The 72,089-nt window shown below is 39.4% G+C and overlaps 2 protein-coding genes across 9 annotated transcripts in view; both read right to left on the bottom strand.

The window, feature by feature from the left end:
- The window catches only part of LOC122565050 (L-selectin-like), a 24,484-nt gene extending 17,502 nt beyond the window's left edge, over positions 1-6,982 (bottom strand). The window contains exons 1-3 of the mRNA XM_043720681.1: positions 6,851-6,982; positions 3,292-3,399; positions 309-513 (exon numbers count right to left, since the gene is read on the bottom strand). Of these exons, the coding sequence (XP_043576616.1) occupies positions 309-513; positions 3,292-3,399; positions 6,851-6,982 (445 nt within the window). The remainder of the gene's footprint in view (positions 1-308; positions 514-3,291; positions 3,400-6,850) is intronic.
- A 12,266-nt stretch (positions 6,983-19,248) lies between these two features.
- Positions 19,249-67,059, bottom strand: LOC122565347 (BTB/POZ domain-containing protein 2-like). Of its 8 annotated transcripts, XM_043721223.1 has the most exons (11): positions 66,413-66,528; positions 57,483-57,713; positions 51,873-52,080; positions 50,089-50,305; positions 47,499-47,672; positions 39,490-39,595; positions 36,398-36,595; positions 30,705-30,897; positions 29,068-29,155; positions 26,785-26,931; positions 19,249-24,460 (listed from the first exon to the last, which is right to left on the bottom strand). In XM_043721223.1, the coding sequence occupies exons 4-11, from the start codon at positions 50,260-50,262 to the stop codon at positions 24,299-24,301; spliced, it is 1,242 nt and encodes a 413-aa protein (XP_043577158.1). In that variant the 5' UTR covers positions 50,263-50,305; positions 51,873-52,080; positions 57,483-57,713; positions 66,413-66,528; the 3' UTR covers positions 19,249-24,298. The 8 variants fall into 8 exon arrangements, with proteins under 8 accessions (XP_043577158.1, XP_043577159.1, XP_043577153.1 ...); XM_043721224.1 differs by lacking the exon at positions 57,483-57,713 and having other exon boundaries at positions 66,413-66,472; XM_043721218.1 differs by lacking the exons at positions 51,873-52,080; positions 57,483-57,713 and having other exon boundaries at positions 66,413-67,059.
- Between the last annotated feature and the right edge of the window lie 5,030 nt (positions 67,060-72,089).

Below are 72,089 nucleotides of genomic sequence, written 5' to 3'. Positions count from 1 at the left end.
TGATCTCAGTTAAAGAAACAGTTGAAAACTGCAACTAATCTCAATGTTTCTGGGATAAAGAAGGGACAGATCATTGAAGGCTCGAAGCCACGCTGGAGAGTGTCTGACAATAGGTGCTAGGCAAATGTAGGTCATGTTTCAATCGTGAAATTCTTCACAGTGCAGTAATTTACTGATATCATTAAGGTTTTACATGAAGAATGTCCAATAGGATAAAGAGACAGAAGACCACACCACATCATACTTCAGTAATGAGGAGGTTATAATCTTGAATATTTTTTTCAAAAAAGATTTTCTCCAACACTTACCATTTTCACAATTCCTTCCATAGAAGCCATGCTGACAGAAGCACCTAAAACCATTAACCAATTCAACACAGGTACCTCGTCTGCTGCAGCTTGTTGCTTTGCATTTCTCTGTAAAGACATTGGCACCAGTATTAACACTGGGTCCCCATGGATGCCAAGTGGCATTTAACTTGGGCAAACATGTGTAATAATTGTAGATAGGGCTCTGCCCAAGCATGTTCACATTAAGTAAAGTTCACAACTGATGTTTATTAAAAGGAATGAGCTATAATGTGTTTTAAATAAACTTGTATCGTAACCATAAATTCTTAGCATCAATGGTGAAGGGATGTAGCAAAACAGCAAATATATAGCTCAGTTAATCCAATATAGGACAAAATATATAACATAGTGGCTGTGAACTAGAACTTGTTTAGGCTCATTAAGAAAACAGAGTTCAATTCTGGACCCTGAATATGGTGGATGGTAAAGGGTCTTTGGAAAGGTTTTATGTGGTCATAAAACTGAGGGTAGTTTAAAAACACTGGGCTAACAGAGTAGATTTGAAGATTTCAGAAATTCACCTTGGAAAAGGGTACACTATAGAGCAATTTTGATTAAGGTATTCCATGGAGTGAAAGTCTGGGCTGTGACCATGGGCATTGACTCTTTGGGCTGAGTGTTACCTTTTTTTTGGCTGAATGTGAGTTGAGTTTGGTGGAGTGATTCTTACTGCAAGGCTAAGGGTGTTTTCTCACTGCATTGTCACCAAATCCCCCACATGAATTGGCACTTCAGCCTTTATGGTGAGCATCATGCCCAATTTCTGCCTCATTTTACCATAGCCATTCCCAGTGCAACTCACCACTCACTGGAGATCCCGGAATTAATTGACATTCTGGCAATGTCGCCATATTGAAAAGGCCATTGTACACCTAGACAACCACTGTCAGTCTGCAGCTGCCCTGTACAGTTCCTGATGTTTGCCTCGGCCATGGCTGACAGCAAGTCCTGTTGGTTCAGGTGGTGCCAATGTGGGCATCCTCTTCCCTCAGGCCACAATACCAAACGGTGCCACGTTATTCATGACCAAGCAGGACACCAGCGATGGAAAAGACAACCGTCCTGACCAGACAGCGGCGTTACTGGCCTGGGATGGCTGCTGATACTAATGACTACTGCAGCAGAGAGGTGTGCTTTGGTCAAAATGAGGAAGCGACTATCCTAACATGGGATCCTCATCCCCAAGACATCTCTAGAGGTCTTTGAAATGGACTTTATGGCCTTTGACCCCAGTAATAATGGGACTCAGTATGCTTTGCACCAAGAATGTCTTTACCAAGTCCATGCAGGCTTTTTCCACCCGTAACCAAGAGAATCTCAACTGTAACCAGATACTAGCATGTGATTGGTTTTTCTACTTAGATTCACAATGATCAGGGATGCAACTTGGAGATCACACTCCTTCAGATGGTGCAAAGTCTAGTTCAATATCATTGCCAAGAGCTGCACCATCCTGTCAGCAACAGAGTCATGGACTATGTGAACTCTGCAGTACTGTTTGTGTCCCTTGCCTCCTTAGAGTAAACAAAATTGGCCTGAGTACCTTTAGGAGCTGATTTATGGTTATAATAGCGCTCTACACTTTATCCGTGGGCTGTTTTCCACACCAGCTCTTCTTTGGATGAGCCCCAGGTTTTCCTTGAACCATCTCCTTACGCTACCTACACCCTCCAATGGAACTGGCCAGATCATTGAGCAGCTAGCCGTATCGCATGAGGCTAAGCCAAACGTTTGAAATAGCGTCTGAGACAGAAGTGCGGAGATGAGAAGCATTGAATGATTGCAAGATGGACAGGACTGCCTTTCCAAACAGTATAAAGGTATTCCTCAAAAATCAGAATGTCAGAGATTGGAATATGATACATGATGTGTGGAACCTTGAACCCTCCAGAGTCATCAAAAAGCTGGATATGGGGGTTTGGGGAGGTGGGGGGAAGGAGGGGGGGGGCAATATCTATGTTATTACATCAATAACTGTGGAGTAGCCTCAGACAATGTTCACAAAAAGAGGAACTTTGCTTGAGGCCCTGGAGGCAAACAGCTCACTCTGTGGTGTTGCAGAGCCTGAAGAGTCAGTGCATGATGTCTCAAGTGAATCTGGATAACCGTGAGGAATCCTGGAGTGACCTGTGTCTTGTGAATCCAGTGCAGAGAGGCCTCCTCCTGCCCTGGAAAGCAGAGCAGCCTAACCTGCCGAGAAGCAGAAACTGAAGCAACAAATGCAGCTGATTGTCAGACTCCTGGGGCGCTGACTGACCTAGACCCCAATGTGGATTATCCACCACAGAGTCTGGATGCCTTGGAAAGTACCAGTACAATTGAGAAGCTGTCAAGCAAATACTGGATATCATTCCATCCTTCAAATCAGTGATGCAGGAAGGGAATGCTGACACTAATATTGACACACAAATACTAGACATCATGACGCAATTGAACCTGCTAAATGTGCAATTTCTGAACACATGGTCATGGTGCACTGTGTAGTTGCCAGGATGGCAAGTGGCAAATGGAGTCATGTGTAATGGGAATCTCCATCAGCAGGTGGCAATAGTGAGAGAGGGCTCTGAGCAGGGCAGCTGGGGGAGTCAGACAAAGAGGTGTCTTTTGGGGAAGGAGGCCTCATGGGGAAAGACAGAAAAAAGATTTTCTCAAATTGCTGTAAATCACAGGCTTGATTTTATGTGTATACTCTATCTTCCCTTGTTTAATCTTAACTTCCCTAAATGTTTGTAATGACCAGATGCCGATGGAACAAAGAATCTTTGCCTCTTGATCTTTGGACCGTCTGTGTATACATTTCATATTACATTGTTTAGAATGTCCACTTGGACAAAAAAACACAAATACAGAAACACATACAGAGTGCAACTCCAGCAAGTGTCAATAACTTGAAAAGATTACATTCTGAAATACCTTTTAAAAACTTTTCTTTGATTCTTACCATTTTCACAACTGTTTCCATAGAAGCCTTGGTCACAGATGCATCTAAAACCATGAGACAATTGAACACATGTACCCCTTCTGTTGCAGTTTGTGGCTTTGCATTTCTCTGTAGAGACAGTGGTACAAGCATGAACAGGGGGTCCATATCTGCTAGATGGCATTTAACATGTTGCAAGTGTAATGTATGTGTGTAGGGCATCTTGTCAACATTGTCACTTTGAACAGAGTTCTGAATGAAATTATTTAAAGAGGCAAATTGTCCCAGGACTTATAATGCATGAGGAGGTAGCACAGTGGTTAGCACAGCTACCTTACAGTGCTAAGGACCCAGGTTCAATTCCATCCTCAGGCAACATTTTCCCTGTGTCTGTATGGGTTTCCTCCAGTCTCAGGTTAGGTGGATTGGCCATGCTAAGCTGCCTGTTAAGTCCAGGAATGTGCAGATATGCAGGGATGGGGTAGGGGATGGAATGCTCTTTGGAGGGTCAGTGTGGGCTTGATGGGCCAAATGGCCTGCTTCCACACTGTAGGGATTCTATAGAGCAAGTGTTTAAATAAATCTTTATTATGACAATAAATATTTATAAACAACTGAAAGGCTGTAGCAAACACAAACATAGCATTAAGATATATTCTACAAAAGACAGTATGCACTTTAAGGCTGAACTTTGTAGAATATCCATGGCCAGAAAAACAAGCAATGGGCCATGGAGTTGGCCCAGACTCGATGGGACAAATGGCCTCTTTCCGTACTGCAGGGATTCTATGTAAACTGGGGAGCCCACACAGCTCCAGCCCAGTTCTATCTTCCATTTAATGGGATGCAGGAGAGTCCAAATGTGTGGCCCAGCAGGTGTGACCCTGTGGCCTAATTATCAGTGAAAGGGATTCTGCCAACTCTCGTTCTCTATTCCTCTCTTGTTTGTCCAACAAACCCACCTCTCCACTTTTATTGCAAGAATATGTCAAGATAAACTCATATACAGGCCAGTCAGTTTAAACTTCTAGAAATGTTTAAAGCTTCTAGAAATGATAATTCAGGACAAAATACAGATTATAATACAGTAAACATTGTATTAACCAGCACCTATGGGACCAGGAGTGTGCCGTTTGATCAAATATTCCGGATAATCAAGAGGTACATATAACTGCAGTAAACTCTAACCAAAGAAAGCTTCAAGACATCAAGGCCGCTCAAGAAGTCTATGTAAAAACATCAACACACCTCCTAAACTCACTGTAAAAACATACAGTAACAGAAACGTAATGCTGGTGGTATACATATCACTGTTTTACTTTATATATAACATAAATAGTGAGACATTGCAGTATTTGAGGCATATAATTTTTACCGGTTTATCAAGAGTGCTGGTTAAATAAAGTGGTGGTTAAAATAATGTTTGCTGTAAAACCAAGAACGAAGAAGTGATGTGGAAGGTGCTCATGCTGTTCATATTCACACTATTAGCAGCTCCTACCTTTTATTGTTGGGATGTAGTCCTCTCTGTTATAATGCATAATTAAATCAATCTTTATTATGCTTATCTTTTCTACTTTATTGTGCTGATCACAGGTAAGTGCAAAATGGCATTTGTCCTCCAAAACTTCACAGCCAGAGGCTCAAAACAAAATGTCGTTGAAAATTCTAGTTGCAAGGTTTTTTTTATTGAGTTCTCTTTCAACTCACAGGTTCAACCAATAACCCCGAAGCCACCTCAGCTGGAATGGTGATCAACCCCCAGCTGTTGGCAGGAATCTGATGTGCACTGACTGCATAGATAAAATGGCACTCAAATGCTCTAAGCTTCTGAAGCAACACACTTATGTTTTGGCCCATTTTAAAAATCTTTAATAGGATGTGGGCACTGTTGGCAAGGCCAGCAAGTGTTCCCTATCCCTAAATGCACTTCAGCTGGCTTCCTAGGCCATTCCAGAAGGCAGGTAAGAGTCAACCACATTTCTGCAGGTCTGGAGTCACATGTGGAACAGATTGGGTAAGGATGGCGGATTACCTTCCCTAAAGGACGTTAGTGAACCAGATGGGTTTTTACCACAATTATGTATCTTTCAAGCAGGAGATCTTGTGGTGGAGTGACAACACTCCTGTACTTGAACCAGAAACTCCAGGGTCAAGTCCCAGTCCAGGACCTAATGCCCAAGGAAGATGTGATCATAATGCAGTCAAACAGGTTGAGTATTAACTTATAACTCGTTCCAGCATACGCCAATGGCAGATAGTCACAGCGTAAGAAATTGGAGACTCTATCGTCGATTCAGCCTCAATTGGAGCAGGGTGATATCACTGGATTTGGCAACTGATGGAATTTAAAATGATACAATCAGCATGTGGAACTGAAAGCTAGGCTCCAAAATGGTAACTATGAAACTCTTGTTGAATGTTGTAAAAGCCCACCTGCTGGGGTGGGATTTGAACGAATGTCCCCAGAGGAATATGTTAGGCCTCTCCATTACAAAGCCAGTGATACCACCACTACACTGGGACTACATCACAAGATCTCATGTTTGAAAGATAAACCAAAGTTGAATATATGAAGATGACAGAAGTTAAGAACTACAGGTTATAAATTATGTTGGAGAGTGGGACAGGCTGAGTTGCTCTTGTAGAGGGCTAGCACAGATATAAAGAGCCAAGTAGGCTTCTTCTATGTTTTACACCACTGTATGATTCTATGAAATAAATTCTACATGTGAATATTGTGCATTACAGGTCATTTACTGTATTTTCTATGTTTAATGACAAGTCTTAGTTCACCAAAATCTATTCATCAACTTTCAGCAACAGGATAAAGGCAATACTGTAATCCTCTCTCTATGCCAAAGAATTCCATCATTCAATTCTTTATCTCTTCACCTTTCAAGGACAATTAGGGAAAGGCAATAATGCTGACCTAGCCAGCTGTGCCCTCATTCCGTGAATGAATAAAAAAAAATCTAATTTTAATTTTTTAAGACCTGTGTAAGGTAAAGACCATTAATTGGGAAGGCATGCAGTCAATTCAAATGCCACATGTAAATTAATTCCAATTCTGAGCAGTGAAATACCAGTTGGATGTATAGTATCGTGCAGCAATTACCAGATATTCCATTTTGGACTACCTAATTCATTTTTATATAAACAAAATACTGTGGATGCTGGAAATCTGAAATAAAAGCAGAAATTGCTTGAATTCAGAAGAGTGACATTGAAATGTTAACTCTGTTTCTCTGTTCGCAGATGCTGAGTTTCTTCAGCTTTTTCTGTTTTGTTTCTAATTCACTGATAAGTGGGGATGAAATATAATAGAATTCTATGCTACAGCAGCTTTCAGCAATTATGACATAAATTAAAAGTATTACCACAATCAAGTACCAAGTTATTGATATATCCATTAGAGTGATAGGATAAATTGTCAGTATCAATATTTAGTCATGGTGAATGACTACATGAACAAGGTACTGGGAAACTACTCACTCCAATGTCAGTGTCAGGAGTAGCAGTATTCTGAGATTTTGTTTTGGGTACATACTTACTGCTAGTTGTTTTCTCCAGTTCTTACCATTTTCACAATTGTTTCCATAGAACCTGTGGTCACAATGGCATCTAAAACCACCAGCCAATTCTTCACATGTACCTCTTCTGTTGCAAGTTGTTGCTTTGCAATGCACTGTAAAGGTATTAGCACCTGCATTATGCACTCTAACATGATATATTCAGTCGTGAATCACTTTCAGCTTAATTATTGACATTATAAAATCTGATTAGCTGTTGAGAGTGCATTGATTAAGTAATAAGGTATAGCTGCATAAATACCAATAAATAAAGAACTAAAGCAAAAAGATAGGCTAATCCTGCAAATTAAACAGGCTATCCTCAAGCTCTTTTCTCCTGGAATGTGTGGCATTATATTTTTCTTGTCCACAGTTCAAAGTATTATATGTAGCCAATACTTGTGTTTGAAACCCAGTAACACGGTGGGTGGCACGGTGGCACAGTGGTTAGCACTGCTGCCTCACAACGCTCGAGACCTGGGTTCAATTCTGGGCTCAGGCAACTGACTGTGTGGAGTTTGCACATTCTTCCTGTGTTTGCATGGGTTTCCTCTGGGTGCTCCGGTTTCCTCCCACAGTCCAAAGATGTGCAGGTCAGGTGAATTGGCCATGCTAAATTGTCCGTAGTGTTAGGTAAGGGGTAAATTAAGGGTATGGGTGGTTTGCACTTTGGCGGGTCGATGTGGACTTGTTGGGCTGAAGGGCCTGTTTCCACACTGTAAAGTAATCTAATCAACACCTGGGCTGGGAACACGGTTTTAGCTTTTTAAATAATGATTTCAGAGAATATTTGCCTCAGTGGGTTCTCTAGTTCATACTTAACAAAATGTAATGTATCTACAAAGGGAGGATTTCCAAGGATGTCTGATGTTAGGGACATAAAACTAGAGGTTTGAGCTGAGGGAATCAGGCAGGTAAACACCAACAAAGAACGATTAGGTTGAAAGATATACTAATAGATCACATGGCACAGTGGAAAATGTGAAAGAAGGGTGCAGGTAAGCATCAAGGCAAGGCACCTAACTGAGGGCTGTTGGTAGTCAATGGAAAAATAGTGTCTGGAGTTATGTTCACTGGGAATAGAGCACAGCAGGAGTCAGGGGAGTACTTTTTTTTCTTATTTGTTCATGGGATGTGCGCATCACTGACTAGGCTAGCATTTGGTGCCAGTCACTAATTTGTTTCCTTATTCATGGGATATCACATTCATTGGTTATCTCTTGTTGCTCTTGAGAAGGTGGTGGTGATCTGCCTTCTTGAACTGTCGTGTTCTATTTGTTGTAGGTAGATTCACAATGTTGTTAGTGAGGAAGTTCCAGATATTTGATCCAATTGCACTGAGCAAACAACAATATTTTTCCAAGTTAGGAGTGTGTGTGGCTCAGACAAATCCTGCAGAGGGTGATGTTTCCATGTATAAATTGCACTTGCCATCCTAGATGGCTATGGGTTTGGAGGGTGCTTTGGGAATTTCTGCAGTGCATATTGTAAATGGTACACATTGTTGCATTGAGTGTCAGTAATAGAGGGAGTGAGTGTCTGTGGATATGGAGCCTTATCATTAACAGAAAATAATTATTTATTATACACACTTAACTTTAACAATGGCAGTCATAAGAAAAGATTTCTAATCAGCTACTGTGCAATGTAAACTATAACCCTTTAAAACTCCAAATACAGATACATTCATTCACAAACAAAACAGACAAGAGACAGAGGGTTTAGCACAAATATTATGTGTGGAAAACATAGGCAGAAAAAACATTCTGAACATCAAAAGTCCAAATCCCAAGTGTGGGTTAAATTGTCTCTGCAGCTACTTTTAATTTTTGCAATGTTAAGGTGAAATTACCATGGTCCCAAACATAAGGGGTGACTTTTTCACTCAGAGGGTGGTGTGTGTATGGAATGAGCTGCCAGAGGAAGTGGTGGAGGCTGGTACAATGATAACATTTAAAAGGCATCTGGATGGATATATGAATAGGAAAGGTTTAGAGGGATATAGGCCAAGTGCTGGCAAATGGGATTGGATTCATTTAGGATATCTGGTCGATGTGGATGAGTTGGACTGAAGGGTCTTTTTCCATGCCATACATCCCTATGACTCTATGACTGTTCTGTCATTAAAGCAAAACAACTGGTGGTGAGTGTAACCTGAGGGTGACCAACAAGTGAGGGAGGGAGGCTGAGAAAGCAGGATCTTCAGAAGGTAACCTCAGCCAGTGCAGAAATTGAACCTGTACTGCTGATGTCACAAACCAGCCATCCAGCCAACTGAGCTAACCAACCCTAGTAGCATAGCATTGTCTGTAAAGTGATGGTCATTCTTCAATTTGATTGTTGAGCTGACGGACCTGGGACTTTCCTTTTATTAGAATTCCTCAGTGTAAGTTTAATTGATTTCCTGTCTTTTCACTCAAACCAAGAGAAGGAAGAGAGAGAGATTTTCAGATTTTCAGCTCTGGAGATCTCTGGCTGCTCTGCACCTACAGATCTAAAACACGCTGCAGCTAGATCAATCTGAGGGCTGTCATCAGGCAGTGCTTCCATACCTCAATAGTTTCCAGTGCTACTCTGACTACAAAGTAACCATCTCAATGCTTTGAAAAAACTAACATTGTATTGTCTTGCATTGCGAAAAATGTGCGCCACCTGATACTTTCCAAATTGCAAAACATTCCTGGTCTCTCTTCTAATAAGGGGAGGTATAGATAGATTTACTGGTGGTTGTCGTTTCCCTGTGATGAGGGATTTTAAGACAAAGGGGTACATTTTTAAGGTGAGTGCAAAGAGATTTAAAAAAGACATGAGGGACAATTTGTTTACACAGAGGGTGGTTCATGTGTGGAATGAACTTCCTGAGGAAGTGGTGGATGTGGGTACGATTACAATGTTTAAAAGATATAGGAAAGGGTTTGGAGAGATATGGGGTAGGAGCAGCAGGTGGGACTAGTTTAGTTTGGGATTATGTTTGGTTTGGACTAGTTGAACTGAAGGGTCTGTTTCTGTGTTGTATGACCCTATGACTCTATGGAACAATCTAACTTCCATTCCAGTTTACAGTTCAATGAAGTACATGGTCTCTTACAGATTTTTTTTGTCAGTCCTTGCTCCATACTCCATCTCATTTCCTTGCAACCTCCATAATATCACTAACTTAGACTCATAAAGGAAAAAGACCTTAAACCCATGTAGTCTGCATCGGTCAATAACACCCATCTAACTATTCTAATCCTATTTCTAGCCCTTGCCCAATAGCTTTCTATGCCGTGGCATCACAACTGTTCATCTAAATACTTCTTAAATGTTATGAGGATTTCAGCCACTGCCATCCTTACAGGCACTGAAGTTCAGATACCCATCACCCTCGAGGTGAAAAAGGTTTTCCTCACATCCTTTTTAATCTTCCTGCCCCTTACCTTCAATATCTGCCCCCCAGGCATCAATTCCTCCATCAAGAGGAAAGGTTTCTTCCTACGAACCCTGTCAAGACCCCTCAGAATTTTATACACCTCAATCATGTACCCTCTCAATCTCCTCCGCTCCCATTCTGTCCAATCTCTCTTTATAACTAAAACTCTCCAGCCCAGGCAACTCTTCCCTGCAAGCTTTCCAGTGTGATGTTGATTCTAGAATAACACATAATACTTTAGCTGTGGCCTACCTGACATTTTATACAGTTCTAGCATGGCCTCTCTTCATCTGCTTCAGCTCATTTGCTGCTGTACCCTCGTTCACACCTTGTTATCTCCAGACTTGACTTTTCCAAAGTTTTCCTGACTCATCTCCCACATTCAGGATCATTCAAAACTCTGCTGCCTATGTGTCAACTCATCCAATGCAGCTGCCCTGTGTTACTTGTGTAGATTCTAAGCTCTGGAATTTCCTCCCTGCAGTTCTCTGCCTCTGTACATCATTTTCCTCCTTTGAGGTAGATGTTCATTACAAACTTCCATTTTGACCTAGCTTTTGATCATCTGACCTAACATCATCTTATGTGGTTTTGTTTTTGTTTGATAATGCTCCTGGAAAGTGCCTTAAAGTGTTTAATTACATTTAAGATACAATACAAATATAAGTTGTTGTTGGTGGAACTGGTGTCTTGAAGGCTGTGAAATGCTCAGTTAAAATATCATGTTCCTCAAGTTGGAATTGACTTCCAATGGAAAACTGTATGAAGCTGAGGACAGCCTGGAGTCCAGTCCAAGTTGGAGTGAGGTAAAGAATTAGAACAACCAGCAGCTGAAAGTTTAGGGTTGCAATGTGAACGGAAAGTGCTCCCCCTGCCTACATTTGATTTCTCCTGTGTAGAGGAGACCTCATTATGAACAGTGTGCACGGTATATTAATAATTCCTGAGAAATAACAAAATTGGTTGAAACTTTTCATCTTGCACTCATCAGGATAATTTGCAAGAAATATAAAGTAAAGGGCAAATGACTTTTGTGCTCCAATCAGTATTTACCTCTCCAACAGCATAAATCACTGAACTGCTTACTTACTAATCTACTCTTGCCAAAGTTTCTTAGAAGCTATTTCTTCAATTGTTAGGTTGGTTCTTCTACCCTTATTTTTCTTTTCTCCTCCTGCTCAGAATGATTCTTTCTTCTTTGTCAATTACCTTGAGACTATTACAGCCCCAACATTAAAACTCTCATTGACCTGGCAAGTATTTTACTGGTGGTCGCAATGATTTCATCCAGGCAGTTCCCTGCAAATACAGATAACCCTTAAAGAAACTGAAGGGAAATTGAATTTTCTTGATGCTCATTTATAGGTAATTGGTATAATATCTTAACAATGTTACAAAATAACACCTAAATAAACAGTTCCAATGGCACAACCTCATAGATACCTTGTAGCACTTGTTTTTTTAGCGATAGAGAAATGAGGGACTAGTACTTACATTCTTGGCACATAAAAGAGTGTTCCTCAGAGCAATTTTCATCATTCCATTCGCTGCTACTGAGCATCAAAACACAGTTCTCTGCTCCGAAGATGATGGAGTAGTAGTTGTTAGGTTCTCCCTCTGCCCAGTTGGTGTATGAGACCATTTTACCTGTGCCACTGTAGCACCAGATTGAGTTACATTTTGACACACCAATCCAGACTTCTTTGCCACTTGCAACTGATGACAGATAATGCTGCAGATTCTCATTGTAGATTTCAGCTAGTCCATCATATGTCCAAGTGCAATATTCCCGGGAACTTTCAAATGATCTTGCACCCCATTGTAACCTATAGACTACACTTTCAGACATGTATGGATGACCTGAAAAAGAACTTTTTTTAAATACCATGGATAAAACATATTTGTAGCTATGATGCCTAATGAATAGACTTTAATTCTTTGAGACATTGTAACCACAGAGACTGATCAAGCTTTTTTTTTACTTGACTGATACATTTAGATTCATAAATTTGATTATAATAAACAAATTAGTATTTACATCAGTGCAATCATTTAGTGACAAAAATAAGAGCATGGCATGCATATCTTACCAGACGTAAAAAGGATTGTGATAATATTGATCCACATGCTGACAGATTTGAACCCAATGAAAACAACAGAAGAATTGCGTCATTTACATAAACAGCTTGAATTTAAGAAGGAATGACCCAACAATCCTTGACTGTGAAAAGAAGTCAATTACTGAATGAATCGCCAATTTTAAATCAAATAAACTAGTGCTAAAACTTGGATTATACTTAATTGGATTATAGATATGGTATAATTAAACTGAAGTTAAAAAACAAACCTGAAAATTTTTTGACATTGTTCCTCCCTTTCCTGGTAGATCTTGGTACAGTCCATGTCCAATGTGGTTTCTCTAATTACATGAGGAAATATATTCTGAAAAATAGATTGAAGAACTGGAGAAAGTTTAAGGAAGATTTATAAGGATGATGCTAACATATGAAACATATGAATTAGGAACAGGAATATGCCATTCAGCCCCTTCACCTTGATCCTATTCAATTGGATCACGGTTGACCTGATTGTGGCTTCCACCCTGTATTCCAACCTACTTCCAATAATCACTGGCTCCATTGTTAGATAAGAATCTATTTACTTCTGCCGTAACAGTATTCAATGATTCTACCTCCACTGCTAGGTAATGAAGTTATATATTCATGACCCTCCTGAGAGAAAAAAAATCTTCTTCTATATATTAAAAGGAGACCCTTATTTATAAATTGCATCCTTTAGTTCTTTTCTCTCCTATAAAAGGTAACATCTCTTCAGCATTCACCCTGTCAAGTCCCCTTAGGATATAATATGTTTCAATAAGGAACATGGATAGGCGATTCAGTCTGCCAAATTGGCAACTAGCTCATGGCTGATCACTTGCTCTAATTTATTTTTTTTTCACACTACCTCTGTATTCCTTTGATATCTTTGTCTCCAGAAATCCAACAATTTCTGTGTTGAACATGTTGAATGTCTAAATTTTCACAGGTCTGTGATATTATGTTCACTATTTCCCAAAGATTTCTTTATAGCAAGGCTACAAATTATTAGCCTTTTCATTGTACAATATTAAATCCAAAATAGCCTGGTCTCTGATAGGCTTTTCAACATATTGTTCCAGAAACTCATCTCCTACATGCTCCAGGAATTCATCCTCCACTGTATTACTGCTGATTTGGTTAATGAGCATGATTAGATTACATTACATTACATTACAGTGTGGAAACAGGCCCTTCGGCCCAACAAGTCCACACCGACCCGCCGAAGCGAACCCACCCATACCCCTACATTTACCCCTTACCTAACACTATGGGCAATTTAGTATGGCCAATTCACCTGACCCTGCACATCTTTGGACTGTGGGAGGAAATCAGAGCACCCAGAGGAAACCCACGCAGACACAGGGAGAACGTGCAAACTCCACACATTCAGTTGCCTGAGGCGGGAATTGAACCCGGGTCTCTGGCGCTGTGAGGCAACAGTGCTAACCACTGTGCCACCGTGCCCAGTGGCACGAAGTTGTATAAATTGAAGTCACACATTACTGCTGTATGACCAACACAAAATGCATCTTTAATTTGTTCATTTATACTGTGTCCAATATTACAACAGTTTGGTGGTCATTAACAATGCTGTTTCTTAACCCTACCAAAACTAATTCAACATCTTGTTCCTTCAATCAAAGCTCCTCTCTTACTAATGTACTGATTTTGTTCCTTATTCAGACTGCTAGCTCACCTCCTTTTCCTTTTTGCCTATCCTTCTAAATGCTAAGTATTCTTGGGTATTCAGTTCACAATTCTGGTTATCCTGTAACGATGGTCTCTGTAATGGCAATTAAATCATATCTCAGTTGGGCATTCAAATCATCAATCTCTTTGCGAATGTTATGTGCAATCAAATAGAAAGCTGGGAAGTTTGTTTTTGTATTGTTATTTTTGATCAATCCTATTTCAGATTTGCCCCTACTTCCTCTGTCTTCTATTTTTTACTTCTACTTCCTAAATCATATCTCAGTTGGGCATTCAAATCATCAATCTCTTTGCGAATGTTATTGTATTGTTATTTTTGATCAATCCTATTTCAGATTTGCCCCTACTTCCTCTGTCTTCTATTTTTTACTTCTACTTCCTTTTATTAATTTTACTTCCTTCTAGTGTGATATCCCTCTCAGGTTCACATCCTCCTGTCCATCAAGGTTAAGCCCTCCTGAACACAGTGGCTCAGTGGTTAGCACTGCTGCCTCACAGTGCCAGGATCCCAGGTTCGATTCCAGCCTTGGGGGACTGTCTGTGTGGAGTTTGCACATTCTCCCTGTGTCTGTGCGGGTTTGCTCCGGTTTCCTCCCACAGTCCAAAGATATGCCAGGTGAATTGGCTGTGCTAAAATTGCCCATAGTGATCGGTGCATTAGTCAGAGGGAAGTGGGTCTGGGTGGGTTACTCTTTGGAGGGTTGGTGTGCACTGGTTGGGCCGAATGGCCCGTTTCCACACTGTAGGGAATCAAATCCAAAACTGCTTAATCTGTTAGTGCTAGTCCTGCTAAGATGCAGTCTTCCCGTCTTGTACATGTTTCAACCAGCCCAGAACTGGTCCCAATGCTTCTGAAATCTAATGTTCTCACTCCTCTTCCAGTTCTCCAGCCATGTGTTCAATCAATCAATCCTCCCTTCTCGATGCTCACTAGCATGTGCAACAAGATATAATCCGGAGTTTATACTTTGGACATCCAGAGTTTGCAAGCTAAATGAAAACAATTCAGATGCCAGATGCATACATGTTTGCATAACTCTAGAGTTTAATTCCACAATATAAGTAGGACTCACTCAAAATGATATTTGGCAGTATAGTTTTACATTCTACTTGCAACAGTAACATTCCATCAAAGTGATTTGACAGTTGAGTTTTGGATTTACTAATACCCCTGCATATCTTTAAACTTCAGTCTTAACTACTCCAGTGCAATTCATAGAATATCTATGCTATTATACCTGCACAGGTTTCACTCCTTCCTGTACTACTGTTTACATTCTTGAGATAGGTGTGAAAGGTTCCATAACACAATTGGGAGAGCAGGGAGCTCACCACCATTCGTCCCTTCAACTGATACTGCCGAAAATAGATTAACCTGCTATTGCCTTGTTTCACTGGCTTCAATTTCTACATTTGGGTGAATTAAGTATATTTTGCAGCAGCTGCTGTGGTGGGTTTTGAACTCACAACTCAGAACCATTTCCAAGGAAGGGAGGCTAAAAGCAGGACACTCTAGGCCAGTCAGAATTGATCATTAAAGAAATTAAAACTGGGCACTTGGAAAAGACTCAAGGTAAGTGGGGAGAATAAGCATGATTTTGTGAAAGATACGTCATGTTTAATCAATTTATTAGATTTCTTTGAAGGGTTAACGTGTGTTGTGGATAAATAGGAGATAGTTGTCATCGTCAGCAATCCCTCACTTATGAGTATGATTGTCCAGCTAGGAAATTCCATGTTACTGGTCATGGGTTCTGTGGATCTTCGCATGGCTGATGAGTTTGATCCTACAGCCACATTTCCAAGAATACTTTTGGCAGGTGTTTCCTAACGATGGATTTGATCCAGGTAGCTGCTTTGTGCTTTGTTTTTTTTTTAAAAGTGGGAATCCTGTTGCACATCAATACTCACACTGATCAAAGATAGATCTAGTTTCAGTGGCAAGGAAACTTTGACAAATGTGTAACTCCCGCTGCAGCCTTTACCAGCTGTCGATATAACACACAACTATCTTCTACCTGGATCACTACTGAGTACTTGTTTTGGGTTGTTCATTGTATGGTTCCTACCATCATGGGTGACCCTCCTAGGAGCTGAGAGCATCAGCAGGATCAATGGAACACTCAAGCCCCTCAACCATAGAAAGATAAACTTTGTTTGAATGGCCAGAAAGCATTTGATATTGTCACATCTAAGGTTATTAGATTAGATTCCCTACAGTGTGGAAACAGGCCCTTCAGCCCAACAAGTCCACACCGACCCTCCAAAGAGTAACTCACCCAGACCCATTTCCCTCTGACTAATGCACCTAACCTATGGGCAACTTAGCATGGCCAAATCACCGGCACATCTTTGGACTTTGGGAGGAAAACCATGCAGACACAGGGAGAATGTGCAAACTCCACACAGATATTAGCCCGAGGCTGGAATCGAACCTGGGACCCTGGTGCTGTGAGGTAGCAGTGCTAACTGCTGAACCACCATGCCGCCCCATTAAGGAAGTTATAGGCTCATGTTGTAAGAGGAAGCATAAATGGAATATTTTCTGGCTGGTGGAAAACAAGATGCTTATTGCCAAAATGTGTAAATGGATCCTTGTCTAATTAGCAGGTTGTGATAAATGGAGTCTCACAGGGGTCTATGTTGAATCCTAAATATTTTACAATTTACTTCAATGACTTAGATGCAGGGAGTGATGACATGGTAACTTGATGCACAGATGACATCAAGGTAAGTAGGTAAGTATAAAAGCAAAGTACTGTGGATGATGGAGATCTGCATTTCCTTTCACCAATGTGGAGAAGGCTACAAATACAGTAGACCAGATTAGAAGTATAACTAAGTTGCTGCTTCAATTGGAAGGTGTTTTTGGGCCCTTGGAGAATGAACTCAGAGGAAGGAAAAGGCCAATTGGTACACTTTCTGCAATTGGCAAAACGAAATGCAGATTAGGGAACATTTTGCTGGAAGGCCTCTGCTTGGTCCATAAGAATGACACGTCCAGTCACTTGCCAATATTCACCTTGTTCTCGTGTTAATCTAGGCTTGCAGCAGTGTTCCAGTGAAGTCCAATGCAAGCTGAAGAAGCAGCATATCATTTTCAACTTTATGGCCTTCAGGGCTCAACATTGAGTTCAATAACTCCAGACCATGAACATTATCCTTCAATTAAATTACAAAACCTTGATTGCATAGATTTATTCTCAGCAGAGCTGACTTGTTTTTGTTATTAACATCTATTCTGCATCCATATTAAGTTAAAAATCACACAACACCAGGTTATAGTCCAACAGGTTTAATTGGAGCGCCACTCCTTCATCAGGTGGTTGTGGAGGACACAATTGTAAGGCAATTCTGTGCCTTACAATTGTGTCCTCCACAATCTGATGACTTGTTGGACTTGTTGGGCCGAAGGGCCTGTTTCCACACTGTAAGTAATCTAATTATCCTTTGCCTTTTGCTCTAGGCGCTCTCAACAGCATTTTCATTTGCTCCACCACTTTATCAAAAGTATAAAAAGCATAACTGAGGGGTTTTGGGAAATTAAGTCATACTGGGCTTGGGAACATTGGAACAGTAGTCGTCCATTCAGGCTCTCAAGCCTGTTACATCATGGAGAGAGATCATGGCTGATCCTTGACCGGACTCCACATATCTGCCTTTGGCCTATGCCCCTGAATATCTTTGCTTAACAAAATTGTATCTCTGATTTAAAATTAACTTTGGTGTTTTTCTCTCACTGCATCGATGCTGCCAGACCTGCTGGGTTTCCATTGCATTTTCTGGTTATACGTAGGAAAGTATGTTGTGAAGCAGACAGAATTTTGCAGGTATAGACAGGCTTAGCATGTGGGCAGAATTCTGGCATATAATGTGGGAAATATGATGTTATTCACTTTGACATGAAGAATGTAAAAGCAGAGAATTCTGAAAATGGAGAACAGCAGTGGAATTCTGATGTGAAGGATAGAAATATTCTTGTGCATGGATCACAAAAGGTTAGTACACAGGTACAGCATCTAATCAAGAAGCCAAATGGGATTCAATCCTATATAAGTGGAGGAATTGGACATTAAAAGATGTTACACTTCAACTACAGAGGAAATTAAGATTGCATTTGAATACAGTCTAGATTCTCTTTCTTAAGCAAAGATATAGATGCATTGAAGACAGATCAGAGGTCTTCCAGATTGATAACCGGAATGAGTGATTGTCTGATGAAGATAGATTAGACAGCCTGGACATATTTTTATTGGCAACTTGACTGAAACAAAAACAACACAGAAGTAGGATATTTAGCCATTTGTGACTCTCCTGTGATTCAATATGATCAATACAAATCACCCAACTCATTACCCTGTCCCTGTTTTCTCCTCTACTTGGAAAAATAGAAAACAGGGGCTGTAGGAAGAAACTTGTAGTGTATAACACATATTGTAATACATAGGATTCTCTTGTGAATCAGTCCAGAACAAGGTGTCGCCATTTTAGGAGTGCAATGACCTTTCTTCTCTGAAGGTTGTGCAACTTCATAACTCTACCACAGAAGACAATGGAAGTAGTAAATGTAAATCGTTACGGCAGAGTCAGATAGATTTCTGTTAGGCAAGGGGATAAAAAAAACTATTTGGGGATAGATGAGAAAGTGGAATTTAACATAGAGAGGTAGTGGCTGAACTAGTTGACAGATCAGGCTAAAGGGGCCAAATGGACTAATCTGCTATTTTAAATTATTCAGTGAATATAAGTCCAGTGGCTTTATCACCATTGTCTCCCCTACATTTTAACTACATTCCCCCCTACAAACCAATTACCATATTTTTCTACATTACTGATTTTTTTCAAACAATCACCAGTTTAAAATGTGCCATTAAACACTCAGAGTCCAGTGACACTTCAGAATTCCTAAGGGCCACTGGACTCAAATTGTTCACTTTTCTCTTGAAATGCTTCCACACTTGCTGAGATTTTCCAGCAAATTTCAGTTTTTGTTTGCCTCTAATCTCCAACATCTGCAGTTTTGCTTTATTTTTATAGTTTTTTTTTGTTCAGCTCATTAGCTTTATAAAAGGTAAGGCTTTTGAAATTCATTTCTGCAAAGAATGATCTTTGGTTGCAAACTTTATTTTAAAAGAAATTGCAATATATAGATGCATTGGACAATAACGCGAATTACACAGGATTGATTTTTAAAGTTCTTTATTTGTAACAAAGTAGATTTGTGAAACACAACTTTTTCTGAGCTTTGTACTTCAACTATCATACCATTAGGATGTATCAAACAATTTGTTTGCCACAGTGATTTTTTCTTTTAAAATGGTGTCATCCTACTTGTAACATGCACACATTGACATTACTTGAGGATGTGAAGCAGTTTTAAATGCAGCAATCCATACAAATCCATGAATAAGATTCAAACTGTTTATATATAAAAATAACAGATAGGAGTAAAAGCATTCAGTCTCTGGGGTTGATACGATGTATCATTCAAACTTCAGTCAGAACCCCTGATAGTACAACTGCTAGGTTAACTCCCTCCTACCAATGCATTACTCTATACCTCTCAATAGTATAGTCAAAGAATCATGGATGGCCTTTACCAGGAGCCATCCCTTATGCACTTTATGCCATTAACACAACCCAGGTGCAAATATTCAAGACTACATTTGATCGGTTACACTGAGGGCTGAATTTCTAGTGCCAAGTGAGGAGAACCATAATGAACTTGCAATTTCTTACCAAAAACATCCTAACATTCATTGACCAACTTGCTCGCTTGCTTCCTTTCGTAACAGTCTCCCGGAAGAGGCAATTAGATTACTATACATCCCAAGAACTTTGTGCACCTGTAGTCCAAACAAAGTCATAGACACGTAAAATAGAAATAAAACCAAAATACACTATGGTTTTAAGTATTCTACATTGTATAGCAGGACTGCACTGTAGTACCCCTTATGGTCAACTAACAGCACTGTTAGAAACAGTGATCTCTATAAATTTATGGATCTACAGTGGTTTGTAAAGTGCATATTAATATAGAGTAACTACATTTTATGATCATAAAATTCAGTTTTAAAAATGCTAAATGGCCACAGAAAGCTAATGGAGCTACTGCATGTACTGACTTAATTTTCTCCTTTTAAATTAAAAAGAAACCAAACTGAAAACAAAGTTTCAGAGAGCTGCAAATCAGTCAAGCCATGAACAGATAGCCCCACTGTAGTGTTTTTTTTAGGACTGGGCTATTGAAAGGGGACAAGGAGGTTGTTGCAACTATATCCTGTAGACTTTACCAAGTTATGCAAGAGTTTTGACAAAATCAATTTGAAGGAATATTCTTTTGGAATCAATACTATATGGCTTCACATTCAGGATGCAGCCTGAATCATATTGTCACATCTATTTTGGGAATGTTCGGATACTCAATGTTTTAAGTTTATGTTGCAAACTAATCTGCATGATTTTGAATTTACTTTTTAAAGTTTTCAAATTCAAAGCCTGTTTAAATGTCTGTACTGTATACTGTATTGGTGAATTTACACACTGATTCAATCATACACAATACCACACTACACACTTCCACGTCTTCCTGAATTATAGACATCTTTACAAGATGGGCTCTCAAAGCTTATGAAATGAGAATACATTTAGGATAAGTTTACTGATCATTTTATACATTCATTGTACAGCATCTAAGATTCTAAAGTACTCCTTTTTAATTTACATGATATATTTGCTTGCGAATGCTAACAGGCAGTTTTCTAAAATAAAAAAATTACCAATACATTCATAGTCTAAAAAATAAGCAAAAAGTTATTTTAAGTAATGCCACGGTTTGTGTATTGGTTGATGAAAGGGCCACAACAAAGTTGCTGTTCAGCAAGCCTTCAAGTTTCAGTGCATCACTATGGTGGCTAACTGCTGATGTGACACGTTTTTATTCCAGTTTTCCAATTATACAGAGCTCCACTTGGTAGCTGATTCCAGTAGATTAAATAATGTATTAGTTTATCAAATGCACAGAAATGATACTTTAGAAAATCAGCAACTAAAGGAGGTACTTCCTAGCTGCAAATCAGACATAGCCTGCTAGTGAAAGCAAAGTTATCTACTTGCACAAAGCTACATTCTTCAGCTGTTACAACCTTTGAAAAACTAATATCATTTCAGATAAACATTTCCCAACAAAAATCTAGCTTCCAATTGGCTGAAATTTAGATTTTTTAAAATAGAATCTGTCAGGGGAGATAAACAATTGACAATTTTGAATAAAGCTGAATTTTGTTGTTTTAAATAGGTCCCTCATCTTTAAAATTAGTCTCAAATGATCAAGATTAGAACAGTTTAACAATGGTAGGGGGAGAGAACCAAAAAAACAAGCCTCATTCGTATTTTATCTTACTTAGCATCTTAACCTTCCCTCATTTAGCTATTTTTATTTTTGCACATAATACTTTAGTACTCAATCATTACTGCAATGTATATTACTTCACAAAAAAGTATTAACATTTTTAGGTTTCATTTTAAAATAATTTTGAACCTTAAAATCTTGTAGTCACAACTATGAAGTGTACTTTGCTGGCAGACAACCATGTATCACAGCATACTGCTGTTCAATTTATAAACTTCAGTTTAAAGGAAATCAATCCAAGCCCCTTTCTGCCCCCACAAAAAAAATCAAAACACTGATTATTTAAGCATAAGGAATGTGCCAAAAATAGGTTTACTTTTTAAAGAAGTATCTTAGCTATTTCACAGTACTGGCAATGAATCTGCATTGTGCAGGTCGCTGAATTCTACTCCAAGGTATTTTTGAAATTGTTATGATAAAATCGTTGAGCGCCTTACAAATCACAAGAATTTTAGGGGCCAACAGATTTTATTTTGGGGTGGGGTTGGGGTGAACAAAAAAGGTCTTGAATGAGGGCAATCCATTTCCTCTATCACAAACCAGATTTAATCCCAATGGAAAAAGAAAATCTATACACAAGGTTAGGCATCAAAATGGTCTTCCTGATATCTGCTAGATAAAAAGAAAATAGTGCCAAACCTTATTTTACAAAGCAAGGATTAAATTTCAAGTGGCCAGAACTACCAGTTTTACACCAATATAGTTGGCTAATTAGCACCATTGTCTGTTCAGCTTTCCACATACAAATATTAACACCACAAATGTTTTACAATGCTTTTAGTTATGAAAGTGTTCTGCACCTAGTTTATCAAAAGGTGCCTGCACAGCAACATGTACATTAGAACTGCACTTGTGAATAGAGCACCAATGCAACTAAAAGAACAAGAAAAATGCTAACTGTTCTTGAAAGAATATGATTTTGTGCGTTTACTCCCGCTAGCACTAAAAGTGGCTAAGCTTCTAGAAAACATTTTAAAATATTTTGCTGCACTATTGTTCACAGTTGATAAGACAAAATGAAAAACGAACAGACCATCTTCTCTGCATGACTCATTGAAAGAGACGGGTTTAATTGCTAAAAGAGTCAAGTTAGCTGTTCAACTCCACAGTTGATTTAAAAAAGGTACAACGGGAAACAGCTGGGTCATAGGATTAGAGTAAATTGGTCCAAATCTAGAGCCAGTACTGGTATAGATGCATGAACCAATGAGTGGCTCTCATACTGAGAAGGTATGATATTTCTTTTCAATCCAGTTTGAATATAAATGCATTTTGAAATGAACGTTGCCTTACTGGTAATTTGAAACCAATGCAGTATCCATTAGACCATTCATGGCAAACTTGCATAATATAGCAAATCATAATCAGTTACATTCTCCTTTCACAATTATCCTGAGCTTAACAGGTGGTGGTTGGGGGGTGGGGGAAAGAGAGGTGTTGTTGAGCAAAGAGAAAAAAAATTAATACAAATCAAATATATTTCCACAAGATATTCTGTGCATAACACATTTGAGGAAATGCAAGTTAGCATAATCGGCTCTTAGATGCAGGAGTTGTGTGGGGAATGGGATCTTTATTTCAAACTGTTTACATTCCTTAGGTTGGTGCTATAATCTATGCTAGAAATGTAAAACAGCACTCTGTATTCTTCTGATTTTGTTTAATCTGCTTTTATATTGTCACCGCTTCCAATCAGAACATCTGCTGAAAGCTGTCTCGTCAATTACATCTTGTTCACAGATTTGCCACAGTTCTGATTCAGATCCCATGAAAACAAAGGGGATTGTAGGTCTGTCAACTCAACAGCATTTTCACTGAAATACAAAGTGCATGATACTACAGTGGACAGTATAAAGGGCAGAAATAGAATGCTGAGTGGCAACCTGTATTTATTTTGAATTGTAGTTATTGTGTGATGTTTGTTAAACCGAGTACAAAATCACCTTTTAACTTGGAAAAAACATGCAAATTTTTCTATAATCTTACTAAACATATGTACTTTTGCTATAATTATATATCAATATCAGAAAAACATTAATAACCTTGTCAAACTGTGATCAATTAGGTAATGTTCCTGGAAATTGGGCCCACATATAGCTGACAAACTCAATTATGGCAATAGTCTGAAAATAATTTTCTAGTGAAATGTTTGGTACACCAGTTACAAATGTTAACAGCTATTGAGCTGAAAACTGATTAGTACATACTGCAGGTTTCTAATTACAATGTAATGCTGATGAACATTCTCATTTTATTTACTAATTCACTTCATTAAACATTACAAGTTAACACACTCCCTTTTTAAAATCTTGATATTGTTTCTTTTATCACAGACTTCTGGTCCAATCCAAAGTTTTGACAGAACATGTTATATATGCTTATTGAAAGGGGACAAGCTCTCCTCTCGTCAGTGTAATGTCTTTGGCCTTGACCACCACCACCACAAAAAGGTCCTTCTTTATTGTCATAACACTTTGGTTGTTTAAACTGAAACTTCAAGGCTTAAGTACTTAGCTTTGCTACAGCCCTGGTTACATAAGTGCTTTTCACACATCAATATGCAAAATGTTTGCTTAGAATTGGCACCACAATATCAATACTCCCATATTCTGTGACAATACAGAGCTGGGGTGGGGAGAGAGCAAGGAAAAAAAGCTTGTTTCTTTACACTGCCAGCCAATAACATTTAAAAATAAAGCACAATATTCAAAACCTGTGCCTAGCGGTAGGCACATTACTCTTCATTTCAAATATACAGTAGCATACAACCAGTTTGTATTTGACAGATTAGCCAAGGCCTCTGAGGACTTGCTGAGCTCAACTACGTGTAAAAGATAATCTCCGGAACCTGTCCATCTTCTACTGATGTTCCATTATTATTTCCAGCAGCATAACAGAAAGTGAAGACTGTTTTCGTGCCTGTTGTCGGAGATTCATGGATGACTTTACGAAGTCCTTTTGTTCCATAGTGTGAATCTGGCCCCTGTACATGTATAAACAAAAAAAAAAAATCAGAGTCAAATAATCTTCAGTACCAAAAAAATTGTACCATAGAGCCATAAAAGAAATCAAATTTAACTGAAAATTACTTAAGTAATCTTGAAAACTGTAACAGTTATATTCAAACAAGCTTGAAGACACAGAAGGCCGTTATCTCAACTATGCAGGTTGAATCAGAGTATAATGAACTCACATCTGTTTAATGCATTTATTGTACAACAATTTTGAGGAATGGATAGGCAGAGAAGACAATTGAGGCACCTTTCCATGTAGGGAAGGGATAAAAAAGGGAGGGGCTCCAAGATTTTCTTACTGCTTATTAGTTCTGAAAGTGAGTTTTGACAAGATTCATAGCTCAGGTTGAGGTTTTTGCTCGCTGAGCTGGAAGGTTCATTTCCAGACATTTTGTTACCCTACTAGGTAAAATTTTCAGTGGGCCTTAGTGAAAATGCCTGCTTTCTATTTATATGTTTGAGTTTCTTTGGGTTGGTGATGTCATTTCCTGCAAAATCACTTGCTGTTCCTTTTCTCGGAGGTGGTAGATGGGGTCTAACTCGATAGGTTTGTTGATAGAGTTCTGGTTGGAATGTCATGCTTCTAGGAATTCTCCTATTGTAACAATGTAACAAACACTACATTGGACAAACTGGCAGAAAACTAGCCATCAGGGTACATGAACCAAAGTAAAGCCAGAGGGATCTGGGAGTGCTAGTTGAGGATTCTCAAAAGGTAAACATGCAGGTTGAGTCCGTGATTAAGAAAGCAAATGCAATGTTGTCAATTATCTCAAGAGGGTTGGAATATAAAAGCACTGTTGTGCTACTGAGACTTTATAAAGCTCTGGTTAGGCCCCATTTGGAGTACTGTGTCCAGTTTTGGTCCCCACACCTCAGGAAGGACATACTGGCACTGGAGCGTGTCCAGCGGAGATTCACACGGATGATCCCTGGAATGGTCAGTCTAACATATGAGGAACGGCGGAGGATCCTGGGATTATATTAATTGGAGTTTAGAAGATTAAGGGGAGATCTAATAGAAACTTACAAGATAATACATGGCTTGGAGAGGGTGGACGCTAGGAAATTGTTTCCGTTAGGTGAGGAGACTAGGACCCATGGACACAGCCTTAGAATTAGAGGGGGTAAATTCAGAACAGAAATGCGGAGACATTTCTTCAGCCAGAGAGTGGTGGGCCTGTGGAATTCATTGCCGCAGAGTGCAGTGGAGGCTGGGACGCTAAATATCTTCAAGGCAGAAATTGATAAATTCTTGATGTCACAAGGAATTAAGGGCTACGGGGAGAATGCGGGTAAGTGGAGTTTAAAATCTCATCAGCCATGATTGAATGGCGGAGTGGACTCAATGGGCCGAATGGCCTTACTTCCGCTCCTATGTCTTATGGTCTTATAACTAGCCACAAAAAGACATGACCCCCTCTCACTAGTATCCTCTCACGACTGGACAACACATCCATTCTAGGACAAGCCAAACAAAGACACACACGAGAATTCCTAGAAACATGGCATTCCAACTGGAACTCTATCAACAAACCCATCGAGTTAGACCCTTTATACACCCCCTGAGAAAAGGGACCGGAAGTGACTTCACCGCTGGAAATAACATCACCAACCTAAAGAAACCCAAACATTTAAATAGAAAGCAGGAATTTTCAGCATTTCTTCACCTAAGGCCCACTGAGGATGTTACTAGTAAGGTAATGAAATGTCTGGAAATGAACCTTCCAGCTTAGCAAGCAAACCTACATCCAAAAGTTCTGAAAGTACAACTTTAAGGAAAAAAAGGTACAGAGCAGCTACCAGATCAAATAATCTAAAAAGAAAGAAATGTCATCAGCAATCACTTGCTGACAAATATGAAATTTCCTGGGTAGACAATCATATCAGTGAAAGAGAAATGTATGTACGTTTTAAATAAAAAGATAAACAGAAATAGAGACAAGAGTGACAGAAAGGAAAGACATCTGGGAATAATTTTAAACATCTTAAACCTTTGATAATGCTTGGATGAAAATGAAACACTATTTTTGACATACAAGTGATGCTACACCAAAATTAAGTTACAGTAAAATAAGTTTAATGTTAAGAGTATAAGCTATGTTCATGGGCCACACTTTGCCTGAATTTCCGCTGTGTTATTGCCAGTAGCTAGTAGACCAATGAACATTCACACACACATGAATTTCAACAACTTAAAGCCAATTTTGAAAGAGATGATGCACCACTGACTCACAGGAATTAACACAATGCAAGTGCTAATTTTTAAAAACAAACACGTTTCTTGCCATACCTTTAATGTAGCGCATGCAGTATAGTTAACATTGGGTAAAATCTCCACTGGTTCCTTGAACATAACCCTGAAAGTGTTGGATGATCCATCACAGCTGAAACCAGTGTCATTCTGTCCCAGAATCGTATTACTATCAGTATGTATAATCTAAAGAAGAATCAAACATTATAAACGCCATCAGTAAAGAATATCTGTAAATTTAGAACTCATTATGAACAAAGCTATCACTGTATGAATCCAGGCTAAACTTACACAACGTAAATTCTTTGTAGTCAAATGCAAATTAAATTAACAACATCAGCATCATAGAATGTTAATTGTAAATATTTACAGATAAGTTGCAAAACCAAAAATTTACTAGTAATTTACTAGAAAGCATTCCAAAGCATCCAAACTACTTGCAATGTATGTATGAAAATGCAGATAGCTGTAGCTTATACAGATAGTAACTTTTCACTAATCTCAGTAAAAGGAAGATACATTTGCTATATAACACTACAGCTTCTAGCCAAGCTTATTCTGAGTGTACCCCAGGCCTGTGGACAGTACTATAAAAAAAAGGTATTACATCATAGGAACTTAATTGAGAGGAGTTTATAAATAATCACAAAACCATCCTGAAGTGGGTATAATCTCCAACTAATCCACCTGAGCATCACCATCCAAAGAACTGCAAAGTCCAATAAGAGAGTCCATCACCTGCTCAAGGCACCCAAAAGGGATTAGATAATAACATTATCTTTACCAGCTCCGCATTTCACAACAATTTAGGATTTTAAAAAAATAGCACTTGTGTACAAGTGTGTTTGAGATAGCCTTATGGTCTACTAGAATTTTATTTTAGTAGATATTTAATTTTAGAAATTTAGAAGTAATTTGAAGCTAAATGAAAGAGCAAGAGTTTGTTTTTTTCAAAAAAGGTTTAAAATATTCATGATGCAAATTAGCTGTCCCTACCCAGTTAATTCCATTTACTGTTCCACTCCTACTTCCTCATATAGTCAGAGGTACAGCTCGGAATCAGACCCTTTAGTCCAACTCATCCATGCCAACCAGATATTCTAAATTAATCTAGTTCCATTTGCCAGCAATTGGCCCAAATCCCTATAAACCCTTATGTACCCATCTAGATACCTTTTAAATGTCTAACTATACCAGCTTCCACCACTTCCTCTGGCAGTTCATTCCACACACGCAGCACCCTCTGGGCGAAAAGGTTGCCCCTTGGGTCCCTTTATATCTCTCCCCTCTCACCCTAAACCTATGCTCTCTAGTTCTGGACTCACCCAAACCAGACCACAGCTCAGGCCCTTATCATGACATGGGGCTGCTTCAGGCACAGCCAACCCCATTTTCACCTGTTGCCCCATGTTCAGCTTTTCTTTCTCCCTCCCTCACCACTGTCTAACCCTTGAGTTCCCTGACTGCTGTGCTCTCTCTTTCTGGGGCTCCATCTCCACCTACTGCAGGAAGTGATGATGTGGAGGTGCCAGTGTTGGACTGGAGTGGACAAAGTTAAAAATCACACAACACCAAGTTACGTTGGGAGTACAAGTGCAAGCTTCCAAATAAACCGGTTGGACTACATACTGTCCTCACCCACTATCTGCAGCATATAGACCACTATTATTCTGATGAAGGGTAATCGAATCTCAAACATTACCACTGCTTTAACTCCACAGATGCTACCAAAGCTGTCGAGTTTCTCCAGTGATTTCCCCCTCTGTCCACACACTATTTTCTTACCATATTTCTTTCATATATTTCTAAATTCATCTAGTAATGTTAATTGCCAATTATCACAATTTATTTTGGCACAAAGTGACTTGTGTTAGCATTAGGAATAATTAGGGTATCAGTGTCACTTGTGGCTCAGTTTGTGACATATTCAACTCAGAATCAGGCAGCTGTTGGCTAAGGTCCAATTCCAGGACATTTAATCCAAACTATTAGTGCATTACTGAGAGACTACATGGCCATCCTTTGGTTCAACTGCTAAATAGAAGCTGCATTTGCCCTTTTAAAGATGAGCATAAGATTCCAATACCTTATTCCCTACCAACTTCACAGCATTCTGACTCGCATTTATCCCTCAATCACCACAAATAGATTACAATGTTATATTCACACTCAAGACCCTTCAATGATCAAGCGAACTGTCAATATTTCCTATATTATACCAATAGCTACACTTAAAAAAGAGCATAATTGGTTGTTAAACATTCTAGGACAGGACTTTCTATTCCTGAACAATGCTGTAGAAATACTTTGGATTTATTTTACCTGTATATTTACTTGGTAGTCTGTGGGCCCATGTATTGATCCATACAAGCCAAACCCAACCACAAATATCCTTCTATTCACAGTAAACCTGTGGAATTAAAAAACAAAAGATCATATTAGAACAGTTTAAATCCATGTCATCTTCCAATCAAAACAAAACTGACCAGTAAATTCCCAAATGACATTTATATTGTAGGGAACATAATTCAACTGCTGTTACTACACAATATTCCTCATATGATTTAGGAAATCATACTGATGCTAAACTGCAGCTCAGTATATTCTATCTGGATGACAGTCCCTTTGACCTGATGCTACTTTTTGAAATTACACCTGAACTTCAGCTGTAGAGTTTCTTTTCAACTAATGAAAGTCTACTAGATTTTTAAAAACCCAAATAGTTGTGGAAAGGCAATTAGTGGATTTGGGACCTAAACTGACCAATGAGATAGCAGATCTTCCCACACTTAAAGTGTGAAGAGGTTTCACAATGATAAATGAATATTGAACAAATATCTTGCTTTGGCTTAGTTTAGCAAGTAACAGAAGAATTAGGCTCAAGACACACCTTAAATTTCAGGTTGTTCAGGGATATGTAGGTTAGGTGCAACAGGAGAAAGTGAGCACTGCAGATGCTGGAGATTAGAGAGTATGGTGCTGGAAAAGCACAGCAGGTCATATAGCATCCGATGAGCAGGAGAATGTTTCAGGCATAAGCCCTTCCTCAGGAAATCAGTAGTCAGGGATAAGTATAGGGTAGGAGAACGTTTTTGGATGGGTTACTCTTTGGAGGGTCGGTATGGACCGGATAGGACAAATGGCCTGCTTCCACGTCGTAGGGGCTCTTAAAAGAGAAACAACTTTGGATACCCTTTTTTAAAAATCGGATAGTGACTTGCAAATTTAGTTTAAATAATAAGAACACAACTGTATCGGAATCATGCAACACACAAGGTGGCCAATTCTGATCTTTGAAATAGCTAATAAATTAAACGTTGCTTCCTAACCCTAAAAGTTTTCAAGTATATATCATATTTGAAAGTTATTAAATCAGTTCCTGGTCAGTGCTTAAGGTAGCATTCCAGATTGCAACACGTTGCTATATTTCCCCAAGAAAGTAATCTTAAATTACTAATTAAGTAGGAACACATTTCTAAGCTTAGGTAAAGATGTCTAAAAATTGACTTTATATCAAGGTCTGGCTTCTGAAAACACTGCCTTTTCAACAAATTCCCTCACATTTTGTTCCCTTCTTTGTGTTCAAGTGCTGCTGATGGATACTTATTTATTGCACATGCAGTCCGTCACTGAAGTCTAGACACCATTAGCAATTTATTTGAACTTGCTATGGGGGGTTTGTGGAGTAGTGACATGAAAAGTGGAACTTACAGTCAACCTTCTATTAGGGGAATCATTGCGTAACAAGCTGAAACAGGAATCCTGGATGATTAATAGATCTACAGCAGACGTAAGGACTTTTGTACACTAAACACTACCTCAGTTTAAGTGTCCAATTCTCACAAATAAAGGAAGATCAAACTCATGGGGCATCCAGAGTCCATGAATCTCAGCATCAAATTATTAATTCCTGTCACCACTGAACCTTAGGGAGATATACCCGAATAGAAACCCCTTACCTTATTCGATCACTTGTACCACTGTAGCCCCAACGGCTTTCCACTTGTTGGAAACGATTGATGCTACACTCTTTGCCTCTCAGACAACATCGAGGTCTGTCTATAAACTCTACTCTAGGCTTCGGGTTGACTGTAAAATGTAGAAAAAGACTAACGACCTCTCGGTCTGTTAGAATTCCTGACTGTGCAGGTCCTGTGGGAGGTAAAACATTTTATTTTATTCAGATTTTAGAAATTAGTTATCACGAAAACTACATTTTCCATTTGGCACAGACTCAGACAAATCAAGAAACTAAGCCATGGTGGTGGTAGGGAATGGGCAACTGGTTTCAGTTGCCCTATGCTCAGGGGAGAAAACCACAAAAAAACTGATTGATATTTAGTGGGCCCCTCTGAAAAATGCAAGTGGAAACCATGTGATGACCAGATCTCACAAACCAGGATCAAGAGTAGGGGACCCCACCCTTTTAGGCTGCTCTTCCTTTCAAGGAGATCATGACTGAATTGATTTTAACCTGAACCCATCTCAGGTGACAGTATCAGATGATGAGCCAGGACTCTGCTGGTTGATTCTGAGCCAGGACCCGACAGTCGATGTCCAGCGTCGGAGGTGGTGCAGGACCCAGTGTGACTATCTTGAGCACGGAAGCATCAGAAGTGATAGTGCTGGTGACAACAGAAAAAGGAGCACACTGCCAGGACCGTGGGGACAATATTGGACAGCAGTGACTGGAGAAGCAAATGGTAAAGTCTATCGATGGAATAGTACTGTCCATACCTCGGAGCCAGGAGACCTGGGTTCACATTCCACCTGATTTATAGGTGTGTAAATAACTTCTCCGAATAGGTCGACTAAAAAAAATCTATTCCATTCCCCTTGCGATAAGCAACATGCCATTTGTTTTCCTAATCACTTGCTGCACCTGGAAATGAGCTTTGGGACATTCACATGCCACGATACCCAGATTCCTCTAACTCAAAGTTAACGTCTCTTTCTGTAAAAAGAAATGGTGCTATGCTTTCTGCTAAGTTCATGTTTTCCCATTTTATACCCAATCTGTCAAATGTTTGCCCACTCATTCCCTGTCGAGCCTCATTTTATCCCCACCACAACATACCCTCCAACTTAAGTTTACTGATGGCATAAAGTTAACAATCATACATTTGGTCCCTTCATTCAAGCCATTGACAGATCATAAACAATTGGGGTCCCAACGTTGATTCTATGCCACTCTACTAATAACTATTTATTTATCTGAAAATGAACCATTAACTCTGTTAGCTAAATCCTTTATGTTAAAATGTTATCCCAAACCATAGTCTCATTTTTTTTGTGTGGAGTAACCTTTGCTGTTGCACCTCAAATGCCTTTTGGAAACCCAAGTACACTACATCTACAGGTTTCCCATTATCCACATTACTTATTACTTCTTCGTGCCTTCCAGTCCCAATTCCATAGCTACCACTCAAACACCATGGGCAGATATCAATGGCCACATGGAAGTGGAAAAAAAAATATGTACGGTCAGTTCTGATAGTTCCGTTCTCGTACAAGAACATTTTCTGATTCAGTGAGAGGATGTACCTACTAGAGAAGGTGCAAACCTTGACCTACTCTGGGGAAAAAATGGCAGGGCAGGTGACTGAGGTGTCAGCAAGGGAGCACTTTGGGGCCAGCGACCATAATTCTTTAAAATAGTGATGGAAAAGACAGACTAGATGTAAAAGTTGAAGTTCTAAATTGGATGAAGGCCAATTTTGACGGTATTAGGTAAGAACTTTCAAAAGATGATTGGGAGCAAATGTTCACAGGTAAAAAGGACAGCTGGAAAATGGGATGCCTTCAGAAATGAAAGAATGAGAGTCCAGAAACAGTATATTCCTGTTAGGGTGAAAGGAAAGGCTGGATAACCAAACCCTCAATTTCTTTAGTGAAGAAAAGGAGAAAGCATATGTCAGGTACAGACAGAATAGATCAAGTGAATCCTTAGAAGAGTATAAAGTCAGTAGGAGTATACTGGGAAGAGGGGTGGGGAAATCAGGAGGGCTAAAAGGAGACATGAAATAGCTTTGGCAAATAGAGTGAAGGAGAATCCAAAGGGTTATTACAAATACATTAACGATAAAAAGGGTAACTAAGGAGAGAATAGGGCTCCTCAAAGATCAGCAAGACGGCTTTTGTGTGGAGCCGCAGGAGATAGAACATAGAAGAATACAGCGCAGTACAGGCCCTTTGGCCCTCGATGTTGCGCCGATCCAAGCCCACCTAACCTATACTAACCCACTATCCTCCATATACCTATCCAATGCCCGCTTAAATGCCCATAAAGAGGGAGAGTCCACCACTGCTACTGGCAAGGCATTCCATGAACTGACGACTCGCTGAGTGAAGAACCTACCCCAACTTCAGTCCTATATCTACCCCCCCCACCTTAATTTATAGCTATGCCCTCTTGTAATACCCGACTCCATACGCGGAAAAAGGTTCACACTGTCAACCCTATCTAACCCCCTAATCATCTTGTACACCTCAATCAAGTCACCCCTAAACCTTCCTTTCTCTAATGAAAACAGCCCCAAGTGTCTCAATCTTTCCTCATACGATCTTCCTTCCATACCAGGCAACATCCTGGTAAACCTCCTCTGCACCCGTTCCAGTGCCTCCACATCCTTCCTATAGTATGGCAACCAAAACTGCACACAATATTCCAGATGCGGCCGCACCAGAGTCTTATACAACTGCATCATGACCTCAGGACTCCGGAACCCAATTCCTCTACCAATAAAAGCCAGTACGCCATATGCCTTCCTCACCGCACTATTTACCTGGGTGGCAACTTTCAGAGATCTGTGTACATGGACACCAAGATCCCTCTGCTCATCCACACTACCAAGTATAAGGGCGCAGGCTCAGAGGGCCGATGTGTCTACTCATGCACTGTGTAGATCTTTGTGGTAAACCTCCCTCCGACTTTCCACATCAAACACTGGTATGACAGGGTTCGTGTATATTTGGATATTAAGTGAGGCTTCTTCGACATGGTCCTCATCAAACTCTCCCAGGACAGTTACGAGATCGTGTTAGATACAGATAATACCTTCCTGACACTATCCCCATCAAATAATATGTGATATGAATAAAACGGCGTTGGATACAAAGTAATACACGACTAGAGGTCCCCCACCAAAATTCCCAGAACAGGGACAGCATTGGGTCAGATATGCATTAAATCTTCTTGTCCACCGTCCCTATCAAATACTCCCAAGGCTGGAACAATATGGGTTTAGATACACAGCAGAGCTGCCTCTATACTGTTCCCATCTAACAAACCCATTACAGGGTTAGGAGGGGGTTAAAGGCAGAGGAAATCTCTCTCTGTACTGTCCCTCATTCATCACTCCAATTACTGGGACAGAATGTGACTACGTACAGAGTAAAAATGTCTCGACACTGTCCTCATCAAACTCTGCGAGAACAGGGAGAGAACGAGGATTGATACAGCATAAATAGTGCTCTGCACTGTGCTCAGTAAAAACTCCCAGGATTCATACAGGACCTGGTGTATTCATTCAGTGTCTCCCCAATCTCTTCCGCCTCCACACGCAACTTCCCACTACTATCCTTGACTGGACCTATTCCTACCCTAGTCATTCTTTTATTCCTAACATACCTATAGAAAGCCTTAGGGTTTTCCCTAATCCTACCGACTAAGGACCTTTCATGTCCCCTCCTTGCTGCTCTTAGCTCTCTCTTCAGGTCCTTCCTGGCTACCCTATAACTCTCAATCACCCCAATTGAACCTTCACGTCTCATCTTGAGATAGGCCGCCCTCTTCCATTTAACAAGGGATTCCAATTCCTTACTAAACCACGGCTCCCACGCCGTGGGGGGAAGATACTAAATGAATATTTTGCATCAATGTTTACTGTGGAAAAGGACATGGAAGATATAGAAATGTAGGGAAATAAATGGTGACATTTTGAAAAAAATGCCCATATTAGAGGAGGAAGTGCTGGATGTTTTGAAATTTAGGTGGATAAATTCCCAAGACCTGATCAGGAGTACCCCAGAATTCAGTGGGAAGCTAGAAAAGTGATTGCTGGCCCCCTTGCTGAGATAGTCACAGATGAGGTGCCGGAAAACTGGAGGTTGGCTAATGTGGTGCCACTGTTTAAGAAAGATGATAAGGACAAGTCAGGGAACTATAGACCGGTGAGCCTGACAGTGGTGGACAAAGTTATTGGAGGGAATCCTGAGGGACAGGATGCACATATATTTAGAAAGGTAAGGACTAATTAGAGATAGTCAACATGGCTTTGTGCATGGGAAGTCACGTCTCACAAACTTGATTAACTTTGTGAAGTAGTAACAAAGAGGATTGAGGAGGGCAGAGCAGTGGATGTGATCTACGGACTTCAGTAAGGCATTCCACAAGGTTTCCCATAGGAGACTGGTTAGCAAGGTTCAAGCTCATGGAATACAGAGAGAACTAACCATTTGGATACAGAACAGGCTCGAAGGTAGAAGACAGAGGGCGGTGGTGGAGGGCTAATTTTCAGACTGGAGACCTGTGACCAGTAGAGTGCCATAAGGATCGGTGCTGGGTCCACTACTTTGTCATTTTTACAAATGACTTGGATATGATATGAGGTATATGACACCAAAATTGGAGGTGTAATGGATAGCAAAGAAGGTTATCTCAGATTACAATGGGATCTTGATCAGATGGGCCAATAGGCTGAGGAGTGGCAGATGAAGTTTAATTTAGATAAATTAAAAGTGCTGCATTTTGGGAAAGCAAATCTTAGCAGGACTTATACACTTAAATGGTAAGGTCCTAGGGAGTGTTGCTGAACAAAGAAACCTTGGAGTGCAGGTTCTTAGCTCCTTGAAAGTGGAGTCACAGGTAGATAGGATAGTGAAGGCAGTGTTTGGCATGCTTTCTTTTATTGGTCAGAGTATTGAGTATAGGAGTCGAGAGGTCATGTTGCGGCTGTACAGGACATTGTTGGATAATTGCATGCAATGCTGGTCTCCTTTCTATCTGAAAAAGATATTGTGAAACTTGAAAGGGTTCAGAAAAGATTTACAAGGATGTTGCCAGGGTTGTAGGATTTGAGCTAGAGGGAGAGGTTGAATAGGCTGGGGCTGTTTCCCCTGGAGCGTCAGTGGCTGAGGGGGTGACCTTATAGAGGTTTAAGATCATGAGGGGCATAGATAGGATAAATAGACAAAGTTTTTTCCCTGGGTTGGGGAAGTCTAGAACTAGAGGGCATAGGTTTAGGATGAGGGGGGAAAAGGAAAAAAAAAAAAGACCCAAGGGCCAACGTCTTCCGCACAGAGGGAGGTACGTATATAGAATGAGCTGCCAGAGGAAGTGGTGGAAGCTTGTACAATTGCAACATTTAAAAGGCATTTGGATGGGTTTAGAGGGATATGGGCCGGCTGCTGGCAGGTGGGACTCTATTTCGGTTGGGATATCTAGTCAGCATGGACAAATTGGACTGAAGGGTCTGTTTCCATGCAGTACATAATGCCCAGATGTACAAAACACTGACATCTGAAGCACTGACTACTAAATTAAAACATACTACACAAGTTCAACAGTTTCATACAGAAGAGAACTGGACTACATAAAGTCTTAGAAATTCATTTATACTTTCAAGTAATAAATCATGCCTTGGTCCGTTACCTGCTGCAAACTCCTCAATGGTCATTAGAGGAAAACGAATCAGTGACAATGCTTTTCCTAACACTTTACGTTTGTTTTCAGGAGTAAGTTGAAGCTGCTGTCGTTGGCATTCTGCTTCTGCCCAGCGAACCACAGCATTAAATAACCGAATTTCTCGAATTCCAAGAGTGTCACGTTCTAGCACTGCCATCAGTGTATCTGAGAGACAAATGTTGAAGTCAGCAACTTGGAAGCCTCCAGATGAGACTTTTTCTTAGTAACAAATACACTCCAAAAAAAAAGTATCCAAAAATCCTTAATCTCTGTCCCATATGCCAATACATAAAATACTTATAGTGCAACTCAAGTTCAGAAACCAAATGTCCAAGACCAGAACTTTGATTGATGAGAATAAGTTCAAAAAGTTAGAGAGCTCCAAGTGCCAAATGCAGAGTTACAACACTACGACATATTGATGAAAATCCATCTGGATAATGTTAAAAATCACATCAGGTTTAGTCCAACAGGTTTAATTGCAAGCACTAGCAACCACCTGATGAAGGAGCAGTGCTCCAAAAGCTAGTATTTCCAATTAAACCTGTTGGACTATAACCTGGTGTTGGGTGATTTTTAAACTTTGTACACACCACTGTTTAGTTTTCACCATCTGTTGAGTTCTCTTTTTGAAATTCTATTGTAGTTTATATTGTTAAACATCCAGTGACAAAGTTTAAAAGAACAATAAGAAATTTTGGGAACTGAGTCTGCAACTGACAAGTATGTGGGCACATTGTAAAACAATGCACAGGTAATCCGATTGTAGATGTATTTTTATTCTTTCAAAAGTAGTCCTATTTTACATAAATTTAGATTGTAAGCGGGCTTATGTTGTCATAAGCAAGTGGCTTTGAGAACCTTATTGTATGACAACCATCAGCCAGAAGATTTGGATTGGTGTGTTAGGAGAGGAAATTTGCAAGCAAAATGATATAGGTGCAGTATTTAAGATGGAATTGTAAGGTTGTTGGAGGAAGATATACTCAGGAATTTGTAAAGCATTTGAAGATATTGGTGAGGGGAAAAAAAAGGTATTTGGATTGCACCAGATTTCAGTTCAGGAAAAGTAGCATATGCCTGAATGGCTACAAAGGCTGTAAAATTCATTATCAATATGCAGTTCCATTCTGTGCTATACAGGTCAATCATTGAATATTAATTCTTAAGTTAGAGTGTAAGGAAAATATGACATTATACACCTACGATATGATTTGGTACTAGCATTTTGCATTATGCTAAAAAACAAATAGAAGGACTAAATATGGGATAAAATATTAGAAAGTGTCAGGGTCCACAATACTACAGAAATTCAAGTCCAGGTTACTATGCAATCAAACTTAGGACAAAATTTACATGTAACCATTAATCAGGCATATTACACTACAATTTTAAAAAACATCTGGAGTAATTACGAATAGTTAACAGGATTTTTAGGAACTCGTTTATGGTAGTAAAACATGTACAAAACAGCCATGGCAACCTGGAAGAAATTACTGTCTCCAGGATTCCTCTTGTCTAGATAGTAGCAGCTACATCATTGAATCCACTAAATAGTTAATAGAGTGAAAAATTCAAATCTCTTGTGCAAACAGTTAAATTTGTTGGTTGGGCCATTGGATTGTAAGTGAGGAATAATCCTGAGGGACCAAAAGATATTCCAGGTTTGACTGGGATTAAAATTTAGTATAATCGCATATGTGAATTTCACATTATCTGGCAAGATCACAAGTTCCTGATGCTTGGTTAAACTAAGTTATCCGGCATTCGATTATCCCGAACTTGATTTAATGAATGAAATACACCCCGCCTATGTCCTTCCGATAATAGAGGTTCCACTGTACATTCATTTTTCTTTTAAATGGAATTTAGATTTGACTATAAATAAAAATACTCAAGACTTGATACAAGTTGCCAAGACAATCTTGAAATATGAAGTAGGACAGGAGAGTATCTGGTGTTTTGAAAGAACCCTTCCATCTCTGGGAGTCTTATTCATAAGAACATTGTTCATTGCTGATTAATTATAACCAGTGCATGTAAAAACTGGTCTGATGGTCTTGCACAGGGACACAGGGACGAAACATTCAAAATAACTTCTCTCTCTACTCAGGGAAATATGGAGTTGTTGGTGTTTCCACACTGAACTGCTTAGACATTTATGTATGAAAGGTTTTGACAAACAAGATATTTAGTTTCTCAGATCAGACTTCTCTAATTAAGGCAAAAGTTTTGGCAAAGAAAATTTGGAGCCAACTAAAGATGTAGGTGCACAATTTCTGGTTGAGAAGACATCTCATACATTGTTTACATCTTGACAGTGAAGGTTATGCCAGTCATGTCATTTAGGGAGGGGAGGTGTTGGCCTAGTGGCATCATCACTAGAATACTAATCCAGGGATTCTGGTAATATTCTAGGGACTTCTGTTCCAATCCTGCCATGGCACATATTGGAATTTTATCTGAAATAAATGTGGAATTAGCAGTCCAGTGATGATCACAAAATCATTGCCAATTACTGGGGGAACAAAGCCCCCATCGGGTTCACTAATGTCCTTTAGGGGAAAGAAACTACCATCTTGACCTGGTCTAGCCTGCATGTGACTCCAGACCCATAGCAACGGATTGAGCTCTTAACTGCCCTCTGTGCAATTAGGGATGGACAATAAATACTGCCCCAGTCAGTGACATCAAAAACCTTTGAATGAACATAAAAGTTGTTTGCTTTTTGTTTTATATTTTTGTCTTAAGCTACATAATTCTAAATTTGGAATCTCATTTAATCAATCCTTGAAATGCAATAATATTTATGAAATACTGATAATTAATCATTCATTTTGAAATTAATATTTTCAATCATGAAAGATTTTAAAAAGTGGCATAAAAATCACAACATCCATTTTGAATTAGAAGTAGAATTAACAAAAATGAAAAAAAATCTAAAAAAAATCAATTTTTCCCCATTTCCTATCACTTAAAAATATTTCTTCATTGCATGCTTAAAAACTGAAGTGGTTTAAAAAAAGCTAAAAACTCATCTGCTTTAGTCATTAACTTACCTAAATCAATATCTGTAAAACCTTCTGCATTGATTGCATCAGAAGTGTTTTTATCAATATTTTCCAGACATAAGCTGGCAAGCTGTGGTTCATCAAAGAGTCTTGCCTGAGGAACAAACAGGTGCATTAGACTTGCACTATATATACACTCAAGCATATATTTTCCTCCTGCAAATAAACAATCCAAAAAAGTGACTAAACATTTTATAGGCATCAAAATTTGCAATTTTCTAGCACTGGAAGACATACTAAGCCAGACCTTCGGGACTACAGCAGCTTTTAATTTAAAATAGAAACTCATTTCAAGTAATAAATTTTCTTTTACTTTAAGAAGTTATTCAATTTCATGTTTTCAAGTACAGTGCAAGTAGTCATGGAGTAAAAATAAACTGATTAAGACTATTAAAGCTGATAAGTAGATTTCCTTCATTAAGAAGCTTTCGTTTTCAATTTCCTACATTTGTTAGCATTTATTTTAAGCTGGATGGAAATACATATTAATAACATATTTCTAGAAAAAGTCTAATCTTGAACCAGAGTTTAGTTTAAGGAAAAGCAAAGGAAACACAAAAAGCTATTTACGTCAACTAAAAAGCAAAATAGAAAAAAGATTTCAGAAAATTCTGGAAGCAATGAAAGAAAACTTGTTTGCTATGCAATGATTCAGAGAACAAAGACGACCGAATAATTGAAAGATACTCAAGGACAGTTGCAAAGGACTTACTGAGTATGGTAGGAATAAATGCATTCTTGAAACTTATCCTCCATGATTAAAATTTAAATCATCAAGAAAACCAATGATATTCTAAATCATTGAATTTAATATTTTAGATCAAATCAATTAAAATACAAAGAGCAACTCAGATGTACAGTGTCCAGACATCCCTCAAGGGGGCTTGACATGTACCCATAATTTTAGTAGTTTACTGCATTCTAGGACAGTCATAAACTGAAAACAGGCTAACAATGCACAGCTGAAAATGTGTTGTTGGAAAAGCGCAGAAGGTCAGGCAGCATCCAAGGAACAGGAGAATCGACGTTTCGGGCATAAGCCCTTCTTCAGGAAACATAATGCACATCTTTGCAAAGGGACAAGATGGACATTGGTAAGTATAGATTGCAGTGCTGATAAAGCTCACCTGACCAGAGACATTAAATCTGTTTCTCTCCACAGATGCTGCCTGACCCATTGAATATTTACAGCATTTCCTAATTTTGTGAAATACTACTTCGTCCTTCCACAATTGGAACACTGTTACACTTTGGTATCTTCATATTGTGGGTAAGCTAGCTTTGGAGAAAGTTTGTGCGAAGATTTGTAGCTCGGGTGCTCGTTAATGTGGTTCTGTTCGCCGAGCTGGAAGTTGTTGTTGCAAACGTTTTGTCCCCTGGCTAGGCGACATCAGTGCTTGGGAGCCTCCTGCGAAGCGCTTCTTTGATGTTTCCTCCGGTGTTTATAGTGGTCTGTCCCTGCCGCTTCCAGTTGTCAGTTTCAGCTGTCCGCTGTAGTGGTTGGTATATTGGGTCCAGGTCGACGTGTTTGTTGATGGAGTTTGTGGATGAATGCCATGCCTCTAGGAATTCCCTGGCTGTTCTCTGTCTGGCTTGCCCTATGATAGTAGTGTTGTCCCAGTCGAATTCATGTTGCTTGTTGTCTGCGTGTGTGGCTACTAAGGATAGCTGGTCGACCAGCTATCCTTAGTAGCCACACACGCAGACAACAAGCAACATGAATTCGACTGGGACAACACTACTATCATAGGGCAAGCCAGACAGAGAACAGCCAGGGAATTCCTAGAGGCATGGCATTCATCCACAAACTCCATCAACAAACACGTCGACCTGGACCCAATATACCAACCACTACAGCGGACAGCTGAAACTGACAACTGGAAGCGGCAGGGACAGACCACTATAAACACCGGAGGAAACATCAAAGAAGCGCTTCGCAGGAGGCTCCCAAGCACTGATGATGTCGCCTAGCTAGGGGACAAAACGTTTGCAACAAAAACTTCCAGCTTAGCTTTGGAGAGAATGTACAGGAGGGCCAATAAACTAATTCTCAGTATAAGTCAACTTAAAAAAAGTTATCAAGGTATACCAAAGCATTTGGGAGTCAACATTTTAAGGAAGTATAAACTCAGGTTGATTTAAAAGAAAACAGGAGTTTGAACCATCTCCTCAATTCAGTAAAATCACATCTGATCTTCAACTTTAACACCACTTTCTTACTAAATCTCAATATCCTTCAAATTTCTTTGGGTTCTATCTCAGGTCTTGAATATACTGAATGACTGAGAAACCAGATAGGCAGACAAATCCAAGGAGTGGTTGGAGGATTTGAGCTATAGGGAGAGACTAAACAGGCTGGGCCTGTTTTCCCTGGAGTGTCGGAGGCTGAGGGGTGACCTTAGAGAGGTTTACAAAATAGAGGGGCATGGATAGGGTAAATAGGCAAAGTCTTTTCCCTGGGGCATAGGTTTAGGGTAAGAGGGAAAAGATATAAAAGAGACTTAAGGGGCAACTTTTTCACAGAGGTTGGTACAGGTTTGGAACGAGCTGCCAGAGGAAGTGGAGGCTGGTACAATTGCAACATTGAAGAGGCATTTGGATGGGTATAGGAATAGGAAGGGTTTGGAGGGAAATGGGCCAGATGCTGGCAGGTGGGACTAGATTGGGTTGGGATATCTGGTCGGCATGGACCAAAGGGTCTGTTTCCATGCTGTACATCTCTATGACTCTGAACAGCAATACAATGAGTGAAAACAGTTTTCCTCATCTCAGGACAAGATGTATGCCAAATTTCTCTAGTTTTAAGTTTTGTGGGAAGGGACCCAAAAAAAAAACTGCCTCTCTGCCTCCATTCAGTGCAATCTTATCAAAATCTTACGCTGCAATGAAATCGCCTCTCATTCTTCCAAACTCCACACAAAACAGAGCCAGCTGATGCTCCAATTCCAAAAAAATCAATTAAGTGGATCCTTAGTGCACCTACTCCAAGCACTTTATTCCTTAGCTACAGCAACAAAACAGTACACAGCATTCCAGGTGTGGCCTTACCAAAACCACAGGTTATGTCGGATTATAAAGAAAATACACTGTGCTCCAATTGGAAGTTTTTTTCTCCTCTGTCAATTAAATAGATTGAGGGACAAAATCTTAGATTGTGCAAGGTTAGATCTGAGCAAAATGTGGAGATCCTTTTCTCAAGGAATAGCGAATTTCTGGAATTGTGTGTCATCCTGCATGATGGCAATTTGCTAAACTCCTTCAAGCCAATCATTTTTTGATTGAGGCAGTCGAAGTAATGTACCACAGGTATTACCTAGAATTTCCCCTCCACAAATTAACCAATTATTAATGTAGTTTTATTTTTAACAACTCTCTCCCAGGAGATATGCTGTCAGTGGTGTTGGATGGAGGGTATATAGTAATAATCAAGGCATCACAATCAAGTGGGACATTTTGCTCATATATGATTATTAAAAGAATAAAGATCTGCATTAATAAAGTTTTAAAATAGATACTAAGTTCAAGTTTAACCAAAAAGATAGACAACCATTAGGCCACTTTCTGTCACCATGACATGACTATTGATCAATACAGAAAATACTTTTGTTCAATTAAGGTATGAATGAGTTACAGCTTCAGGGAATCCCACTTCAAATTCCTGTTTCGTATTTGGTTTGTAAAAGTTTTAATGCATATGCTATTGGAGCAGTATCGTCAAAAGGTAACGCATTCCTTTATTGTGAAAGAGAAAAAGAACAGAGGGGTAAACAGCCAAGTGAATAGAATAAAATCACTCGCAACTTCATTTTCTTCTCAGATGACCGGTTGAATTCACAATACTATTTCATTGACACAGCAAACAACCCTGCAGTGCCTCACCCAGTTTCGCTATCTTCTGATGGTCAGTATGCTGACAAGCTATTCAATCATAGGCATATGACATTCTAGTCCATTCCCATTCTCAGCATCCAACACAATAAAATGTTCACGAGAGGCCAAAAACTAATAACAATGTTCTCACTGGTCCTAATTCAGAATAAACTGGATTGGAATTTTTCTTTGGAGCAGGATTCCAGTTTTCTCCTTTTCTTGCTGATATTGTCCAACGTCTTTTCAGTGAAGTACATCTTGCATTTTAGGCAACATAATCAAAAGAGAAGATATTAGGTTTTTAGAGTGAAGAGACTTCCTAACGTCCACTTGAACAAGATCATGCATCTCCGCAAAATCTGAATTAAATAGATAATTATAAACAACTATTTCACAAAGGCTGATGGCAAACATATAGGTTAATTTACAGCCAGCCAGTCGAAGCCTCCTGTTGACTTAATATTTTAACTATAATTTTGCATCTCATGTAGTACCAGAAAGATGCCTGGCCATGAATTCATCAGTTGAAAATAATAAGCCTGGCACATAACATGAATTCTGATAGCCAGAAGATCAAGGAAGCCAATACAATTTAATAATTTGAGTAGGTCCCACCACTGCTCTAAAGGTAGAAGTCTGGTACCTACAAGAATCCTGGGTTTAGAAGAGCAACAGATATTAACTGGAAGGCAGATAGCTAAATGATGATTTAGATATCAGAAATTCACTACACATCTGTGAAATCGGGTTGCAGAGAGTTGGAGATTTTTCTGTTCCAATATATGGATTTAACCACTAGATACAATTTTGAATACTGTCATGCTGTGAGATATAAATAACAGCAAACCTTTCTGAATACTCATCACACTGCTCAAGTATACATTAACTTAGAAGATTTTTCATCTCTAATTTATTCCATTCTTCAATTTGAAATGGAGTCACTTAGGAACTAGATGCCTGACAATATCCTGCACTTTTGCTCACTGACCATTCAAACTAGTTCATTAACAAGACCTAAACAGGTGGATATGTGAAGAAGCAATTCTGACTAGTTTAGATTACATGCACAGACTCTCCTTCAGATCAATTACACTGCTAAATCAGACTCAATCTGAGCACAGACTGAAGTTTTCCTGTGTCTGAGTCCAATGTGAGATAAGGAAGCCAGATTAAGCAATGCAACAGCTGGAAGTTGGATCTTAGGTGTCAACAACCTGGAATCTAAACTAAAGCAGTGTCAGTTCAAGCAACTAGCAGTTTAGCCTGTAAATGAACACGGTTTTGCACTTTTATTAATAAAGTTAAAGCTTGGGAAGGAATATTTCAGATTGTTAAGAGGAGAAATAGATGTTCACAATTTGTTAGCATGATGATCTTGATTAAGTGAGCATGAAACCTTACTCTAAGATTAGTTGAATCAAACTAAGCCTAATCAGCTGCTCTACAATGTGCACATTCTTTCCAATGATAATTTCAGCAAACATCCTGTAATAACACATCATTGAGCATAATCTTTCCAAACTTCACATGGGTAAAGTAGCAACCTGTTCAACCATTTGGTTTCAGTGTAAAGACTGGTCAAATCATAGTAAGCACTCAATATAACAGAGCTAACACTTAATATACACAGTCAAAAAATGATACAATGAAACAAAAAACTTAGTTTATAAAGCACACATTATTTGCCAGTTCCTCAACAAAGAAACAGTCTACAGGTTTCCTACTTACAAACTAAACTGAAAAAAAAAACGAGGAAACAAAAACAGTTTGATTTATCAACAACAGCTCATTAACGACTCTTTACTGCCAGTTATAACAAATAGCAAAAATGAGGCTTCACTTTTTTCTATATATTACATCAAATGTAGATTTCAAAACATTGATAAAAGCAAGTTACAAACATACAAGACTGTTACACTCACCAGTCGGGAATAGATTTTTAAAAAGAATTCTTGGCGCAAAACAAATTGCTTTAAAATGGAGCATTCAATACCGTTGATTTCAACAGTGATCGAAATTTACCAGTTTTACTTTTAATGTGTTAAAACACAACATTATATGATTTGATATTGCTGACTGGCAAAAAAATTGATTCAACTTCGAATTTGTATTTATTTAGCAGACATCATGCAGGGCAATGTATTTAGTTAGGCTTAAAATATTCAAAGCTTTCTCTTGATCAAACAAACTACATCTGGCTAGAGTGACAACCACAATATTGCCCTTTCAACACTACCCATGTGGATTGTCACCTGAAGCATAACCAGGGGAGGAAGATTAAGAATGCTATTCAATTTCAAAAAGAGGCAGTGGTTGCATTTGTGCACTGGGTAACAAACTGAAGAAGAGACTTAATACATGTAAATTGTTGTAGATACATTTTTTTTAAAATGGAGATTACTGTACAGCAGCTAAAACAATATTTTAAGAGGGAAAATGTCTTCACACATACAATGTGATTCTTTGGTACTTAACTCCAGAGGGTTGTTCAAGTCCAATTCAAGGCTGGAATAGACAGACTTTTTTTGTAAAAAGAAGGAAATCAGGGAACATTGGGATTGGGCAAGGAAGTAGAATGGAGTGGAGGCAGATCAGCCATGATCCTAATAGGCTCAAGGTCTACGCCTGCTATTTATTAAGTTCTTATTTTGTAATCAAAAGAATATTGTGGATATATTTAAATAAGTCCCTTATGAAAGGATTAGAATGTCAAGTTAGAAGAATGCTCAGTGTGTGATCTAATTGGTAACCATGGAAAAGAATGGTAGATGTGGGTTCAAGCCTACAGGATTTTAGAAGTGTGAAAGCAAAGACAATTCATGGCTAGTTCTGTTTCTGGTATTGAGTCTAATACAATGAAGCACAGGGACTGACTGACAGAAAAAGCATGACATAAGAGAAACAAGCCAAGAGAGTAGACAGTAATCTGGTTACAGCATTAAAAAAAGTGTCTAAAGCAAGGAAACAAGTATCGAATAGACGCTGGATGACATGAAGGGTGATAAAGAATTATAGAAAAGATTCATGCTATTCAGCTCATGTCCACGTGGGCTCTCTGCAAGCACAACGACAAGTCACACTCCCCGCCCTTTCTCGGTGGCTCTGCAAATGTGGAACTCCAGAATGGTACTAGAAATTAAACCAGGAATGTCAGACAAATTTAAATGATTGAACTGCAATTTTTGCAAAAAAAGTATTACGAAGAATTTTTGCCCAAGAGTGGTAAATATTTAGAATGATTATACAAATCCCTCCTTGTCACTATTTGGTAATGTTCACCTGCTTTGTTGGTGATACTAGCCTCCAGAACATGCCCTTACTTACACAGCATTCAGCCACTGCAAACTTACTGCAGACTTTCTGTCCAAATGCCTTCACCTTACTTTCTATTGGCCATCTAGAAAAGAATTCACCATCCTAACTCATTCTCTTTGGAAAGTAAGTTGAATTAAATTGATTATTAAATGTAGTAATTGTTAATAATATGGTGTAATCCGGCAAATAATGCAGTCTAAAATATTACGGGTCTTCAAAATGCAGTTGGATGTTATAAATGGGGCTGTGTCATTAGGACACAAGAACAATCAGCTAAATGGGCTTATTGTCATTGGTAATAAAGTTAATCTCAACATATTCCTCAAGTTGTACATGGCTTATTAAATATTTTGCATACACGAATGTAAAACCAGTCCTTACTTTTTCTCAATGCTGCTTCCTCAAGACTTCTATCTCCCTTTAAAACCCAAAAAATTTATACTGAGATTGCCATCCATTAACTTCAATCACCATTTTCAAATCTGACGGTTCAGACTATAATCAAAAGGGAATCCCCTTTAAATGGTGTTACCTCATGCAGCATAATACAGATCAATAATGTAAAATTAGTAAGTTTATAACACTATATTGTGAATTTCATTCAAGTGTATTAACAGAGGTTTACTATTTCACCAAAAAAAGTTTCCCACAATGGAATACAAAAGCAGTTTATAAAATTACAGGTGATGGAGACAGAAAACAGGAATTTAATCCCTTAGTTCAGTAGTTTTCCCCCTCCCCTCATGCCTTTGAAAAGTAAACCCCACCAGCATTTTTCTACTGGATTGCTTTTTCAGTCTCTCCTGCCCTACCTCTCCCTCTCCAACTTGGTCTCCTTCCTTAAACTCCTCGTCCCAGTTTAGTGCTTTCTCTTGATCCTCCCTGTTCCGTGGCCATACAGAAACTGAACCCTGGCATCCAGACGGCTGTCCCACGACTGCTTCGCCTGACATTACGGAGGTATTACCACACATAGCTCTGTGCCTCTGCAATATTATTAAAAACAGTTGTAAAAACTGCAATTTAAAAATTTAATACCACAGCTATGTATGGTATAAAAAAGGACAATGGGAAAAGTGATTTTAGCACAATAAACCATTCTGCAAGCCAATGCGTATGATTCATCATTGTGCTTGATGGTACTGTTACTTTCTATTAACTCACTGCCTGTTTCCACATATCCCTAGACTAAGCATGAGGGTCTAAAACAATGTTATGGCCCACAGCTGTTTTATGTATTCTGGGCAGAATTCTAGTATTTAGTGTTGGAAAATTTGAGTCACTAAAGTTTTCCAACCATCCTGCCAAAACTGAAATCTTAGGTACCAAGGTTTATGGCCTACTTACTATGCCAAGATTAAGTCATTGAGCAAATTACTGGTCGATCAGTACCCCTCATTTTCATTGGGGTGATGTCATTTCCAAATTTGTCCATTTTCCTCTTGGTTTTCAGGTCTCATTTGGATTCATTTCAAATGTATCTACACTCCCCAATTCATACCACTTTTTCCATTGTTCATTTCCTGCAACTTGTACCACCTCCCAAGACTTATTCAATTTTGCCATTAAAAAAAATTCCCTTTACTCAACCTTGATGTTATTAAAACGAATGCCATCTATCAATCCTAAACACTAGTAAACTAGGAGCTTAAAACTTAAGCTAATATCTATAATGTTCCTAACAGTTTTACAAGGAAGGAAATAAAATAAATTGCAAAGTAAATGCATCAAGATATGAAGTGGGAATCCCAATATTTAAATGTTTTTTTTAAAATGTCATGTTTGTGTTTGACATGAATTCCCAGGTTCCCACCAGACTAAACAATTCTATTTGAAGGTTATGCTGCATGGTATCAGATGTCCTGCTTATTTACAGTGTAGCTGGAAAATAGGTTGTATTTAATCACATTGTGGCAGTTTCACCACACCCTGCAGCAATCAGCTTTTATATTTAACATTAAAAAGAAAAATGGTACAAAAGTAGACCATGGGTCCCTGAACCTGCCTCACCATTCAATACAATCTTAATGAATCTTCTGCTTTACCTCCAATTCTGAACCCACTCCTATCCGTGTCAACAAATTTTTTGAAATTCCAAAATTCAGTCAACCTTGAAATATACTCACCAAGTGAGCCCATACTACCTTCAGGTGTTTGTGAATTCCAAATGTTCACAACTGCACCTGCTAAATTATTCAGCTCTTATTCCATTATCTTAACAAAATCAACACTACATGGATTTTAATTCAAAGCTAGTAATACCTACAAAAATCCATTCCCCCCAGTTTTGTTGCATTATGAAACATCAGAATCATCTAAACCAGCTGCAAGGTGCTGTCAGAAATTCTTAAAAATAAGAAAATAATTCAAAGCTAGCAGACAGAGATTCTAAGTTATCATACAACAACTATATCAGCTGTTCTGCCTTGTGAAGGCATCAACCTCAGATTCAAGTTAGCACACTTGAATCTATCTCTGGATAAGAAACTCCAACAAGTTAAAAATAAAAGTTAATCCTCGATGGACTGTTCGATCTATGTTAATCTCTATAACTAAAAACAAATAGGCAGGGTCAGAAAAAGTTTGTGGAAAAGATGTACTCAACTTTGCTGCTGGCATATTTGGAACTAGTTACAATAAACAGTCCACTGATGTTCCCTGGGCTTACTGGAAATAGTCTAACATTTTTCCAGCTCTAAAAAAGTAATGGAATATAGTAAAATGAAATATAATCCAGTTCATCCTAAGGAATGCTGCTTATCCTTGGCTTGAACATATCTAGCGTTTGCAGTACCTTGCTTTTGTATGCAAAGAATGAGGCCAAAGATTACTCTTAAAACTCCAATAAAGGGTACCACAACTTAAGTAGTCACCTTCAGGAAAAGTGTGTATGTGTGCGTGCATAATGAGGGAGGTGGTGTGTGTACATGCGTGTGCGTGTACGTGGGGTGGGGGGGTGGTGGGGAGGTAGGACAGAGAGGAGGAGTGTGGCAGTGAAAATAAAAAAACATAGGATTGCCATTCTTGTTAATTATTCATGAATCTTGATGAAATTGGACACTGCAGAAGCTTATTCATCCTTATATGAAGTGAATAACGAACAAGGCTTTACTTTATTAAACTAAGGGAACAGTTGAATCTCAGATTATATCCAGCGACTTAAAGCAGTCAAGTTTGAACCAGAATTTGCCTTAAATTTCCACAATTCAGTAGTGCTGCTGGGTAGATTAAAAAAATTCTGCAGTACTTATGATTATAATGCAATCTACCTTCAGAGTGAATTAACACTGCACACTAAGTTTTTATAATATTCCGATTTTCTTGCCATGGAAGCCAATATTACATGGGGCAAAAAACAAAACTGAAGGCTTATATACTTTGAGTAATAGGATCAACACTTACCATCCTTCTTAGTTCCTTCTGCAGACAGATATCATGCACGACATGAATGTTCCAACGTACCTGTGTAAGAAGCATAAATGCATTGTCTGCTCGGAGGTTCTTCTTCAAGAACTCCACACAGTGTGCTTCAAGGGCAGGTACTGCATACTTTTTAGCAGTGTACAGTGTAGTCATAACAGTTTCTGGTCCAATCTGGACTTCGTCAGAATAAAGGAATCTGCAGGATAACAAATATACAACAAGTCACTTTTCTGGAACTTCAAACATACACTAATTTTGGTCTGGTACACAACACTAACTTAAACCTTAAAAAAAAGTGGATTATTGAATCAGAATCACCAAATTTGACTGGAATTAATTTATATTGATTAGCAGCATTGCTTAAAATAATTCAATTTATAAGCAGGCATATGATGGTTCATATCAAAACAAGGAAGCTTCTTTGGCCAAATTGAAAAATGCAATTTTTGACAGAATCGCCAAGCTTCTGCGAAGGAACTTTTCAAAAGACTGCTTGGATTGTGAAGCAAGTTTAAAATCTTTCTGCATAAACTTCGTTGATTGTTCAAAGATGAGAACATCCATTATATTTGGAGAACAATGCAATGCCAACACCAGGCATGAATAAGAAACTATAAAGAAAGGCCAAGCCACTCAAGTTGAGCACCCATGACTATCATATAGCAAGAGGAGATGGGAGCATCCGCCACAGCCAATGATATCCACGTCCATACATAGTTTCAAGTATGGTGTGGCACAGTAACATTTAAAAAAAAGTTTTCTCCTCTCTAATTTAGGATCATTGAAGCCAACTGTAGCATTTGCATTGTTGCCTCACGCAAGCTCCAATAATTCAGCACATATGGGAGTTTGAACCCAGATCTTTTGTGGTCTGTACAATATAGCATACAATGCATTTTGCATACTAAATCAAACTTTGCACAACACCTATCAAACCTATGTTAGAATTATTGAATGCACAAGCCTGGTTACCATTAACTTTGAAATAGTGGAAACGCCAACCCAGAAATCCTAATACTTCCCTCAGATAGCATCCTCATCAATAATTCCTTATTTCAGAAAAGGAGTGTGGTTTCCCAAAGAACATTATTCATTGCCAGTGTTCGTGCACAAAGCCTACAATTACAGTTCCCAAACAGCCAATCATTTGATGAAAATCATGTCTCACAAACTTGATTGAATTTTTTTAGTAACTTTCTCAGAATGACTGATGAAGGCAGAGCAGTAGACGTTATTTATTTGGATTTTAGTAAAGACTTTGAAAAGGTTTCGCATGATAGACGAATTAGTAAAGTTAGGTCACATGGGATTCAGTGAGCTTGTCAATTCGATACATAATTGGCTTAATGGCAGGAGACTAATGGTGGAGGGTTTTCAGACTGGAGACCTGTGACCAGTGCTGTTCCACAGGGATTGGTTCTGGGTCCTCTTTGTTTGGCATTTACATAAATGATTTGGATGAGAATATAGAAGGCATGGTTCGTAAGTTTGCAGATGACGCCAAAATTGGTGGCAATATAGACAGTGAAGGAGGTTTTCTAAAATTACAAAGGGATCTTGATCAAATGGGTGATTAAGATGAAAAATGGCAGATGGAGTTCAACCTGGATAAATGCAAGGTATTGCATTTTGGTACAACAAACAAGGGTAGGGCCTTGAGTAGTATTGTAGAACAGAAGGACATAGGGGGTGGAAGTACATAATTCTTTGAAGCTTGTGTCCCATGTTGATGGGGTGGTTAAAAATTCGTTTGGCACACTTACCTTCATTACTCAGTTCTTCGAGTATAGTAGTTGGGAAGTCATGTTGAGGTCGTACAGGACATTGGTGAGGCCTCCAGGTCACCCAGTTACAGGGAGGATATCAAGCTGGAGAAGTTCATAACAGATGAACCAGGATGTTACAGAGTATGGAGGGTTTGCGTTATAAAGAAAGGCTGGATTGGCTGGGACTCTTTCACGATTCTCTTCCCTGGGCAGAAGGTGCAGGCAGGTTTTATAGGGTTACAACACAAAGGTGATAAGCGTAAAGCAGTTACAGTACAAGGGTGAAAATTGTATAGCGATTAAAACAATAAACTGAATGGAAATTAATCAAGCGTCCAACAGCAGCAATTCATTTGTAATTGACACAGGAGATTCCAGCCATCTCCGTGATTAGGTGAGAATGTTAAAACGAGAGGATTCTTCATTGTATTTCCCGTCCACACAAATATGAACGAATGTCCCTTCTCCTGGCATCCATGGTGTCCATGGTGTCCCTCCAGCGGAGGTAGTCTTCCGGGGTCCCTCTGTCTGCCTATTTGCTTATGCTATATTGGTTTCAATGGGAAACGAGCCTGCCTTTAGGGTACTGGGACTGCAGTGCTAATCAGGACTGGGAGCTTACTCTGAAAGCTGTTTGGGAAGTGCATTCTCTGCTCTGGGAGTAGATTGGCCATGTCTGGTTTCTTTGTTAGCCTGTTTGGCCAAGACTGGGGCATCGTGGGTGTGTTCTGTGTTGGCAGGCTTGATCTCTGTTTTGCAGACCTGACTGTTTCTTATGTGGTCATGCTGTAGGTGGCCAGGTAGCAGATCTTTCTCCCACAGATAGAGTTAATGGTAGTTGTCATTTCTCTCGGAAGGGGGATTTCAAGACTAGGGGGCATACTTTTATGGCGAGAGAAGACAGATTTATAAAAGACAAGGTTTTTTTGTTTTTGTTTACACACAGACGGTGGTTCGCGTGTGGAATGAATTTCCAAAGTAAGTAGTGGACATGGTTTAAAAAGACATTTGGATAGATACATGAACAGGAAATGTTTGGAGGGATAGGGGCCAGGAGTAGGCAAGTGGGACTAGTTTAGTTTGAGATTATGTTCTGTGGATTGGTTGGACCCAAGGGTCGCTTTCCATGCTGTAGGACTCTCCCAATTACAGATTTTATAAAAGCTGGTATCCACTGCCTGTTGACATGCTTTTGTACGGTTTACAACTTGTTATTTTTTAGCTACTCTATATACTGCATATTTCAGGAAATAAGTATAGTTCAGCCAACAATTTGCTGCTTTTAAAGTGTATGCAGCATTTTCAAAAAGTACCAAACCATCTTCTTGGCTTAGTGTCAGCTAAAAGATGACTTTTCATTAAAACATCAATACCATAATAAGCAACTCCTCACTCCCATTATTCCAATTATGCAATTGAATAAAAACATAAATGTGCTGTTGATTTATTCAGTAATGCAAATGAAATATCAGATTAACATGGGTAGACAGAACTGGATAACTACTAACCTAAAAATAATAACACTGCAGAGTCTGAATAAACCAGCAAAAATTACATATCACAAATATCGCTGATGCAAATAATATAACACAGTGATGTGTGCGCCCTCCGAAATATGTTCCTATTACTTACTAAATTAGAGTCAGAGTTACATACAGCATGGAAACAGACCCTTCGGTCCAGCCTGTCCATGCTGACCAGATATCCCAACCCAATCTAGTCCCATCTGCCAGCAGCCAGCCCATATCCCTCCAAACATTTCCTATTCATATACCCATCCAAATGACTCTTAAAATGTTGCAATTGTACCAATTGATTTTAGGTGGTGTGTTAATGCTTTTACATAGTTTATTTTAATAAAGGGATATTGATGTCTCAAAACTTTGCTTGGTCAAAATTTACTACGGTTACATGCACGGCTTGATTACCTGGAATATTTGATCAACTGGCATGCTCCTGATCCCACAAATGACAGTTAATACATTTCATTATTTTTACTTTCTAGGTCAAATTCAAATCCCTGCAACAAGTTGATCAAACTTCAGGATCTAAGCAGACAAAAAATGGTGATGCAAGCCTAAGACAAGACCATAAGATTAGAGCAGAAATAATGGGCTGAATGGCCTTAACTCTGTTCTGCCATTCAATCATGGCTGACAAAATTTCTCAACCTTATTCTGCCACTTTCTCCCCGTAACCCTTGATATCAAAGGCATACCTATCTTAAAATAGTCTCAATGATCTGGTCTCCAGAGCCTTCTGTGGCAATGAATTCCACAGAATCACTCTCTAGCTGAACGTGTTTCTCTTCATCTCAATTCTAAAATGTCTTCCTTTTAAGGCCATGCCCTTGGGTCCTCGTCTCTCTTACCAATGGAAAGATCTTCCCAACATCTGCTGTCTCGGCCATTCAGTATTCTGTATGTTTCAATTAGATCCGCCCCTCATCCTTCTGATCTCCATAGAGTATAAACCCAGAATCCTTCTAGAAATAAGGGGCCCAAAACCACACACAATACTCCAAATGTGGTCTGACCAGAGCATTACGGAGCCTCAGAAGTACATCCCTGCTTTTATATTCAAGCCCCCTCAAAATAAATGCCATCATTGCATTTGCCTTCCTAACTACTGACTCAACCTGCAAGTTTACCTTGAGAGAATCCTGGACTAGAACTCCCAAGTCTCTTTGCACTTCAGATGTCTGAATTCTCACCCCATTTAGAAAATAGTCCATGCCTCTACTCTTCCTACCAAAGTGCATGACCTCACTTTCCCAATTTGTACTCCATTGGTCATTTCTTTGCCCACTCTCCTAACCTGTGCAAATCCTTCTGCAGCCTCCCCACCTCCTCAATGTTACTATTTTTGTATCATCTGCAAACTTAGCCAGAATGCCCTCAGTTCCTTCACCGATATTGTTAATGTATAAAGTGAAAAGTTGTGACCCCAACACAAAGCCTTGCGGAACACCACTTGTCACCAGCTGCCAGCCTGAGAAGGACCCTTTTATCCCCACACACTGCTTTCTGCAAATAGGCCAAAGTTTCTATCCATGCTGCCATCTTGCCTCTGACACCATGAGCCCTTATCAGTAGCCTCCTGTGTGGCACCCTGTCAAAGGTCTTCTTGAAGTCCAGATAGATAACATCTTTGGTTTAACCTGCTTGTTACTTCCTCAAAGATTTCTAGCAGATTTGTCAGGCAAGACCTCCCATTGATGAAACCATGCTGACTTTGCCCTATTTATCAAACATTTCTGGGTATTCAAAAATGCCATCCTTCACAATTTTCCAGTGGCCCAATGTCCACCTTTGCCTCTCTTTTGCCCTTGATACAACTAAAGAAACTCAGTCTTCCTTTATATTATTGGCTAGCTTACCCTCATATCTAATCTTGTTGTCCACTGTCTATCTTTGTAAGCTTCCCGATCCTCTGGTTTCCCACTGCCCTTTGCCCTATTATCTGCTTTTGGTTTTGCTTTTATGCTATCTCTGACTTCCCTAGTCAGCCATGGTTGCTTCATCCCCCTTGTATCACGGTTCTTTTTCCTCAGGATGTCTGTCTGCTGTGTCCCCTGAATTATACCCAGAAATACCTGCTATTGTTGTTCCATTGTCTTTCCTGCTAAGCTTCTCTCCCAGTCAATTCTACACATCATCTCTCACTCCTCTGTAGTTGTTTATTCAGCTGTAATACTGTACCTCTGATTTTTTTTTTCTGTCAAATTGCAGATTAAATTCAAATCACATTATGATCACTACTTCTGAAGGGTTCCTTCACATTAAACTCCCTTATCAAGTCTACTTCACTGCAAAACACTATATCCAGTACTGTGTTCCCTAGTGGGCAACACCACAAGTTGCTCCAAAAAGCCATCTCAAACATTCCACAAATTCCTTTTCTTGTCAACCACAACCAAGCTGATTTCCCAGTCCACCTGTATGTTGAAATCCCCCATTAACACTGTAACTTTGCCTTTTCTATCTCCTGATAGATCTTGCGCCCCAGCTCCTGACTACTATTTGGAGGCCTGTACGTAACTCCAACTGTTATTTTTAAAATCTTCGCAGTTCCTCAATTCTACCCAGACAGATTCTACACCATCTGACCCTACTTAGTTTCTTACTATTGATTTAATTTCATTTCTTACAAATAAGGCAATCCCATCCACTACCCACCTACCTATCTTTGGAATAGGATGTATATCCTTGAATATTCAGTTCCCAATCCTGATCCCCTTGCAGCCATGATGTCCACGTCCCACCTGCCAATTTCAATCTGCACAAGCTCATTTACCTTATTTCTTATACTGCATGCATTCTATTATGAAGGTACAGGTGTGAACAGTACTTTTAAGAGAGTTGAAAAGCTAGCAAGGACTGACTGAAAGCACAGAGTCCTGAACAAAGTAAAAAATATAACACTTGGTTGAAACAAATAGCTGGAGTTGGTGTTGCTATGGAACAAAAGCAAATTCAAATTCAGCCAGTTTAAATTATGCCCCAGATACCAAAACCCAATTGAATTTGAATTTTACTGTTTGGGATGACATCAAACCAATGAAATGATCCAATGTTTTGGGGTATAAAACCAGACATTTTGTACAGTTAGGGGAAGAACCACCAAGGACATCAACAAATGCACTGCTAGCTGAACAGCTCTCTGAAAGGCACTTAGCCATAAGTAGTACGTGCAGCAAAACATCTAAGCCAAAGAAAAATCTATAGTGGAAAAGTTAAAAAGGAGAAGAATCAGCTGACTGGTTTTGAAACAATTTTTTTTTGTAAATCTTAATTAGGGTTTTTAAATCAGACTAGTATTGTAGATGGGAAGTAAGTGATAGAGAAAGGAGTTGCAAATAGTTGTTGGTTTTAATACTCTGTTGGACTTAAAGAATAAGATTGTTAAATGTTTACTTTAAATAGTGACCTCTGAGATAGTTCTTTGAATTTCGAGAGTCAACAGATTACAACACGAGGTGAGCTTGTGTGTGTTGGGTTGAAATTAGCAGAGGGGTTTACACCGTGTCATAATTCAGATATAACACCTTCAAGTCCTGTATTAACCATCCTCTTCACATGGTCATTCGTTTGTCCAGTGTGCTTGAAGTTTGATTACTAACCCTTTCTATACATTGTCCTACTTGTGTCTGTACTGGAGATTTTAATAAATCTCCTGTTCTGAACTCTTACCATCTCCTTTAATTCTGGTTTTCTAATTTCCCCTATAATTGAACCCTCCCCTCCCCATTTAGCTTAAAGCCTTGTCTACAGCCCTAGTTATGCAATTCACTGGGCCTCTGGTCCCGGTACAGTTCAAATGAACACCATCCCTCAGAACAGGCCTCTTCTTCCCAGTGCTGGTGTCAACGTCCCATGAAGTCAAACCCATTTTGCCACACCAATCTTTGAGCATGCATTTACCTGCTTAATCTTATTGACTCTATGCCGATTAGCTCGTGGCTCAGGTAGTAATCCAGAGATAACCACCTTTTTAGTTCTGCTTTTCAATTTCACTCCTAGCTGTTCATACTCCCTTAGCAGCACCTGTGCCCTAGTTTTATTTATGTTGTTGGTACTATGTTGACCACAATCACTGGATCTTTACCTTCCCACTCCAAGTCCCTCTGCAGCCCAAATGAGGTATCCCGAACCAGAGCACCAGACAGGCAACACAACCTTCGGGACTCTCTATCCTGGTCACAGAGAACAGTGTCTAGGTCTCTAACTATATTATCCACCAACTTGAATGGCTCCCTGCATCATGGTGCTGTGGTCAGTCAGCTCATGCTCCCTGCAGTCCCCATTCCCGTCCACAAAGGGAGCAAAACTCTTGAACCTGTTGGGACAAGAAGAGAGGGTGAGGTTCCTGCAACTCTATTTCCTGGATCCCTCATTTGCCTCATTCATAGCCACACTGTCCTCTCCCTGACCATTGGCTAAATTGGAATTAGCCAGTCTAAGGGACGTGACTGTCTCCTGAAACACAGCATTCAATCAACTCTCCCTGATATGTCACACTGGTATGGTTTCCTTGAACTTTTCCATTTATCATTACTGGATCAATGATTGGGTTTTGGGATATCCTAAAGTATGAAACCAGTCAGTACTTCTAAAGTTTTTTTTTTAAAAATTCATTCACAAGGTTTGAGCATCAATGATTAGGCTAGTATTTATTGTTCATCCATGATTGCCCAAAGGGCAGTTAAGAGCTAACGACATTGCTATGCTCTGGTGTCACGTGTAGGCCAGAGCAGATAAGGACAGTGGTTTCCTTCTCTAAAAAAGGAGATTAGTGAACCACATGTATTCTTCCAACAGTCATAATTAGTCTCAATTATAGATTTTTATTGAATTCAAATTCCACCATCTGCCGTGGCAGGATTGTATTGCAATAAGTCAGTCACCAATGAAGACTAAATAAATTTGGCACTACAAAGCACATGGAATCAACTCTCCAATAAGATTGCAACAACATTTTCAGATTGCAGTGTGTGCATCTTGCTAAATTTTATGCACAATTACTAGAAATAATTCAGAATGGTCAAACCTTTCTAGCAAATCACTGTAAAGTATCTTTAGGTTCATCGCCATGTTCAAGAGTCCCAATAAATAGTTCCTGTTCTATCTATCTCTGGCCACCAAAAAAAGTCTTAGGAAAGATATCATAACCATGGTTATTTCCTAAGATTTAGCCTTTGATAATCAAAGACTAGTCCTGGTCTTTGTAATTTAAGCTTCTGTCCTTTGTCAATAGGAGTCAATCTTCTAGAGAAGAAAAATGCATTAACCTTTTCAAAGAAAGTGTATCTTTTCCTGAACATGGGTGTTGCTGGCAAAGCCCAGTCCTAATTCCCCTAGAGTAGCTTGCTCAGCCATATCAGAGGGCAGTTAGGAATCACATTGCTGTGGGTCTGGAAACACATGCATGATAGACCAAGAAAGAACAGATTTCCTTCCCTTAAAAGGATATTAGCGAACTATGTTTTTAGTACAAATCAATAGTGAGCATGAAACAAATTTGATGAACTGAATTTAAATTCCACCACCTGTAGTGGGGAAGATTTAATTCCCTACCTGAGGAATTAGCCTGGCCACCAGATTGCTATTCAAATTACATCACCATGTAACATTGCCAAAACTGCACTTTACATTTTGTTAAAAGGCACTGCCAAAACTAAAGTTTATACATCGATGCTTGCAGCTGCCCAGACATAGTCTTAAGATTGTCACTGTCAGTGGCTCCTAAAAAAACGAGGGGGGGGGGGGGGGGGGGGGAAAGAGAAGAGAGAGAGAGAGAGGGGGAAAAAAGAGAAGAGGGGAGTGTGATAACTGTAGATGCATGGGAATATCACCACATGCAGGTTCCCCTCCAACATCTCCACACCACATCCTAACAGAGAATTCTAAGTCACCATTTCTTCACTGCCGCTGAATCAAACTTCTGGAACTCATTTCCAAACAGCAGTGTGGCTGTCCCTACACCCAAAGGACTGCAACAGTTCAAGAAAGCAGCTCACCACCACCTTCTCCAAAGCAGTTTAGGGGTGGGCAATAAATGCAGTGATGCCCACAACCTATGAACAAATTAAAGAGTTCAACCTGTGAAGTTAAATAGGAAAATCCAGAAGCCACTAAAATAATTCTATACTTCTCCAGGAGGTGCACTGTTGAGGCCCACTATACTACAATCAAGTAAAAAAAAAGAATTTCTACTACTACTTCTCTGTATTGGAGTTAAAAAACTTTGAAAAAAGTTAGACTATTAAATGAGATATCGTCAGTTCTATAACACAGTCATTCCATTCTCGTGCAACCCTGTGTTAAGAAAGTCATGTAATAGCAGCATAATTTAAACTAATAGGGCTGGAATTGAGTTATAACCAACACAGGCTTTAGAAGTTTGGGCTTTAGAAACAGTGTCTCCAATTAGTCAATCCTGTTACAGCGAACTCGCATTAACGAAACGCCCATTATTGCAGAGAATGACCTGTAACTGGGTTTTAATACCGTCCTAAGTTCATAATTGCTGCAAAACAGCTTGATGACCTTGGCAAGAGTAATTTTACACTTGTTGAACATCAAATGTCTCCATTATAAGAAATCCCACATTTAATTTTTTTTTAAATGTTCTATTTCAAATCTCTGCATGTCCAACTGTCTATTGCACTTTGCAAACTTCAAAAGTGGCTGCATACTCTTCTTGGTAAAATCACTTGTTGGACAACCAGAGAATTCCTCCAACTGGTGCCACAATTAAATTATATTGGGCAGATGACTGTAGATTTTCTAGATGACTGTAGACAGGATTTTGCAGGGTCTACAGCAAGAAATTAGGAAAGCCAACAAAAAATGTTATAATTTATTGCAAAGAGAATTGAATACAAAACTAGGGAAGTTATGCTTCAGATATACAGGGTACCAACAGACCACATCTGAAATAATGTGCGTAGTACTGTTCAGCTTATTTAAAAAAGGAAGGATATAAATACTTTGGAGAAGGTTTACCAAACCAATGCCTGGAGTGAGACAGCTGTCTTATGAGGAAAGGCTAGACAAGTTAGGTTTTTAGCCATTGGAGTTTAGAAGAGCAAGAGGTCATAGTCACAGTCATAGTGTAGCAATTGGCCCCTTAGCCCATCATGTCTATGCCAACCAACAAACATCAAACTACTTTAATCCCATTTACTGCACTTGGTCCATATCTTACTATGGAGTAGGAAAATCGACATTTCGGGCAAAAGGTCAGGAAGGCCTGATGAAGGGCTTTTGCCCGAAATGTCGATTTTCCTGCACCTCGGATACTGCCTGAGCTGCTGTAATCTTCCAGCACCACTCTAATCTAGACTCTGGTTTCCAGCATCTGCAATCGTTGTTTTTACCATATCTTACTATGCCCTGGCATTTTAAGTGCTCATCCTGATACTTCTTAATTGAAACAAAAATCCCAAGAGGTTTTGACAGGTAGATGTAGAGATGTTTCCTCTTAAGGGAATATCTAGATCAGAGGTGGGGAACCTTTTCATATTGGAAGGCCACATTATGTTAGTTGTAATCTAATAAGGTCGCATCCAAGCAGCTTCAATTATATATTCTTCAAAATTCACATAGTAGTTAGATTTTTACAAAACAATGTACTAGCTAAAACAAAATGAAAAAATGTTAATTCTAAAGTTAACTAACCTTTTAATGACTTTGCTGTGACTGCTTTTTGAAGGAAAGCATTGGAATATTTGGTTGCAGCATGGAGGTCTGCAGTTTTAGCTGATCCTCTAGATAGGTATCCGTCATTTGTGACCTTAAGGGAGAACTTTATTTGGGTTAAGTCAGAGAATGTAGATTCACAGCAAAAAGTGGGTGAAAAGCAAGAAAGCATTTCTCGTGCATGTTGCCGAAGGTATGGGTATTCTATTGCATTTTTCCATATTTCAACTGGATCTTTCTTAGCATCAAATAAGGACTTTAAAATGTCATCTTCTGAGAGCTCAATCAATTCCATCTGTAGTTCTTTAGGAGCCTTGGAGACATCAACTAGGTGAGGCTGAAATACTAATTTGAGTGTGATGTCAAGATTCTCAAAGTCAGAGAACCTTTCATTGTATTTCTTTTACTCTCTGGTATTTTAAATACATTCATTTTAAAATTAAAATAAAATAATAAAGGACAAAAAAATTAGTAAAAAATAAAAGATTTGTTCTGCAAAATTTGGATTCATTCAAAACGCCACACAATGGCCTAGAAGGCCGCAGGTTCCCCACCCCTGATCTAGATTATAAAACTAGGTGTAACTATTTAAAAGATCAGGAGTCATTCATTTAAAACAGATGAGGTGAAATTCCCTCGAAAAGGCATCATGAGTCTTTGTACTCTTTTCAGAAAGAGTACAAAGTGAAAGTTCTTTAATGGTTTTAAAGTAGACGTAGACAGATTCTGGATTAGCAAAGGATGAGAGATTATCAAGTGTAGGCAGGAATGCACGAGGTCAAAGGAGGGCCCTCTTGTGGCCCAGTGGTAATGTCCCTACTTGGGAAGTCCCATCTGCTCCAGAGGTCTGTAATAATATCACTGAACAGGTTGATTGGGAAAAAATATAGTCCAAGGAATACTCCTGCTCTTAATTTGTATGTTCGGACACAGTCAGTGACACTTGCCATTGACCAACCGATTGAAAAAAGTCATCGTGAAAGAAAAGTCATGTCCTCTTGATTGGTATTTCTAGTCTGATTCCTACTACATTTTTAAAGAGTGGAATGTCTAAATAGTATTCATCTTTAAGCATACAAGTTGCTGAAAGGCATATTAAGTCAGAAGAACAGAAAAACATCACAAAAGCAAGTGATCAGAGTTTGAAAAACAGAACTACCACACTACAGGAAGTAAAGGCATTATTATCCTTCTTGATTGTGATATCAATAATTCAGTCATAAAAATGTTTTAATTAGTCTTTATAAAATTCAGACAGAACACCGTCATTTCATATATTTCTAACAAAGCACCTCATAATTGATGTGGTCACTGGTTTCACTCTGAATCTATAATTACCTGCAAAGATGACATGCATGCAGAGTGCTTCTACAAATCATTCACTATTCATGTACAACACAATGTCACAACTTTACCAATTAAGTATATTGCAATACACAAAATGGCACAGAGCCATTTCAATTATAAAATCAAGAGGCCTTACCAGTTGCAATCATTTTACTAGATAGGTGTAAAGGCAGCTTGTGAAGGGATACAAACCGTTTATTCAGAAATATTGATAAGTTATGCAAGTGGACAAAAAGTTGGCAAATGGAGATTAATGTAAAAAAGTGGGAAGGTATGCATTTTGGAAGGAAGAACAAAAGAACAGAATATTTAAATGGAGCAAAACTGCAGACAGCTGTAATACAAAAGGACTTGGGGGTATATGTGCACGAGACATAGAAAGCTAGCACAACTGCAACAGGGAATGAGGAAGGCTAATGGGACATTGGCCCTTATTTCAAATGAGTTAGTGTGGAAGAGTAACGAAGTCTTACTGCAACTGCAAGGTGCTGGTGAGATAATATCTGGAATAGTGAGAGCAGTTTTGGTTCGCTTTTAAGGAAAGATATCATTTCAGTGGAAGTAGTTTAAAGAAGATTCAATAAGATGATCCCTGGTATGGCGGGATTGTCTTTGAGCAAAGGTTAAACAAACTGGCACTCTGCTCACTGGAGTCTAGAAGAATAAGAGGTGATTTCATTGAAACCCAGGATTTTTAAGAAGCTTAACAGGATAAATAGAGAGAGGATGTTTCTCCTCAGGGCAAGTCCAGGACCAGAGAGCTCAGTCACAGAATAAAGGGGCACCAGTTTAAGAATAACACGTGGAATAATTTCCTGAGGGTTGACTGTCTTTAGAACTTCTTGCCAGAGAGCTGTGGGGGGGCATATCCTTGTACATATTTAAGACTGAGATAGATTCTTGATCAGATAGTGGAATCTGAGTTACAGAGAAAGGGCAGGAAAATGGACAGGAGGAATCTTAGAACAGACACAATCTCACTAAATGTTGCAGCTGGCTCAAGGGGCCAAATGGCCTATTCCTATTCGTCTTATGCTGCTGCCCTCAAAGTCTAACAAAATCCAATAGTTTTGGTGTTATTTAATCCTAGTTGAGGGAGATTGGAGCCAAGTGAGCTAGCCACTGGAGAAAATAATCTATACAAGCAGGAACAGATCAGCAAGATGAAAAGGTTTGAATATAGTAAAGTATACAGTTTTACAATTAGTGATAGCCACCAAACCTAATGTGTTTGGTATACTGTTAATTTTGCACCTGAAAAAATTTGACTTGCAACCAGGATAGTCACTTTGCAATTTTAAACATGGATACAGGTTCTTAAATAAAAAGACCAAAACTGGAATCATACTGCAGGTGATAAGACTAGAGGTTGCCAGGAAATGCTTATTTAAAAAGGAGCTACATGTCATAAATCAAAAATGGTTCACCTTGAAAAAAAAAGGACCAGTGAATCTTAGTACAGATAGTACAGTCTACTATCTTTCAAAGAGCCCATACAAATCACAAGATAGACATTCCATTTTACTTTTTTTGCTGAATCTAACAACCATATGGAAGAATAAATGCTGATATTCCAACACCTCTGCCCAGCAAATTCACACCTACAGTGATCAAAACCAACTCAGTTTACAACAAAAACAAAAATAATTTAGGACCTTGACAAGAACTTATGTATTCCACAAGAAAAAACGTCACCATAGTCTAACTGGACAATTGATTTGCTCTCTCATTAGAGATACATGACTGCAGGTGGTTTAACCTGAGGGTCATTATACCTCAAGCAAAGGGAGAGGTTGAGAAGGAGAGTCCTCCACAGTAACCTCCACTGGTGCAGGAATGGAACCCATGTTGTTGGCATCACAACATCACACACCAATTGTCTATGAGCTAACCAATCCTTAAAAGTGTGGTTTAATGGGTAAATGTATTATGTAGTAAAGAGCTACACAGAAGAAAAACTACTCAACCGCTGGTCTGTCAGTACAGTAACTAGAGGTTCTTTTTCCAGGATTAGTAGTGGTCAGCAAATAACAGCTGCGTAGACATTAGTTGAAAACAAAATGTTCTTTTTTACATTTTCAACCAACAATCAAGCATTATTTAATCCACAGTTGGAAATAGGAGCTTATGTTGTGCCCTGAAAGGAGGACAGTGTTTACACGAATTGTATCCTGGTATACGTCACCACTTTCAGGACAAGAGGGCAGAATATTGTGGTTGACCAAGAAAGCCACTTGTAACTTCGAAGCATGCTTTTATTTCCTAACAGGGATCAGCTAATCAAATACGATTACAATATTAAGAATAATGCCACAAAATCCACAAGGCGGCCAGAGCAAGTTAAAAAACTGCAGAATGAAGTGACCTATTCAGAATTTTTAAAAATATGACAACCAGTGGTATCACAGGCACCTTAATGAATCTAGATTTCAACTCAAGTGATATTTAAACTCCACCAGCTGCTGTGGATTGAAACAAATTCCCTAGAGCATTAGTTACCAATATGGTACCATCTCCCAAGTGATTAGAAAATGAAAACGTCACAAGGGTTCTTTTTCAAATTAATAGCTGCCCTCCCTTCCCTTCTCAGGAGAGGATGCATTACCTGGAATTCCAGTTCCTGCTGAGTATTTTAAAGTACCCTACCAGAAAGGGTGCATCAACATTAGACAAAATTAGGCTCAATTGCTGAATATAGCAACACAATGTCACAGCTCAGACAAACAATTACACTTATTAAAGCAAGTCCTCATGTGAATAATGCCACCGTTCCAGTGACAAAGACAACAGTTATTATAAATAAGTTTTGGAAAGCCTGACACCAAGTAACCAGAGGGATAAGTAAGAAAGCCATACAGATTCAATAGTCAATCTAAAATGTCACTTTTCAGAGAAAATAACAGCTGTATTATGTCAATTTGTACATCATTGCACAATATCTCACTTGATGATGCACATCAACAGCAAAGAAAAGAGACTAAACTGGCCTTTGCAGGATTGAAAACTCTAACCCTGTGCAAGTTTGGCAAGCGTCATGATGTGCATTTTCTATCAGCCGCATTAAAACTCAACTTAAACAGACTTGTCACCAAATATTTATGAGCTACAATTTAAATGGGGGGGGGGGGGAGGAGGAGGTGCAGAGAAACCTGGAAGCTATTAGATTTTTAATTCCAATAAGTGATGCAAAAGTGGACAAAGAATTGGGTGGAGCAATAAACAGAAACCTCTGACCCCTTTAAAAATAAACATGTTGCTGACACTTGCTAAAATTTAAGAGTATAGCAGGGATTGAGCTTTTCACAAATCTAACTTGAATAAATAAGTCTTCAGACTGACGAAGTGGTAGGAGCTTTCAATGCTCTGCGGTGCATTAGCCATCTTGCCTTCGTTATAAGCGTCGAAAATGAGACCCTTCCACGGTCCACAAACCAAAAACAAAAATACCACAAGTGCAGCAGCAGCAGCATCCTTCTCCTCCACCACCGTGAAACATAACCTCGCCTGCCACGAAAACCGAAAGCGATGCAATTTTGGTACCTTAGAAAGGACAAGTCTGCCTGAAGCAAGTCCCCATTTAGTCAAGAAAACATCATCTGGATCAGCGCAGCTGCAACCTTCTGCAGACTATGAATGAAGCCCTCAGGATACAAAAGTCCGCCTCCCCCACACCAAACACCATCACAAAAAAGGGCGTGAACCATTTTATAAAAACTTAAAGGCTGCGCCTTCCCGACTGTGAATTTAAACATAAAGCCACGAAAACATCTTCAAACATTAGGAGAGGGCATCAATTTAGAAATGCCTTCGCACCAAATGTTGTAAAGGGCCGGGAGGAATAAAAATAAAATGATTCCGCGCAAGACTTGTACAGGGCCGACTTCTCTCTCCCCCCACCCCCCAAAGCAGGAATGATCCAGACAGGCCTCAACCCCGATGTAAATTTGATGAATAACCGACCCTCCCCCGCCCCAAGGCCGCACTCACTTGAGGAGGGCCAGGAAGGCGGCGGGCTCGACGTCGGGCAGCTCGATCTCGGTGGAGGTGGTGGCCATGCCGCCGTTGAACATGGCGTCGAAGACAGCGCTGCCGACGGCCAGCACGAAGCGGTGAGCGGGGATCCTCTGCGTCCCCATCCCCTTGCCCACCAGGAAGTGCACGTCGCTCAGGATCTCGTTGTTGAACAGGAAGGCGAAGCGCTCCTTCACCGTCGTCTTGGTGGCCTGCCAGTTGTACATGGGCTCCCGGTAAATGACTACCGCCGCCGCCGATCCTCCACCACCACCTACTCCCGCTCCCGCTCCTGCTCCTGCTCCTCCCGGCCCGACCCCGCCGGACAGCGAGGAAGGCGACGAGGAGTTGGTGCCCAGGCTCGGGCTGCCCGAGCCTCCGCCGCCATTAGGGATGTTGACTCGGTTACAGGCGCTGAGGTTGTTCCCTCCCGCCGCCATCTTGAAGTGGCATCTGTTTATAAACAGCAGCTGCAGAGAGCATGGCCCTCCTTAAAGCCAGATAGAAATCCCCACTTAACGCAGCACCCTCCCCCCTCGAACCTCTCTCCATTTTAATCACAAACATTAATATATATGTGACCTTAAATTTAGTAACCCCAGCTTCCTTTGATAAAATTATCATTTGTAAATCCATTGGCACTCAACAATTCCATTATCGTTGCTGTGTTACAGCATCCCACCGATTTCTCTGTTATCTATGCCCCTTTTAATTACAAATAATGAATTATTATCCTTATTTACTGTATTTATATGCGGGATGATAAATGGCTTTGCCCCCCCTTTTGCTGAAATTATTAGTTGTACATTCACTGGTATTCAATAATTTCATTCTTGTTCCTGTTGTTACAGCTTTTTGCATACATCTTTCGATTAGCTCTGACCTTTTAATCACAAATAATAAATTATTAACTGTATTTTTCATATTAATATGCAGGATGATAAATGATTTCAGCCCCATTTGCTGAAATTATTATTTGTAAATCTATTGGTACTCAATAATTCCATTCTGATTGCTGTTGGTACAACCTCTCACCAATCTCTCTGTTATCTCTGTCCTTTTCAATCACAAATAATGAATAATTAACCATATTTATTCTATTAACATGTGGGACGATAAATGATTTTGGCCCCTTTGCTGAATTTATCACTTATCTTTTTTTGTGTTTGGCAAACAACATTCCTCCATCGATTTCTACTTTGTGTGTTCTTTTCCATAAGAAATAAATATGATAAATCATATTTATCTATTCAAAGGGTGGTAAAGTTCCCTCAACTCCATCTACTAAAATGATCACTGTAAATTCACTGGTGTTCTATCTAATTCTATTCCAGTTCAACTCTAACATTATATCTATTATCTGCCCATTGTCTAGCCATTTAAGCACAAATAATTAATGATAAACCTTTGTCATTTTAATATACAGGATAGTAAAGTGAACTAACAGCCCCCTTTTTCTGAAATCATAACATGTCAATTCACTGGTGGTCGATTTGATAAATGCAAAATGTTGCAAATGCTTGAAATCTGAAATAAATACACAAAGTGCTGAAGGAACTCACCAGGTCTAGCAGCATCTGTGGAGAGAGAATCAGAGTTAGTCAGAAGAAGCGTCATACTGGACTTGAAATGTTAACTCAATTTCTGTTTTCACTGATGCAGTTATTCTGTGTCATCTACTCTGTGTGGTAAGATCGGGCAAGGGCAATTATAATGCGATTAGGCAAGAAATAGGATGCATAGAATGGGGTAGCAAAATGCAGGGGATGCAGACAATCGAAATGTGGAGCTGGTTTAAGGAACAGATATCAGGTGACCTTGATAGGTATGTCCCTGTCAGGCAGGGAGGAAGTGATAAGGTAAGGGAACCATGGTTTACTACAGAAATTGCATCTCTTGTTAAGAAGAAGAAAGAGGCTTATGTGTTGATGAGGCAAGATGTACAGATGAGGCGATGGAGAGTTACAGATCAGCTAGGAAGGATTTAAAGAGAGAGTTAAGAAGAGCAAAGAGAGGACACGAGCAGTCTTTAGCAAATAGAATAAAGGAGAACCCTAAAGCTTTCTATAGGTATGTGAGGAATAAAAGGATGATTAGGGTAGGAATAGGGCCAGTCAAAAACAGAAGTAGGAAGTTGAGTGTGGACCCTGTAGAGACTGGAGAGGTGCTAAATGAACATTTCTCATTGGTGTTTACTCAGGAAAAGAAGAATATTGTAGAGGAGAAAAATGAGGTACAAGATATTAGATAAGAAAGGATTGAGGTTAGTTATGCACAGGTGTTATCAATTCTAGAAGGTGTGAAAGTAGACAAGTCCCCTGGGCCGGATGGGATTTATCCGAGGATTCTCTGGGAAGCTAGGGAGGAGATAGCAGAGCCTTTGGCTTTGATATCTGAGTCGTCATTGTCTACGGGTTTAGTACCTGAGGACTGGAGGATTGCAAATGTTGTGCCCTTGTTCAAGAAGGGCAGCAGAGATGACTCAGGTAGTTATAGACCAGTGAGCCTTATTTCTGTTGTAGGAAAGGTTTTGGAAAGGATTATAAGAGATAAGATTTATAATCATCTAGCAAGCAACAATTTGATTTCAGATAGTCAACATGGTTTCGTCAAGGGCAGGTCGTGTCTCACAAACCTCATTGAGTTTTTTGGGAAGGTGACCAAGCATGTAGATGAGGGTAGGGCAGTTGATGTGGTATACATGGACTTCAGAAAAGCTTTTGATAAGGCTCCACATGGTAGGCTGTTGGAGAAAATGCAGAGGCATGGAATCAAGGGTAATTTAGCAGTTTGGATTAGAAAGTGGCTTTCTGGGAGAAGGCAGCGAGTGGTGGTTGATAGAAAATATTCAATATGGAGTCCAGTTACTATTGGTGTTCCACAAAGATCTGTTTTGGGACCACTGCTGTTTGTCATTTTTATAAATGACTTAGACGCAGGCATAGGTGAATGGATTAGTAAATTTGCAGACGACACTAAAGTCGGTGGAGTAGTGGACAGTTTGGAAGAATGTTACAGGTTGCAGAGGGATTTGGATAAACTGCAGAATTGGGCTGAGAGGTGGCAAATGGAGTTCAATGCAGCTAAATGTGAGGTGATGCACTTTGGGAAGAATAACAGGATGGCAGAGTACTTGGTCAATGGAAAGATTCTTGGTAGTGTAGATGTGCAGAGGGATCTTGGAGTCCATGTGCATAGATCCCTGAAAGTTGCCACCCAGGTGGATAGTGCTGTTAAGAAGGCATACGGTGTGTTAGGTTTCATTGGTAGAGGGATTGAGTTTCGGAACCGCAATATCATGCTGCAACTATACAAAACGCTGGTGCGGCCACACTTGGAATATTGTGTACAGTTCTGGTTGCCCCATTACAAAAAGGATGGGAAAACATTGGAAAAGGTGCAGAGGAGATTTACCAGGATGTTGCCTGGTCTGGAGGGAAGGTCTTATGAGGAAAGGCTGAGAGACTTGGGTCTTTTCTCATTGGAAAGAAAAAGGCTAAGGGGGGATTTGATAGAGACATACGAGATGATCAGAGGGTTAGATAGGGTAGACAGAGAAAAACTTTTTCCGAGGATGATGAGATCACCTTGTACAAGAGGGCATAACTACAAATTGAGGGGTGATCGATTTAAGACCGATGTCAGAGGCAAGTTCTTTTCACAGAGTGGTAGGGTCGTGAAAAGCCCTACCTGCTAATGTAGTCAACTCAGCCACATTAGGGAAATTTAAACAATCGTTAGATAAGCTCATGGATGATTTTAGGATAGTGTAGGGGGACGAGCTGAGAAAAGTACACAGGTCAGCGCAACATCGAGGGCCGAAGGGCCTGTTCTGCACTGTATTGTCCTATGTTCTATATTCCACAGTAAAAAGACAAAATTAATGGCTCTGAAATGTACAAAATTAATGGCATAAATAGAGGTTAATAGGTATGATCTTATAGCCATTATGGGGACATGGTTACAAAGAGATCGATGCTAGTGGTCTAAATATTCAGGGGTATGTGCTCTTTTGAAAAGACAAATAAGGGTGGTGAGCTAACTTTGTTAGTAGGAGATAGAATAAGTACATTAGTAAAAGGTGATGTTGGATCAAATGATGTATGGGTGGAGGTATTGTATAGAACCTCGAAAAGTAGTTGTTCTGTAGGACAAAGAATAAAACAGAAAATAATGACAGCATGTAAAAAAAAAGGCAGGGCATTAATCATGGGTGATTTTAATCTTCATCTTCTCCCAATCTTCATGTGGATTAGGAAAATCAAATTGGGGGAGTAGCCATGAGGAATAATTCATAGTGTGTATGTAGGATAGTTTCCTAGAACAATAGGTTGTTTTCTTTAAGCAGATAACATGCCAACTAGATAAAGGGCAACCAGTTGAAGTAATGTATGTGGATTTCAAAAGAACATTCAATAAGGTACCATTCATCAGATAAGAGCCCGTGGTGTTGGGGGTAGTGTATTAACATGGATAGAGGATTGGCAAGCTAATAGAAAACAGAGTGTTGGAGTAAGGGAGATATTTTCAGGATGGCAACCTGGAACAAGTAGAGTATGGCAGGGTTCAGTTCTGGGACTACAATTATTTACAATATATTAATGACTTGGATGATGCAAGTGAATGTACTATATCCAAGTTTGCGGATGACACAAAAATAGCTGGAAAAGCAAGTGGTGAGACAGTGAGGAATTTAGAAAGTTAAGTGAATGAGCAAAATATTGCTAGATGGAATACAGTGTGGGAAGATGTGAAGTTATGCACTTTTGTAAGAAAAAATAGAAGAGAATATCCTTTAAATGGAGATCAACTGCAGAATGCTGCAGTACCTAGGAATTTGGGAGTCCCGGTGTATGAACAAAATAAAAACAGCTAGCATACAAGTTCAGGGGATAATAGGGAAGGCAATAGGGCGGCATGGTGACTCAGTGGTTAGCACTGCTGTCTCATAGCACTAAAGATCTGGATTTGATTCCAGCCTTAGGCGACTATCTGTGTAGAGTCATAGAGATGTACAGCACAGAAACAGACCCTTCAGTCCAACTCATCCATGCTGACCACATATCCCAACCTAATGTGGTCCCACTTGCCAGCACCCGGCCCATATCCCTCCAAACCCTTCCTATTCATATACCCATCCAAATGCCTCTTAAATGTTGCAATTGTATCAGCCTCCACCACTCCCTCTGGCAACTCATTCCATACACTTACCACCATCTGCATGAAAATGTTGCCCCTTAGGTCTCTTTTATACCTTTCCCCTCTCGCCCTAAACCTATGCCCTCTAGTTCTGGACTCCCCCACCCCAGGGAAGAGACTTTGTCAATTTATCCTATCCATGCCCCTCATGATTTTATAATTCTCTATAAGGTCACCCCTCAGCCTCTGAAGCTCCAGGGAAAACAGCCCCGGCCTATTCAACCTCTCCCTATAGATCAAATCCTCCAACCCTGGCAACATCCTTGTAAATCTTTTCTGAACCCTTTCAAGTTTCACAACATCCTTCCAATAGGAAGTAGACCAGAATTTCATGCAATATTCCAAAAATGGCCGAACCAATGTCCTGTACAGCGCAACATGACCTCCCAACTCCTGTACTCAATACTCTGACTAAAAAAGGAAAGCATACAAATGCCTTCTTCATGATCCAATA

Source organism: Chiloscyllium plagiosum, chromosome 31 (assembly GCF_004010195.1).
Source record: "Chiloscyllium plagiosum isolate BGI_BamShark_2017 chromosome 31, ASM401019v2, whole genome shotgun sequence".
In the NCBI taxonomy this organism is placed as follows: Eukaryota; Metazoa; Chordata; class Chondrichthyes; order Orectolobiformes; family Hemiscylliidae; genus Chiloscyllium; species Chiloscyllium plagiosum.
The sequence above is the reverse complement of the archived record's forward strand: the minus strand, read 5'-3'. Positions and strand labels throughout refer to the sequence as shown.

Coding starts and splice junctions, on each gene's coding strand:
- LOC122565347 (XM_043721218.1), bottom strand. CDS start 66,876: ATGGCGGCGGGAGGGAACAACCTCAGCGCCTGTAACCGAGTCAACATC. Junction 50,306..66,412: donor GCCTTCCTGGCCCTCCTCAA/GTGAGTGCGGCC, acceptor GTTATCCTGCAG/ATTCCTTTATTCTGACGAAG. Junction 47,673..50,088: donor AGAAGGAACTAAGAAGGATG/GTAAGTGTTGAT, acceptor ATAATATTGCAG/AGGCACAGAGCTATGTGTGG.